Genomic DNA, 58899 nt, shown 5'->3' on the forward strand with positions numbered 1-58899 from the left:
AAACCAGACAAATATCCCACCAAAATGGAGAATTACAGACCAATATCCCTGATGAACATGGACACAAAAATTCTCACCATGATACTATTAGGACCAATAATACATTGACAGGATTATTCACCACAATCAAGTGGGATTTATTCCTGGGCTGCAAGTGTGGTTCAATATCCACAAATAAATCGATATGATATACCACATTAATAAAAGAAAGGACAAGAACCATATGATCCTCTCAATAGATGCAGAAAAAAATTGGACAAAATACAGCATACTTTCTTGATAAAAACTCTCTGCAGTGTAGGGCTAGAAGGAACATACCTCTATATCATAAAAGCCATATATGAAAAAGCCACAGGGAATATCATCCTCAAAGGTGAAAAACTGAGAGTCTGTCCTCTAAGGTCAGGAATACAACAGGGATGTCCACTTTCACCACTGTTGTTCAACAGAATACTGGAAGTCTTAGCCTCAGCAATCAGACAACAAAAAGAAATAAAAGGCATCCAAATTGGTAAAGAGGTCAAACTTTCACTCTTTGCAGATGACACAATACTTTATGTAGAACACCCAAAAGACTCCACCCCCAAATTGCTAGAACTTATACAGGAATTCAGCAAAGTGGCAGGATATAAAATCAATGCACAGAAGTCAGTTGCATTTCTATAAACTAACAATAAGGCAGAAGAAAGAGAAATCAGGGAATTGATCCCATTTATAATTGCACCAAAAAGCATAAGATACCTAGGAATAAACCTAACCAAAGACATAAAGCATCTGTACTCTGAAAAGGAAAGTATACTTATGAAAAGAATTGAAGAAGACACAAAGAAATGGAAAAACACTCCATGTTCATGGATTGGAAGAACAAATATTGTTAAAATGTCTATGCTACCCAAAGTAATCTTCACATTCAATGCAATCCCTAACAAAATGCCATCAGCATTTTTCACAGAGGTGGAACAAACTATCCTAAATCTGTATGGAACCACAAAAGACACCGAATAGTGAAAGTAAAGTTGAAAAAGAGAACCAAAACTGGAGGCATCACAATTCTGGACTTACAGCTGGATCATAGAGCTTTAATCATCAAGACAGTATGGTATTGGCAGAAAAACAGACACATAGATCAACGAAACAGAATAGAGAGCCCAGAAATGGACCCTCAACTCTACGGTCAACTAATCTTCGACAAAGCAGGGAAGAATGTCCAACAGAAAAAAGACAGTCTCTTCAACAAATGGTGTTGGGAAAATTGGACAGTCACATGCAGAGGAATGAAACTGGACCAATTTCTTAAACCATACACAAAAATAAACTCAAAATGGATGAAAGACCTAAATGTGAGATAGAAATCCATCAAAATCCTTGAGTAGAACACAGGCAACAGCCTCTTTGACCTCAGCCACAGCAACTTCTTACTAGATACATCTCCAAAAACTAAGGAAACAAAAGCAAACATGAACTATTAGGATTTCATCAGAACAAAAAGCTTTTCCACAGCAAAGGAAATAGTCAACAAAACTAAAAGGTAACCTACAGAATGGGAGGAGATATTTGCAAATGTCTTATCAAATAAAGGGCTAGTATCCAAAATCTTTAAAGAACTTATCAAACTCAACACCCAAAAAACAAAAAAATCTAGTCAAGAAATGGGCAGAAGACATGAACAGACATTTCTCCAAGAAAGACATCCAAATGGCCAACAGATACATGAAAAAAATGCTCAACATCACTCATCGTCAGGGAAATACAAATCAAAACCACAATGAGATACCACCTCACACCAGTCAAAATGGCTAAAATTAACAACTCAGGAAACAACAGAGTTGGCGAGGATGTGGGGGAAGGGGAACCCTCTTACACTGTTGGTGAGAATACAAACTGGTGCAGCCACCCTGGAAAACAGTGTGGAGGTTCCTCAAAAAGTTAAAAATGGAGCTACCGTATGACCCAGCAATTGCACTACTAGGTATTTATCCAAAAGATACAAACATAGAGATTCGAAGGGACACATGCACCCCAATGTTTATAGCAGCAACGTCCACAATAGCCAAATTATAGAAAAAGCCCAGATGTCCCTTGACAGATGAATGGATAAAGAAGATGTGTTATGGGCACCTGGGTGACTCAGTTGGTTAAGCGACTGCCTTTGGCACAGGTCATGATCCTGGAGTCCTGGGATCGAGTCCCGCATCACACTCTCTGCTCAGTGGGGAGTCTGCTTCTCCCTCTGACCCTCCCCCCTCTCGTGGTCTCTCTCTCTCTCTCAAATAAATAAATAAAAATCTTTAAAAAAAAAGATGTGTTATATATATACAATGGAATATTACTCAACCATCCAAAAGAATGAAATCTTGCCATTTTCAAAGATGTGGATGGAACTAGAGGGTATTATGCTAAGTGAAATAAGTCGGTCAGAGAAAGAGAAATATAAGATTACACTCATATGTGGAATTTGAGAAATAAAACAGATGAACATAGGGGAAGGGAAGGAAAAATGAACTAAGATGAAAACAGAGAGGGAGACAGACCATAAGAGACTCTTAACTATAGAAAAGAAACAGGGTTGCTTGAGGGGAGGTAGGTGGGGGGATGGGGTAACTCGGTGATACACATTAAGGATGGCACTTGATGGAATGAGCACTGGGTGTTATATGCAACTGATGAATCACTAAACTCTACCTTTGAAACAAATAATACACTATATGTTAACTAAATTAAATTTAAATAAAAAATTTTAAAAAAGAAACAAGGAGAACAATATCTCAATATGAATAGAGAGTGTCAACAATAAAGAGATAAAAATTATGAAAAGTTACCAAATAGATATCTGGAGCTGAAAGAACAATAATTGCAATGAAAATTCACTAGAGGGACTCTACAGCAAACTGGAGCGGTCAGAAGAATCAGTAGACTTGAATTTAGGACAATTGAAATTAGCCAGTCTGAGGAGCAGAAAAAAGAATGAAAAAAAAGAAACAGAGCCTAAGTAATTTGTGGAAAACCATAAATGTACCAACATACACATGATGGGAGTCCTAGAAGGAGAAGAGAGTCAGAAAGAATCCACGAAGGAATGAATGGCAACTTCCTCCATCCCTGACACCCATCAAATTTAATGGAAGTTATGAATCTGCACATCCAAGAAGCTTATTGAACTCCAAGTAGAATAAATTCAAAAGATATACACACTCAGCCAACTGAAATCAAACTGTCAAAAGACAGAATTTTGAATGCATCAAGAATGAAGCAACTCATCATGTCCAAGTTTCCTCAATAAGATTAACAGCGAATTTCTCAGCATAAATTATGGAGGCTAGAAAGCAGTAGGATGTTATATTTAAAGTGTTGAAAGAAAAAAAAATTCAATGAACAATTCTATCTAGCAAAACCATTCTTCAAAAATGGAGAAATTAAAACATTCACATAAACAAAAAGTAAGGGAGTTCAATGACACTATACTTGCCATTAAAGAAATGCTAAAGGAAGTCCTTCAGGCTGAAATGACATTGGACAGTAACTTGAAGCCATATGAAGAAATAAAGGAATAAAGAAATAAAGATACTTACTTGGGTTAATATAAATGCCCATATTATTGTATTTTTGGCTTGTGACTTCTCTTTCTTTTCTACCTCATATAAAAGACATGCATAAAATATTAATTATAAGTCTATGTTACTGGTCATGCATTTTGTAAAGATTTAATTTGTGACAACTCCATAAAGGGGGAAGGACAGAGTTGTATAGTAGCAAAGCATTTGTATACTACTGAAGCTGAATTGGGGTTATTTAAACGAGAATGCTATAATTTTAAAATGTTAATTGTACTTTCAGAGATTATGAACTTGGGCAGATCCTGGCCAGGCTGAGGTATCGGATCTCATTGTCCTCTTAGCCCTTTGACCCTTCCCTGAAGCAGAAAAGGAAGTGAGAATGGAGTAAAAATGGTATACTGGAAGAAATCAATCACAGAAGAAGGCTGGAATGGAGAAACTGAGGAACAAAAAAGGTATAAGATATAGGAAAAAAGTAGCAAAATGGCAGAAGTATGTTCTTAACTAATAATTATCTTAAAAGGATTATTAAATTTAAGAATAATTGAATTTAATAATAATTTAACAATACTTTAAACAAAAAATTTTTAAATAAGAAATCAGGAGAACAATATCTCAATATCAATAGAGAATATCAACAATAAAGAGATAACAATTATAAAAAGTTCCCAAAATAGATATCTGGAGCTGAAAGAACAGTAACTGAAATGAAAATTCACTGTAGTTAAATTACTCCATTCTCACTTCCTTCTTTGCGTATTTTAAGTTATTTTCTTAGTGGTTACTTTGGGGATTACAATTAACTTTATCAACCCATTTTATTGAGGGGCTTCAGGGAAGGGTCAAAGGATTACACTCCATGACCAAATGAGACTTATGTCAGGAATTCAAGAATGGTTCACCATAAGTAAATCACACAATGTAATCCACTATGTTAATACAATGAGGGAACACTTTGATGTGATCATGTCAATTGACACAAAAAAAACCTTTGACAAAATTAAATAACTATTCAAGATAGAAATGCTCAACAAACTAGGACTAAGGAAACTTCCTCAACATGGTAAAAAGCACCTATGAAAACCCCACAGCTAACATCATACTCAATGTTGAAAGACCGAAAGCTTTCCTTCTAAGATCAGGAACAAGAGAATGATTTCTGTTTTCACTATTCTATTCAACATTGTATTGGAAGTTTTGTCAGAGGAACTAAGTGAGAAAAAGAAGTAGGGGTACCTGGCTGGCTCAGTTAGTAGAGCATGCAACTCTTGATTTCAGGGTCATGAGTTCAAGCCCCATGTTGGGGGTGGAGCTTACTAAAAAAAAAAAGAAAGAAAAAGAAATTTAAAAAAGCATGAAAATTGGAAAGGAAGAAGTAAAAGTCTTTCCCAGATGAAATAATTTTATTATGTAGAAAATCCTAAAGAATTAAAAAAAAATTAGAGCTAATAAACTCAGCCAATTTGCAGGATACAAAATCAACATACAAAAATATGTTGTATTTATAAACACTAGCAATGAACAATTTGAAAAGGAAATTCAGAAAACAATTCCATTTTCAATAGTATTCAAAAGAATAAAATATCTAGGAATAAATTTAACCAAGGTAAAAGATTTGTACACTAAAATCTACAAAATATTGTGAAAAGAACTTAAAGTAGGTCTAATTTAGGAAAGACATTCCATTTTTTAAAAGATTTTTAAAATTTTTTTATTTTTAAGTAATTTCTACACCCAACATGGGGCCTAACTCTGGGGGCTGCCCCTGTGGCTCTAAGTCACAAACTTAAGCCTGCACTAAAGGGAAATACCTGTCAGGGAAACCTAACACACACCAATCACAATTCTCCAACTCAGCTTTAGCTAGCCTACTTTACCCTAGAAAACAGGACCTGCTATGTTTATAAGGAAATTCCCTGCCTCCTAGCCAATCGTGCCTTGTTCCCTCTTTGTCTCTTCATTGCTCTATAAATCTCGCTCTTGCCCCAAATCCCTCGTGATTGGTGCTCCACTGCTTGTGAGTTATTGTACTCCCCCAATCCAGAATTGTTTTCACTAGGATAAAGGATATCAAACTCGTTACTAAATTGTTTTAGTTTTGTCATTGGATAACATGCGTATTTAACACAGTAAAACAAACAAACAGGGGCGCCTGGGTGGCTCAGCGGATTAAGTGACTGACTCTTGATATTGGGTCAGGTTATGATCTCAGGGTCCTGTGATAGAACCCCACATTGGGTTCCAAGCTGAGTATGGAGCCTGCTTAAGATTCTCTCTCTGTCTGCCTCTCCCCTGCTTGCGCACTCTCTCTTTAAAACAAACAAGCAAAATAAACTGATTCTTTGGGGGAAAAAAACAAAAATCACAATTATTAGAGTAAATGTACACATCCATAATCATAAAGGAAGATTTTTACACACTCAATAGAACGCAACAAAGTGAGATATAAGTATTTGAATAATAAAATTAATTTGTGGCTAATGAGCCTATCTGGAACCTCCTATCTGCTATTACAGAGTACAAATTATTTTTTCTTTGTTTTTCTTTTTTTAAAGATTTATTTATTTGAGAGAGAGCAAGCGTGCGGGGTGGGGGGCGGGGATTGACAGAGGGAGAGGGAGGGAGAGAATCGCAAGCGACTTCCCACCCAGCCCAGAGTCATGAGGGGCTCCAACCCTGGACCCCTGAGATCATGACCTTGGCGGAAACCAAGAGTCAGAAGCTCAGCCGACTGACACACGCAGGCGCCCTTAGAATACAAATTCTTTTTCAGTACACCAGTATATTTATAAAAATTGACAAAACAGATCTCAACAACTACCTTAGAACCAGTTACTTCCCAATCATACAGTCTCTCTATAAGTTGGGAATCAATAATAAAAAGATAATTTAAAAATGAAACAAAAACATGAAATAAGGAGAAGGGGAAAAGGACAAAATTCCTCTTCCTCCCAAATAACTGACTAGAACTAGGAAAAATTTGTCATCTTAGTACAGAAAAAACATTATTAGGTGGTGAATTTTGATTAATGATAGCTAAATATGGTGTGGGGATATGTCCGCAAATAGCATGGGATATGTCTGCAAACAGCATGAGTTGGTAGTAAAACGTATAATTGGGCAAAGACCTATTGAAGGAGACTATACTCTCCAGTATTAATAATACAGCTATTTCAATTTTCTACTTTGGCTTAGTCATAACCCTTAAATTAAAGATGTCAACTTCCTCACTGGTCTTCAGAAGCAGTTGAGGTGCTTATTTCTTTGTTGAAAACGTTTCTCTTAACTATTATTCAACTGTATTCAAATACTGTGTTCGACATTCTGAGTCAGGAAACAAAACAGATTGAGTCTTGGTTCCCATGGAGCTTACAAACGATTTGACTTTTAAAAAGGGGACGCTTAAAGCGATCAAATCCATATTACAATGCACTATTTAGGGGGAGTGGGGTGGTGCTGGTTTTCACGGTAGTCGCCTCCCACGGAAAAAAGCCTCGGGTTTTGACTGCCTTTAAAAACCGCCAATGTTTCGCTTTCCAGACCAGCCTCGGTTCAGAGCTCCGTGGATCTCTGCGGATGTAAAACTCACCCTGGGCAGAGACTGGGCCGGAGGCGCACGCGCGGCAAAACTCGGCCCCGCCTCCTACAGACTTACAACCGCCTGGCGGGAAGCCCTGCCGCCCAGTTTGCGTGCCAACTCATTGACAGCGCCTCGGTCGACGCCCGTCTGGCGGGCGCCTTGGCCCGCGGTTTCCCAGCGATCCGCTATCGATTGGCAGTGCCTGCACGGTGCGCGCAGAGCTTGATTGGCGCTGCCTGTGGGGGCGGAGTCGCTGTCGCAGCCGCCGCTGCCGCTGCGGGCTTGGTTGTGTAGGCCCGGGCCTGCTGTGGTGGGGTAGTCCAGCGCCTGGCTCTCGTCCTGCCGTCCCCTCAGCTCCAGCTTCGCCCACTTCCCGACCCAAACGGGCTGGGCGCGGGGAAGACCTGCGGGAGCCATGGAGGACGAGGTGGTCCGCATTGCCAAGAAGATGGACAAGATGGTGCAGAAGAAGAACGCGGTGAGCGCGGCGGGCGACGCGGGCCGGGAGGGAGGCTGGGCGACCGGCCGGGGCCGTACGCGGCTGGCTTCGGGCCGGGCCCTCGCGGGCTCCCGGCCGGCCCACGCCCGCCCTCCCCGCGCTGGAAGCTGGCGTGTACCGTGCCCGCGTACTGGGGAAGGCGTCCGGGAGGAGGTAGCGCGGCCCCGCCGCTGGCGTCAGTACCCGTTCTTGGTACTCCCAAGTCTCTCGTTGTTAGTACAGCGTAGTAAACCTGATCGGGGCATTCTGTTATTTTAAACTTGAGGAATAGATTTACTCGCTAATTACCTCTTCAGTTTAGCTTAAGAATTGAAGAGTGTAGAAAGCCCTTCACAGTTGGGAAGAATTCGTTCTCTTTTCCATGATCGCTGGCTAACAACTAGAAATAACATCACATAGAGGTTTGGGATATGTTTTAGACATCAAACTGGTAAGTTAAAATTTTTGGATTTTTTTTTTTGAAGAATGCTAAACATTCACTTGATCTCGTCTACGCTACAGGTTTGTTTAGCAATTAAAAAGGTAGAGTATGCTACTATACTTGGCAAGTCGCTAAACGTTTTTTAAAAAGTGGATATTGTCAGGTGGTAGTATGTAAAGAGCTGTGATTAAAACGCACACACTGAGGTGTGCTGGTAGATGCATTTGGCCAGATGTCATTGCTGGGTACTCTAAGTGGTTTACAGTTAATACCAGTGGCATTATCTTGTTACTGATAAAGTGTTTATATGAACATGTTTTCTTTGTGGTTTGTATGAAGTCTTCCAATTTCTGCATTTTTGCCCACCAGTGTGTGCTTTCAGTCCTCTAATTCAGAGTCAGCTGTTTTCAGCTTCAGCTCCATGATTGTCTTCACCTGAATTTGTTCCACCCTGGTCAGTACATTTTCAGAATCAGTGTACCTGAAATAACTTATTCCTATCTATGAAATAAATTCCGTGTCAAACTAATGTGAAGGAGAAAAGGGATGTTCTGATTTGTACAGCACTTTAGAGTTAAAAAGCATCTGTTCAAAATTCCTTTGAGACTCACAACACAGCTATTGTGGTGTACCCATTTTGCAGAATAAGAAGCTGAGAGAGATTAAGTAGTTCACCCACTTAAATTAAGTACTGTGCAATTTGGATTAAGCCAGGACCCACGTTTTCTACTGGACAGCATTCTAGAGCAGAAAATAGTGTTAAAACAGTGAATTCTTAAGACTTCGTACATAGTCTGTTCCTCTTTCCTTTAACAGGTGCGTTGCCTAGCATGTAATTTCATACCCTGTTAACCTGTATTTGCAATTTTGGCCTTTTAAAGTATTTCCTGTTTGTTTTCTGTTCCAGACATTACCGTTGCCATTTATTTTTCTCATTGATACAGCCCAATGCAAGTGATGAGATCTGATTATTTGATAGGCTGAACATTTCTGTTATTTTGTTTAAACTGGAAAGTTTTTTTCTTTACCAGGAGACATCCCTAGATTCACACAGTAGATGCCCTGAGGGAAAAAGGCCTTTTGTTGGGTAATTTTTTCTCTAACTCAGGCTATAATGTGTATCCATTAATCGTGTAATACATGAGTGGCTTGTTTCCTTTCCTTGTAATAGGTGTTTCCTAAAAATGAGTAATTCCTTAGTGGATAAGGATGGAGAAGACCAGTTTGTATTTACCTGTAGTTCTCAAGGTATAAAGGAATAATGATGAGTCTGGGGGAGAATGAGGATAAACTCCATAGATACTCCTCAAATCTCATTTTCCTGATAGTTCAAAACTTGACCAATATGGAAAGTTTCCCCTCAAAAAGAAAGATAAAATTGACTGGCTCTTTTATGTTTTTTCCTTCTCCCTTTTCCTGTATATCTTACAGAAATGTAAATTGGCAAATGAAATAAAGAGAAAGGGAAGTGGTCTGAATGACTCTCCCTCTTTGCCCTCCAAAGCACATCAACCCACAGATAGCTTTTTAAGAGGTCAGTAATTTCACAGAAGTTCTGGGGGTTGTAGGATTATGGAAGATTTGTTTCTCCCTCTCTCTCTCTCTCTCTCTCTCTCTCTCTCTCTCTCTCTCTCTCTCTCTCTCTCTCTCTGTGTGGTTTCCAGATTTTCTCTGTGAGCTTTTTTAAATATTTTTATACTATGAAAAAGTAAACTTTACTTGAAAAATAGTAGTTTTCCTCTTAAATTGGCAAGTTTAAGTGTCGTTATTGGATATTTAGTTTAATAAAGCGTAGGTGTCACATTTAAGTAATAAGCTACCATTTATTGAACTGTTACTCTGAGCCAGGCATTCGGCTAAGTACTTATCCCTGGGACAGTTTTGCATGATAAGTAATATCCCCATTCTAAAATAAGGAAACTGTTTGGAAAGTTAAGTGAATTGTCCTAAGCTAAATAGCTAGAAAGTGGGCGCATGAAGACATGAATCTAAATGTTTTGCTCAAAGTCTGTATTACTCTCTTAAGGTGAAACATCTCTCTAAAAGACCCCTTTTTTGAACCTTGTGTGGGTACAATTAGGTGAATATAAGACCAAGAAGTAAGGGTATTTGCTGTTCTGGGGGAGGCAGGTTTCCCTAATATCCAGTCAATATCCTGACCCTAGTACTATCCAAAGTGTTGCGTCATGTGTGTCCTTGATCTTAAACAATATTAGCAGTTTTACAAGTGTATACTTTTGAGACCTTGGTGAACCACATAAGTTAGTTCCAAATTTTCAGGCATTAGCTGTTTTTTATGTCATTTTGGCTTTTTTTTTTTAAATGTCATTTTGACTTGATGTCAATAAGCAAGTCTGACTCCTAATCTGAGTTTAAATCTTGGCTCTTCTGAACTTTAGCATTGTGATCTCAGGCAAGATCCTTAACATCTCTAAAACCATTTTAGGTGGGTTTTTTTTTTTTTTTTGGTAGTAAATTGGAGATAATATAATGAAGATTAGATGAATTAAAAGTCTTGGCAGTCCCTAAGATATGGTAAGGGCTGAAAAACCTTGTGTATTCTTTTTTTTTTTTTAAGATTTTATTTATTTATTCATGAGAGACAGAGAGAGAGAGAGAGAGGCAGAGGGAGAAGCAGGCTCAGCCTGCTGAGCCGGGAGCCCTACATGGGACTCGATCCCAGGACCCCGGGATCATGACCCGAGCCGAAGGCAGACGCTTAACCATCTAAGCCACCCAGGCGCCCTGTGTATTCTTTTTGTAAAGGATTTATTACATGACTCTAGAAGAAGGAGTGAGGTAACTTGGAATTTTCAAATTCATAGATTTTGTCAGTGGTGTTGAGCTTTGTTTAGTATTTCTTTATTGAAGGCTCAGGGCTGAGTAGAATTAAATTGTTGCGAGAGAAATTGAAATTAGACGTTAGAATATCCTAGGAACTGCGATACTTGGAATGTGTAGATTTCTAAGTTTTATACCTGGGTTGAAGAAAAAAACTTTGGTTTTCATATCAGGGTTAGATTAATTAATATAAATTGAAATTTAGAATGACTACACAATTTTTTATAGCAGCCTTATTGAAATACACAATACAATTCCCCCTTTTAAAGTGTACAGTTCAGTGGTTTTTAGTATATTCACAGATTTGTACAGCTGTCACCACACTATCTAATTTAAGAGCACTTTCATCACTCCAGAGAAGAAGCCTGTGCCCATTAAGTAGTCATCATATATCTCCCCCCCCATATGTTTTCTTGTCTCTATGGATTTGCTCTTCTGGACATTTCATATAAATGGAATTACACAACATGTGTTTGTATAAATGGAATCATACAATATGTGTTCTTTTGTGATGGGCCTCTTTCACTTAGTGTTTTCAGGATTCACCTGTGTTATAGCAGGTATCAGTACTTCATTCCTTAATGTGTGAAGTATAATAGCACTACTGTACTGGTGGATATACTGCATTTTGTTTTTTCATCATTTGTTGGACATTTTTGGCTGTTTCCACTTTTTGGTTATTAATAATGCTGCTAAGAATATTCTTGTGCAGGTGTTTGTGTGGACATATTTTTTTTTTCTCTCTTGGGTATATACCTAGGAGTAGAATTGCTAGGTCATATGATAGCTGTGTTTAACTTTTTGAGGAATTGCCAAACTGTTTTCCAAAGTTGCTGCACCATTTTACATTCTTACCAGCAATGGATGAGTGTTTCAGTTTTACCACGTCTTCATCAACATTTGTTTGTCTTTTTTGATTATAGCCATCACAGTGGATGTGAAGAGGTATCGCATTGTGATTTTGATTTGCATTTCTCTGATGACTGATGATGGTGAACATTTTTCATTGTTTGCTGGCTATTTCTGTATCTTTGGAGAAATGTTCAGATCCTTTGCCCATTTTTTAACTGAGTATTTGTATTATTGAATTTTAAGAATTCTTTACATTCTGAATACTAGACTCTTATCAGAGACAGGATTTGTATATATTGTCTCCCATTCTCTGGGTTATCTTTTTACTCTCTTGATCGTGTCTTTTGAAGTTCAAAACCTTTCATTTTTTATGAAGTCAAATTTATGTATTTTTCTTTCATTGCTTGTGCATTTGGTTGAGAATAACTACAAATTTGAGGTGACATAGTAAAATTATAATTCCTAGTATATAGTGATGTTGCTGAGCCATAATGTAAATATTTACAGTGTTTCTTTTTTTTTTTTTAAAGATTTTATTCACTTATTAGAGAGCGTGGGCACAAACAGAGGGAGCAGGAGGGAGAGGGAGAAGCTGGCTCCCCACTGAGCAGAGAGCCCAACATGGGGCTTGATCCCAGGACTCTGAGCCAAAGGCAGACGCTTAACCAACTGAGCCACCCAGGCGTCCCTGGAACTTCTATTTTAAAACCACATCCATACAAAAAAAAAAAAAATACCGCCCAGGTACCCCTCCTTTTTTTTTAAAGATTTCATTTATTTGAGAGAGAGAGAGACAGCATGAAAAGAGGGAGGGTCAGAGGGAGAAGCCAACTCCCCGCTGAGTGGGGAGCCTGATCTAGGATTCGATCCTGGGACCTTGGGATCATGACCTGAGCCAAAGGCAGTCGCTTAACCGACTGAGCCACACAGGTGCCCCAGTGTTTCCTTTTTTTTAAATAGCACCTTAATTTTTTAAACCTTGGGATCTCATAATTCTAAGAGGTGTTTGAGTTGATTGAGCTTAAATAATATTTACTTAAAATTCTGGCTTATGGCTCTTTGAGAATATTGTTATGATGAAAGTAGATAAATTTTTTTATTTCTTTGTGCCCCTTATCAACCATCTCCTGTGTGTCAGGCACTGTATTTCAACACTTCATAGTGTTATATTACTCCATTTGACCATTTTAACTGTTTTAGGTCAGTGTATTGTGCTCTCCTACATATAAAGAAGCTGAAGTTTGAAAAGGACAAATAACATTCCCAGGATCTTATAATTAGGAAATGGCAGTGCATGGATTTGAATTTAGATCTGTTATATATATAGCCCATGTTCTTCATTGTATATTCTGTGTTGCTTCCTCCTCCTTACATCTCCTTGAGGAGAAAGATGTTTGTATCCTATACAAGCTTGTATATGCTGGGTGCTCAATACCAATTTGAATACCATATTTTGTAAAAGTACTGGTTTCTGAAGACAGTACCAGCCATGTAATAAAGTCATGTGATAGCTGTTGTTTATTATTCAGCCAGTAATGTGAACTAAATTTGACTCTGGAAGATAAGGTAGAATCTTTCTTTCTCTTGCATCATTATCTGTAGGAGATGCTGCAATCTAATAGACTTGACCTTTAGAGGCAGGTGATGATTGGGGAAGGATGGAATATAGTTTCTTGTTTGGCAGTGCTATTCACCCCAGTTCACTGATTAGAACTGCTACCAGTGGACCTATGAAACGGAGAGAACAGGGGTGTGAGGGTCGGGAGATTATAGTTCTTGTGCTTTTATATTACCTATCAGTTGGCCAAATCACTTTCCTTTTCTGAGTTTGTTTCTTTGTGTAATTGAGGGTTTGAAGTAAATATTCAAAGATTTATGTTTATTTTTAAATTCCCTGTAGTCAGAAAAGATTTCTGTCTTGCTCATTGCTGGATTCCTCAGAGTTTCGTACACGGTTTACAAGTATATGTTGAGAAGTGTAAGTGTAATTTGACAGAACTGGGTAGGTCTCACCTGTTTTAGTTAGTAATAATCATATGACAGCACAAGGTCCTAAATTATCTGGGTTTTCAATTCCTTTTATGTAAAATGGGGATAAAAAGATTACCTGCTTCTATAGGGTTTATTGCGAAGATGAAATAATACATATATAAAGTATTTAACACAGTTCTTGGCACATAGTAATATTCAAAGAAGCTTTTGTCACTGAATTAATATATGGTCATCTGTTTTCAGCTTTTTGCTCATTCAGATCATCATAGTTGTTTATTTCTTAAAGAACTTTAATTGAAATATTCATCTTATTTGGCTAGAGCATAGTATAATTATGAGAAAGGTCATAGTTTCATCCCATGAATATTATTTAGCTTTTTCTTCTTCCATAGCTTGTATCTCTGACTCCAGTCTCACCAAAGAGATCTGAGTAAAAAAGGAGAGTGTGGTGAAATTAATGCAAATCTATTGCTTCTACTTGGAAAACAGCTTATGCCACATTGCTGATGTGTTAGAAGAATCAACTTTATATGTGACAGCATTGTGTAAGTTTAAGGACTCCTAGAAGTGTGATTCCTTGTCTTCCTTTCTGATTGATCCTAGGTCAGAAATGGATCAGAAAGTCCATGGAGACATGGGTAGAAGAAAAATGTCTATGGTAGTTGTAAGATACAAGTCCACAATCTCTTAATGAAAACCTTTTAGAGTCTGATATATTTGAGAATTCCTCAATTTTCAGATTTTATTACGATAATATGATACACACATCATATATCCTCAGCAGATCTGGGCAGTTCCCATTAATCAGACATTAACATTTCTATAGTGAAATGTAGTACTCTCACATGAAGTGGGATATATAGAACATAAATGGCTTTACATATGTTGAGATTAGGTGTTGCCGGCAAATGAGTTTATTGAAAATCTTTAAGAAATCTTGATTTTTTTTTTTTTTTTAGGATTTTATTTATTTGACAGAGAGAGTGAGCACGCACAAGCAGGAGAGTGAGAGAGGGGGAAGCAGGCTCCCCTCTGAGCAGGAGCCTGAGGCAGGGCTTGATCCCAAGACCCTAAGATCATGACCTGAGCTGAAGGCAAATGTCTAACCGACTAAGCCACCCAGGCGCCCCATGAAATCTTGATTTTCAAAGGGTTTTGGTTTTGAGATTTGCAGACGGGGATTGAAGACCCCATTTGCTCACAGAGATGTCATTCCTGTAGAAATTCCTGATTACTAGTAAATTTAAAGTCAGTGTTAGTTTTCTTATCTAACAACTATAATGTGCACTGTTTTTGGTTACCTCTAGTAAATGAAAAGAATTTATAGAATCTTAAAATCAGAAGGGATCTTTAAGCAGTAAATCATTAAAATCCTTCATAATAACCTGTTTCATATTTGCTATTGAACTTAAGTTTTTATTGATGAGGTATTGGGTGAAATTAAAATGATATATATGCTTGTTACCAGAAGAAAAGTTAATACTTTTTTATTCTCCACAGCCAAGTCTGATGTCTCAACTTTAAATGGAAAAATTACGTGACTGGAAGCCTTTACTCGATTTTATATTTAAGAAATGTGATACCATAAGGTTCCATGCTTGTTTTTTCCTTTGGGGTGCATAATGAGGGACATGCTCTAGGGTTTTCTATTTTCATGGGATATGCTGTGTTTCATTGATTCATAGGGTGCCTAGTTTTCGTATTTTAACATTTGAGAAAGCAGAATGAGTTACATATATTGTCAACCAGATTGCTGTTGGGATGTAGTTTCACAGGCAGAATATTAAACCCAGTATCAACATTTGCAGAGTGGGTGTCAGTGGCTTAGAAGAAACTCTGAAAAACATTAGTAGAGTGCTCTTTGAACCTCAAGGAACCAAATGGTTGAAGAGCAATGGGGGTGAAAAACATCTAGCTCTACACACTACAAAGCCAGCTAAGAGCTAAAGGCTTTAGCTCTTTGATGGATTCTTTTATGAAATGCTGCATTATTAGTGTTTTTGACACAACTTTTTGTGGGATAAAAAAAAGATTTTATTGAATCTGAGTCAATAAGTTATTCATAAGCATTGGGGACTCTGAATGACATAGTTTTAGAAACACCTTAGCCAATTTATTTTGCTTATATTTTTCTTTCATATCTGTAAAAGGTGATACATGATAAAAATTTCAAGTCTAAAAGAGTTACAAAAGTAAAACAAGTGATAAGGAAATACTATGCCATAGTTTAATATTTTTTCTTTATTAGTGGCATATAGACTAATGATGTGTCTAAACATAGTACAGTAAGTGAATATTATAGTAAATATGACTAAGTGAATATATCATATGAAATATGATACATTAAATGAGTATCAAATTGGAATATATGGCCATAAGGTGTAGGTGGTGCTGTTGCTTCTCATCTTATTTCATTCCTTTTTTAACCTTAGGTGGTTTATGTAGTTCTTCCAGGAACCTTATTTCGTTTCCTGTTCATTATCAACATGCGAGCTTTTGATTCTAGATGTCAGTGCACAGGCCTGTGAGCTTAACATCTTAATTCTGAGTTTTCTCTCAGAATTTGCTTTTTCCTACTTTGTAAGAATCAGGTAGACTGCAGTATTTATGTGACAGACCAGGAAGATACAGAGAGACCTCAAAAGAATTCTAGTAAAGATACGCCCTTTCGCACTCTTCTGTGTGTGAGTGAATGCTAGAGGTGCTGCAGCATCTTCTGACCCCTATTCCCACTTTCTCAGGGTTGTCTCCTTAATCAGTTAGATGTTCTCTATGGAAATCTGGGGTGTGTTATGCCACCACAGTAAGAAACACATTTCACATTTCTAACTGGGACAGATAAACAAATACTATATTTAAAATGAACTTTAACAAACCAGGACTTAATAAGTGCTGGTCATAACCCAGTAAATGGATTTTATATTTTTTTAATGAGTTGCAGCCATGATTTGGAAAACACTTTCTCTTTCTCTTTCCCCCTTTTATATATATACTATTCCCACACAAATAAGTGAGCCATAGTGAGTTGTGGATAGGAAAACATAAATTTAAATCTCTAGTTAGTCCTTGCTTTATCATTTGGGAAGTTCAGTATGCAATTATTTTATTTTATAGGCTGGAGCATTGGATTTACTGAAGGAGCTTAAGAATATTCCCATGACCCTGGAATTATTACAGGTATGTGCTAATATGTCATGATTTGAATGGACAGTTGTAATAAAATAACAAAACATTTTTAATACTATTAAGTTTTTTGTATTGTCCTGTTATGGAGTAAATCATTAACTTCTGGGTTTTTTTTCAGATGGTAACATAAATCAATACTCTACTAAGTTACCATTATAGAATAATGTTGCCTTCCTCAAGAAGAATAAAACCTGAATCTCCCAAGTTCGAAATTTCACTGTGAAAGGAAAAGAAGTTGGACTCTTGGCCCTGATTTGATCTCCCTAGATCTTACTTTCTTGGTTTGGCATTGACAGCTGCTGCCAGCATGAAGCTAGCCTCTGGGGTACCTTTTAGTCGTCATTCCTTATTTCTCCCCAGTTGCACCACCTCTTCTGCCCTAGGCAAGCACTAATCAATGTACCTTTTGTCTCTTTAGATTTACCTATTCCAGAGATTTCATGTAAATGAAGTCATACAATACCTGACCTTTTGGTTCTGGCTGCCTTTTTTTTAGATTTTTTTTTTTTTTAGTTTTAAGTGCAATCTACCCCTCAATGTGGGGCTTGAACTCATGACTCCAAGATCAAGAGTCACAAGCTCTACCAACTGAGTTACCCAGGTGCCTCTCCGGCTTCTTTTACTTAGCATAATCTTCAAGGTTCATCCATGTTGTAGCATGTATCAGTACTTCATTCCTTTTAAGGCTGAATAATACCACATTTTGTTTATTCATTTGTCAGTTGATGGACATTTGGGTTATTTCTACTTTTTTGATTGTTCTGACTCCTGTCTTGCACATTCATGTATAGGTTTGTGTGTTTTTGTTTCTCTTGGGTAGAGATCTGAAAGAATGGAAATGATGAGTCATAGGTAACCTTATGTTGAGTACTTGAGGACCTGCCAGAGTGTTTTCCCAAGTGACTGTACCATTTTACATTCCCAACAGCAAGTAAACAAAGGTTCCAGTTTATCCACATTCTTGCCAACACTTGTTATTATCTTTGATTATAGCCATCTTAGTGGGTGTGAAGTGATATCTCATTGTGGTATTGATTTCCATTTCCCTAATGACTAATTATGTTGAACATCTTTTCATGTACTTCTTAACCATTCATATGTTCATATGTTTTCTTTGGAGAAATGTCATTTCAGATCTTTTGCCTGTTTTTAAGTTGGATAGTTTTTTTTTTTTATTAACATATATTATTTGTTTTAGGGGTACAGGTCTGTGATTCATCAGTCTTAACACAATTAACAGCGCTCACCATAGTACATACCTTCCCCAATGTCCATCACCCAGCCACCCATCCCTCCTGGATAGTTTGTTTTTTATTACTAATTTGTAATTTGTTCTTTATATATTCTAGATACAAGTCCCTTAATCATATACAGGATTATCTCCCATTCTGTGGGTTATTTTTACTTTCTTAGTGGTCTTTAAACACAGAAGTTTAAAATTTTGTTGTAGTCTGATTTCTCTCTTTTTCTTTGCTTGCTTGTGCTTTCGGTGTCAAATCTCGATTACCTAATTCAAGGTTATGAAAATTTATTCCTTTTTTGGGGGGCTCTTTTATTTAGTTCTGTGATTCATTTTGAGTTAATTTTCATGTGTGGTATAAAGAAGAGGTCCAATTTCATTCTTCTACATGTGGATATCTACTTGTTTACTTTTTAATATTCTCTCTAATGAATTATCTTGACATCCTTATTGAAAATGACAAAAAAAGTAGGAGTTTATTTCTGGATTCTTAAGTCTATTCCATTAATCTGCATGTCTCTCCTTATATAGGACCATATTGTCTTGATTATTGTAGTTTTGTAGTAAGTTTTGAATTTGGAACTTTTGAGTCCTTCAACTTTATTCTTCTTTTTCAAGATTGTTTTGGCTATTCTTGTATTTCCATATGAACTTTAGGATAAGCTTATCAATTTCTGTACAAAAGGCAGCTGGGATTTTAACAGGGATTGCATTGAATCTGTAGCTCAATTTTATTAGTGTTGCAATCTTTAACATTTAAGTCTTATGATCCGTGAATATGGGATGTCTTTCTATTTATTTAGGTCTTTAGTTTCTTTCAACAGTGTTTTTAGTAGCTTTATATTTTTTACTTTAAGATTTAGTGGCTATCTTTAATTGTCTTGGCAAAAACTCATGAGTGATCATAAAAGTGATTTTTCTTCTAGAACATACAAGTCTGCTTAGTTCCTGTGATGCTGACAGTGTCTCTTAGGAATGAGTATTCCTTTCTGCCTTACTACCAATGCGCAGCTGATTAAGCTAAGTCTGCTTAATGCCCTCCCCATCTTTCCAAGGTAGTGTCTTTCTAATTGCATAGCTGGTATTCTATAGAAACCAGATGGCCAGACATGGGCAAAGGCATACATTTTCTGTCTAGAATTTCACAATGTATAGTTGATCTCAAAAACCTTCATTGGCTCAGATGTTGAGTGTCTGCCTTCGGCTCGGGTCGTGGTCCCAGGGTCTTGGGATGGAGCCCCGTGTCAGGTTCCCTGCTCAGCGGGAAGCCTGCTTCTGCCTCTCCCACTCCCCCTGCTTGTGTTCCCTCTCTCGCTGTGTCTCTCTCTCTGTCAAATAAATAAATAAAATATTTTTTAAAAAAGCCTCATTAGTTCTGCAATCAAGAAGCCTGTTTAACTCTCCGGTCCTTTTTTAAAAAATTTATTTATTTATTTTTAAAGATTTTATTTATTTGAGAGAAAGAGAGAGAGCACGGGGGAGGGGCAGAGGGAGAGTGAGAAGCAGACAATCTGATGAGCAGGGAGCCCAATGCAGGGGCTCAATCCCAGGACCTGAGCCGAAGGCAGACACTTAACCTACTGAGCCACCCAGGCGCCCCTAACTCTACAATTCTTAATGTTATTTGAGCACACAACACTTTTTTTATAGGCCACCTGTTACATCTTGTAAATTATAGTGTACTGGTTTTAGGAAAAATCTAGAGTCTAGAGAATTCTTAGAGGTACATCTAGACTTGGTTATCAAAGTAAAATAGCTTCATAATCCTTTCCTCTGTCTAGTTTTACTCTTCCCCAAATACCCTCTTTAAAAGAGAGGGAAAAATCCTCCCCAGGTCTTTGTTTGTCAGTCTACCTTAGCAACCTCATTTCTTATTTTTGACTAGACAATCTCTTCCTTAAATAAGAATGTTACAGATGCCTGATCTCCATAGGGGTTTTCGTGGGTTTTAAAGAGGTAATTATTGACTCTTTAGTGATGAAAACATCCTATGATAATTAAAAAGCAATCACTCACGGCACACGATTTGTTCATGCTCTCCTTATATCTTTGCTTGTCTCTGACTACTTCCTAAAATTCCATTTTCTTTGCCAGTCTGTGTCAATTGCAGCTTCAGAACTATATTAGTAACTCAGTGATTTCCACCACTAATTCCAAAAGTAGGTTTTCTTCTAGGTTGGTGGGGTGGGTTGTGGGGTGGTAGTGAGGAAGAGCTGTGAATGGGTGCTGAAGAAGGAGTGCTGAAGGCATTGGGATAAGGAAGTCAGACCTGACACTTGGTATGGCGGCTGCAAGTGCAAGCCTGGCTTCTAAGCAGTTAGCTACATCCAGTCAGACAGCTCTGGGTCCACACGGTTGTAGGCTATGCCATCCAGCCCACGCACTTGCTTCTGGAAAATTTTCTATATTGAAGTGTTTTAGAAAAGTTCTAAAAAGTTTTAAAGTTCTCAAAGTATTTTCTTCTCTAAAAAAAGTTCTGAGAGGGGCGCCTGGGTGGTTCAGCCGGTTAAGCGGCTGCCTTTGGTTCAGGTCATGATCCCAGGGTCCTGGGATCGAGCCCCGCAGGGAGCCTGCTTCTCCCTTTCCCTCTGCCTGCCTCTCTGCCTATTCTCTCTCTCTGTCAAATAAATAAAATCTTTTAAAAAAAAAGTTCTGAGAGCATTTTATTAAAGCAATAAACTTCTTTCTTTGGGGGAAAACCCTCCCAAAACATTAATCTCAAAACATTTTTGGATTTTAGAATTGTGGAGTCCCCTTTATCTTTCTGCTATGGAACCTTACCTGCCTTGCATAGCCTTCCATAGGTATAAGGTAGGCCATTCCAGCCAAACCCATATTCTAAATTCTTGAACCAGATTTCTCTCCTGAATCTCTTTGTTGAGAAGATTAAATAATTTAGCAGGAAAAACCATAAGTACCCATTTATTATTCTGCCTTAAAGTTTACAGCAGGGGTTCCCCTCTTTTTTTTGCCACTAACAATTCCTTTTGTTGTTTTTTTCTTCCATTGATGGTATGTTTTGAAAGATTGTCTACTAACAACTTGAACTTACTAAATAATTTACCATTTTTTTATTTATCTTCCTTAATTGGCCTGGCATAGCTTTTGTGTTCTTTGAGCACAATTTGAAAACCATTGATGTGCTGGAAAGAGCATGGACTTTGGAGGTGGGCAGACCTGCATTAAAATCCCAGTTTTGCCAATTAGGAATGGTATATTGCTGGACAAGTAGGGATAATGATCTCAACTTTATTTATTTATTTTTAAGATTTTATTTATTTGACAGAGAGAGATACAGCGAGAGAGGGAACACAAGCAGGGCGAGTGGGAGAGTGAGAAGCAGGCTTCCTGCTGAGCAGGGAGCCTAATGCGGGGCTCAATCCCAGGACCCTGGGATCCTGAGCTGAAGGCAGACGCTTAACGACTGAGCCACCCAGACGCCCCTGATCTCAACTTTAAAGTGTTGTTAGGAAGATTAATGAATATGGATGCTCCCAGTATAATCCTGGGCATAATAATAATAAATGATAATATTACTACATGATATATTACATATACTAAATATAACAGTATATGCACGTATCTTAATTCTATAGTATATTGTTATAAGAATTCAAATAACTGAGATTTTTTTTCTGTTCTACAGTAGAAACAGGAAAATGGGAAAGAAGAAAATGAAACACTAAAATGTCTGAAATAAAACAGCTTGTACAAATTTTTTTTGTCATTGCCTTGCAGTCCACAAGAATTGGAATGTCAGTAAATGCTATTCGGAAGCAGAGTACAGATGAAGAAGTTACATCTTTAGCAAAGTCTCTAATCAAATCCTGGAAAAAGTTATTAGGTATATTGATTTTCCCTTATATATATTTATGATCTGGTTTATTCAAATGTTTGGTGTTTGCATTTTTTCTCTTTACAATTATAAATTATTGAAATCAGTGTCTTATATTAAGAGGGAGTGGCATTAGTTTGACCTCCTTGAAGGTTTTGCTTTTTAAGTTAGTCAAATTTAGCTTTTTTTGTCTTTCAGCACTTATAACTGGACTGCCTCTTTAAGAAGAAAATTTCCCCCCATGGGGAAGTTGTCATACTTTTTAAAAAGCTTTTTGAAATAATTTTCTAACTTACAGAAAGTTTGCAAGAATAATAAAAATAACTCCTGTATCTTTTTCTAGATCATTAATTTTTAATATTTGCCATATTTGTTTTGTCATATTTCTGTCTTCTTTGTCTTTCTCTGTATGTTTATACTCATAAAAGCACAAATTATCTTTGCTGAACCATTTGAGAATAGTTGTATCTATCGTGCTTTACCCTTTAATACTTAAGTGTGTATTTCCTTGGAACAAGTTTATTTTCTTATGTAATCATAATATAGGGAATTCAGGAAATATAACATTGGTATAGTACTGTAATCTACAGTGCAGGTTCCTGTTTTGTCAGGCTTCCCAGTGATGTCCTCTATAGCTTTTTTTTCCTTCTCAGAACAAGATCTAGTCTGGGATCACAGACATAATCTTCTGATCTGGAATAGTTCTTAAGCCTTCGTATGTTATTTATGACATTGACAATTTGAGGAAGATAAGCACTCATCTTTGTTTTTATTTATTTATTTATTTATCCATCTATTTTTCATCTTTGTTTTTAATAGCAGATTAAAATAGTCCTGATTTGGACTTTATCTGTTATTTTCTCATGATTAGATGTGAATCCGTAGTTGGAATATTAAAGTGTGTTGTGTCCTTCTGAGGTTATCACATCCAGAGGCATTGATGATGATGTTAATTTTGATAACCAAGTCAAGGCATACACTGTATAGTTGATCATTTTTCTTCTTGTATCTAATAGGCATTCTATGAGAGACACTTTAAGACCCTGAAACTATCTTGCTTCTCATCAGACCTCCCCCTGCCCCACATTTAGTATCCACTAATTCTTGCCCAAACCACCCTATAAAGGCAGTTTTGGTAGTTGCAAAATTGTGATTCTCTAACTCTTCCACTTCTTCAATATTTATAAATTATTCTACTACTACAAGAAAGAACCCTCCTTTTACTTTCCAGTTATTTTTCTATTAGTGGATTCCTATTTTATAACATGGATTATAATCCATTACTGTTAATATTATTTTGATATCTATATTATCCCAGATTTGACCAGTGGGCACCCATTCAAACTGGCTCTTGTGTCCGCTTGACAAACCCCTTCAGTTTTATCTCTTTTTTATATTCTGGAACCAAAAAATGTGTTGGGTTCTTCTATCTTCCCTTCCCCAGCCTGGAATCAGCCATTTCTCTAAGCAGCTATTAGCCTTACGTGGGAGAGAAAAATAGAAAAAGTTGAGCCTTTTAAAATTTCAAAGAAAACAATAGTAATAACAAAAAACCTATTACTTCCAAGAGCTTGGAAACTAGGAACTAAAACTTGTAAGGCCCCTAAAATTTAAAAAGTTTAGTCTTAAGAAAATGAAGTCATGTCTTCCTGTATTGTATTCTGGACCAGAAAAGAAAAATTGCTATAAAGATCATTATTGGGAAAATTGACAGAATTTTTGTATCATATCATTGTTAAATTTACTAAGTATTTACTGTGGTTATATAAATGAATTTCTTTTTTCTTGGGGAATACACAGTGAAATATTTTGGAATTAAGGAGCCTGATATCTACTACTGATTTTCAAATGGTTCAAAAGAAATATGTGTGTACACAATAGTGTATGTGTTTGTGTACATGCAGCACACATGTATGTGTATAGTAGGGGGCAATGAATGAATGAGGAAACAAGTATACCAAACATTAACACTTGGGGAATCTGAGTGAACTTTTTTTTTAAAGTTTTATTATTTTAGAGAGTGTGCAGGGGGAGGGACAGAGGGAGAGGAGAGAGAAACTCAAGCTGACCCCACGCTGAGCATAGAACCCGATGTGGGTCTCAGTTCCAGGACCCGGAGATCACTACCTGAGCCAAAACCAAGAGTCGGACTGTTAAACAACTGCACCACCCAGGCGCCCCTGAGTAAAGTTTTTTGCACCATTCTAAAACATTCGTGCAAGTTTCAGATTATTTCAAAATAAAAAGGTTAAAAAAAAAAATCTAGTCTTTAAAGACAAACTGAAACTTTATGTTTATAATTCATTTAAATTTTAAATCTAGGGGTGCCTGGGTGGCTCAGTCGTTAAGCATCTGCCTTCAGCTCAGGTCATGATCCCAGGGTCCTGGGATGGAGCCCCGCATCGGGCTCCCTGCTCCGTGGGAAGCCTGCTTCTCCCTCTCCCACTCCCCCTGCTTGTGTTCCCTCTCTCACTGTGTCTCTCTCTGTCAAATAAATAAAATCTTAAAAAAAATTTTTTTTAAATCTAATTCCATATTCTAAAGTAATTAGAATTTGCCAGAGAAACTTGACTGAGGGAGGGAGGAGCAAGATGGTGGAGGCATAGGAGACCTAAATTTCTTCTGACCCCAGGAATTCAGCTAGATAGGGATCAGACCATTCAGAACACTTACAAACTAAACAGGAGATCGAAGAAAAGAATACCAGCAACTCTGAACAGAAAAGCAACCACTTTTTGGAAGGTAGGACGTGCGGGGAAGTGAATCCAAGGCGATATTTGGGAAGATAGACTGCGGGGGAGGGAGCCTCTATCACCGGCTACTGGCAAGTGACAGAGCACCGGAGCACAAAATTGGAACTTTTAGAAGTTTGCTCCGGTGAGGGACGTCACTCCAGTGGCTAAGTCGGGGGTGGAACACTTGCTGGGACAGTGTGGTCTCAGGACCCCCGGAGTCACAGAAAGACCGGGGGTGCCTGAGTGTGGCAGAGCTCCCAGGTATCAGAGCAGAGAAGCTGGTTGCAAAGAGAGCTGAGAAGTGGGCTCGCAGCTCAGGGTAGCCATAAACCATGATCTGCGGCACAGTCGGGCCACTGCTCTTTGAGCAGGGACCCAATAAGCAGCAGATCCAGGGAGACTCCGTCCTCCTCCCCCTGGAGGAGCAGCACGGGAGCGCACCACAGGGATCTGCTGGGTTTGGAGATTCCAAATGGGGTCATGTGCCAGAGATAGAAATGCTTGGTCACAGGCCGGGTGACTACGGAGTGCGGCCAGAGACCAGGAAGACAGGAATGATTGACTGCTTTTCACTGAGGGCACACTGAGGAGTGAGGCCCTGAGTTCTCGGCTCCTCTGGGACCCGAGATTGGGAGGCCACCATTTTCATTCTCATCCTCCAAAGCTGTACAGAAATCTTGCAGGGAACTAAAGCTCCTGAGAGCAAACCTGAGCAGATTGCTTGGCCTGGCCCCTGGCAAGGGCGGGGCAATTCTGCCTCCAGCAAAGACATTTGAGAATCACTGCAACAGGCCCCCCCCCCCCCAGAAGATCAGCATGAACATCCAGCCAAGACCAAATTTACCGATCAATGAGAACGGCAAAACCCCAACGCTAGGGGAATACAGCACATAGAATTTACGGCTTTTTTCCCATGATGCTTTAGCCTTTCAGAGTTAATAATTTAAATTTTCTTTATTTTTTTTTCTACTTTTTCGTTGAATTTTTCTTCTTTTTCAACCAACATCTTATCAATTCCTTTTTTAAAAAAATCTTTTTAAGTTTTTCATTTTTACAGACATATTCTATCTCTTCATTGTATTTAACCTTATTTTTTGTATATATAGAAGTTTCTTTTTCTTTAAAATTTTGGAATACAGTTTCTTCTAACAGACCGCAATATACCCTAAATCTAGTGTATGACATTGTCGTAGTCTTCCACCTGATCACATTCTTTTTTTTCCTTCCTTTTTTTTTTTTTGTTAAGATTTTATTTATTTATTCATGAGAGACAGAGAGAGAGAGAGAGAGGCAGAGGGAGAAGCAGGCTCCCAAGGAGCAGGAATCCCAATGCGGGACTTGATGCCAGGACCCTGGGATCGTGACTTGAGCCAAAGGCAGATGCTTAACCATCTGAGCCACCCAGGCACCCTCCTTTCTTTTTTCAACCAACTTATCATCAATTCCTTTTTAAAAATCTTTTTTTTTTAAAGACTTTATTTATTTGACAGAGCACAAGCAGAGGGAGAGAGAGGGAGAAGCATGCTCCCTGCTGAGCAAGGAGCCCAATGTGGGACTTGATCCCAGGACCCTGGGATCATGACCCGGGCCAAAGGCAGCCGCTTAACCAACTGAGCCACCCAGGCGTCCCTAAAAATCTTTTTTAATTGTCATTTTACAGTCATATTTCATCCCTTTATCATATTTACCCTTATTTATATATATATATGTTTTCCTTTCTTTAAAATTTTTGGAGGCAATTTCTTCTAACAAACCAAAATACACCCAAAATCTGGTGTGCAGCTCTGTTCTACTCACCGGCCTGATCATATTCTCCCCTTCCCCCCAGGTTTTGGGTCTCTTCTGATTTCTTTAGTGTATATTTTTCTGGGGGCGGTGTTACCCTTTTAGCATTTTTTTAGCATTTTGTTCTCTCATTCATCTGTTCTCCTCGGGACAAAATGACAAGACAGAAAAACTCACCTCAAAAGAAACAAGAGGCAGTACTGACTGCCAGGGACCTAATCGATGCAGACATTAGTAAGATGTCAGAACTAGAGTTCAGAATGACGATTATAAAGATACTAGCTGGGCTTGAAAAAAGTATAGAAGATACTAGAGAATCCCTTTCTGGAGAAATGAACTAAAATCTAACCAAGTCAAAATCAAGAAGGCTATTAATGAGGTGCAAGCATAATGGAGGCTCTAACTGCTAGGATAAATGAGGCAGAAGAGAGAATTTGTGATATAGAAGACCAAATGATGGAGAATAAAGAAGCTGAGAAAAAGAGAGATAAACTAACTACTGGACCACGAGGGCAGAATTCGAGAGAGAAGTGATACCATAAAGTGAAACAACATTAGAATAATTGGGATTCCAGAAGAAGAAAGAGAGAGAGGGGCAGAAGGTATGTTGGAGCAAATTATAGCAGAGAACTTCCCTAATTTGGGGAAGGAAACACATCAAAATCCAGGAGGCACAGAGAACCCCCCTTAAAATCAATAAAAATAGGTCAATACCCTGACATCTAATAGTAAAACTTACAAGTCTCAGAGACAAAGAGAAAATCCTGGAAGCAGCTCGGGACAAGAGGTCTGTAACCTACAATGGTAGAAGCATTAGATTGACAGCAGACCTATCCACAAGAGACGTGGCAGCCCAGAAAGGACTGGCATGATATATTCAGAGCACTAAATGAGAAAAAGAACACTATATCCAGCTAGGCTGTCATTGAAAATAGAAGGAGAGATAAAAAGCCTCCGGGACAAACAAAAACTAAAAGAATTTGCAAACACCAAACCAGTCCTACAAGAAATATTGAATGGGGTCCTCTAAGCAAAGAGAGAGCCTAAAAGTAACATAGATCAGAAAGGAACAGAGATAATATACAGTAACAGTCACCTTACAGGCAATACAATGGCACTAAATTCATATCTTTCAGTAGTTACCCTGAATGTAAATGGGCTAAATGCCCCAATCAAAAGACACAGGCTATCAGATTGGACAAAAAAGCAAGACCCGTCGATATGCTGCCTGCAGGAGACTCATTTTAGACCCGAAGACACCTCCAGATTTAAAGTGAGAGGGTAAAACACCACTTACCATGCTAATGGTCATCAAAAGAAAGCTGGGGTGGCAATTCTTATATTAGACAAATTAGATTTTAAACCAAAGACTATAATAAGAGATGAGGAAGGACACTACATCATAATTAAAGGGTCTATCCAACAAGAAGAGCTAACAATTTTAAATATCTATGCCCCTAACATGGGAGCAGCCAATTATATAAGCCAATTAATAACAAAATCAGAGAAACACATCGACAATAATACAATAATAGTAGGGGACTTTAACAACCCCCCGACTGAAATGGACAGATCATCTAAGCAAAAGATCAACAAGGAAATAAAGGCTTTAAATGACACACTGGACCAGATGGACTTCACAGATATATTCAGAACATTACATCCCAAAGCAACAGAATACACATTTTTCTCTAGTGCCCGTGGAACATTCTCCAGAATAGATCACATCCTAGGTCACAAATCAGGTCTCAACCAGTACCAAAAGATTAGGATCAATCCCTGCATATTTTCTGACCACAGTGCTTTGAAACTAGAACTCAATCACAAGAGGAAAGTTGTAAAGAACTCAAATACATGGAGTCTAAAGAGCATCCTACTAAAGAATGATTGGGTCAACCAGGAAATGAAAGAAGAATTTAAGAAATGCATGGAAACAAATGAAAATGAAAACACGACTGTTCAAAATCTCAGGGATGCAGCAAAGGCAGACCTAAGAGGAAAGTATATAGCAATACAAACCTTTCTCAAGAAACAAAGGTCTCAAATACACAACCTAACCCTACACCTAAAGGAGCTGGAGAAAGAACAGCTTAATAAAACCTAAACCCAGTAGGAGAAGAGAAATATTAAAGATCAGAGCAGAAATCAATGAAGTAGAAACCAAAAGAACAGTAGAATAGATCAACGAAACTAGGAGCTTGTTCTTTGAAAGAATTAATAAGATTGGTAAACCCCTGGCTAGACTTACCCAAAAGAAAAGAGAAAGGACCCAAATAAAATCATGAGTGAAAAAGAAGCAATCACAACCAACACCAACGAAATACAAACAATTGTAAGAACATATTATGAGCAACTCTATGCCAGCAAATTAGATAATCTGGAAGAAATGCATGCATTCCTAGAGACGTATAAAGTACCAGAACTGAACCAGGAAGAAATAGAAAACCTGAACAGACCCATAAGCACTAAGGAAATTGAAGCAGTAATCAAAAATCTCCCAAAAACAAGAGCCCATGGCCACATGGCTTCCCAGGGGAATTCTACCAAACATTTAAAGAAGAATTAATACTTATTTTTCTGAAGCTGTTTCAAAGAATAGAAATGGAAGGAAAACTTCCAAACTTGTTTTACGAGGCCAGCATTACCTTGATCCCAAAACCAGACAAGGACCCCATCAAAAAGGAGAACTACAGACCAATATCCCTGATGAACATGGATGCAAAAATTCTCACCAAAATCCTAGCCAATAGGATCGAACAGTCCATTAAAAGGATTATTCACCATGACCAAGTGGGATTTATCCCTGGGCTGCAAGTTTGGTTCACCATCTGCGAATCAATCAATGTGATACAATACATTAATAAAAGAAAGAACAAGAACCATATGATCCTCTCAGTAGATGCAGAAAAAAGCATCTGACAAAGTACAGCATCCTTTCTTGATTGAAACTCTTCACAGTGTAGGGATAGAGGGTACCTAGCTCAATATCATAAAAGCCATCTATGAAAAACCCATAGCAAATATCATAGTCATTGGGGAAAAACTGATAGCTTCCCCCCTAAGGTCAGGAATACAGCAGGGATGTCTCTTCTCATCACTGCTGTTCAACATAGTACTAGAAGTCTAGCCTCAGCAATCAGACAACAAAAAGAAATAAAGGGCATCCAAATTGGCAAAGAAGAAGTCAAACTCTCACTTTTGCAGATGATATGACACTTTATGTGGAAAACCCAAAAGACACCACCCCAAAACTGCTAGAACTCACACAGGAATTCCGTAAAGTGGCAGGATATAAAATCAATGCACAGGAATCAGTGGCATTTCTATACAAGACAGAAGAAAGAACATGAGTTGATCCCATTTACAGTTGTACCTAAAACCTTAAGATGCCTAGGAATAAATCTAGCCCAGGAGGCAAAGGATCTGTAATCAGAAAATTATAGAATACTCCTGAAAGAAATTGAGGAAGACACAAAGAAATGGAAAAACGTTCCAAGCTCTTGGATTGGAAGAACATATATTGTGAAAATGTCAGTGCTACCTAGAGCAATCTACACATTTAATGCAATCCCTATCAAAATACCATCAACTTTTTTCAAAGAAATGGAACAAATAATCTTAAAATTTGTATGGAACCAGAAAAAGACCCCGAGTAGCCAGAGGAATGTTGAAAAAGAAAAGCATAGCTGGTGGCATCCCAATTCCGGACTTCAAGCTCTATTACAAAACTGTAATTAATCACGAAGACAGTATGGTACTGGCACAAAAACAGACACATAGATCAATGGAACAGAATAGAGAGCCCAGAAATGGACCCTCAACTCTATGGTCAAGTAATCTTCGACAAGGCAGGAAAGAATGTCCGGTGGGAAAAAGTCTCTTCAACAAATGGTGTTGGGAAAATTGGACAGTCACATGCAGAAGAATGAAACTGGACCATTTCCTTACACCTCACACAAAAATAGACTCAATGGATGAAAGACCTAAATGTGAGACAGGAATCCATCAAAATCCTTGAGAACACAGGCAGCCACCTCTTCGACCTCGGCCACAGCAACTTCTTCCTAGACACATCACCAAAGGCAAGGAAAGCAAGGGCAAAAATGAACTATTGGGACTTCATCAAGATAACAAGCTTTTTGCACAGCAAAGGAAACAGTCAACAAAACCAAAAGACAACCAACAGAATGGGAGAATATATTTGCAAATGACATATCAGATAGCTAGTATCCAAAATCTATAAGGATCTTAACCAAACTCAACACCCAAAGAACAAATAATCCAATCATGAAATGGGTAGAAGACATAAACTGACATCTCTGCAAAGAAGACATCCAAATAGCCAACAGACACATGAAAAAGTGGTCAACACCACTTGGCATCAGGGAAATACAAATCAAAATCTCAATGAGATACCAGTCAGGATGTCTAAAATTAACAAGTCAGGAAATGACAGATGTTGGCAAGGACGTGGAGAAAGGGGAACCTTCCTACACTGTTGGTGGGAATGCAAGCTGGTGCAGCTACTGTGGAAAACAATATGGAGATTCCTCAAAAAGTTGAAAATGACCCAGCAATTTCACTACTGGGTGTTTACCCCAAGGATACAAATGTAGTGATCCGATGGGGCACATACACCCTAATGTTTATAGCAGTAATGTCCACAATAGCCAAACTATGGAAAGAACCTAGATATCCATTGACAGATGAATGAATATAGAATGGGTGGAATATATATATATAATGGAATATTATGCATCCATCAAAAAGGTGAATTCTTGCCATTTGCAACGATGTGGATGGAACTAGAGGGTATTATGCTACATGAAATAAGTCAGAGAAAGACAAGTATATGATCTCACTGATATGAGGAATTTTAGAAACGAGAGGATCATAGGGGAAGGGAGGGAAAAATGAAACAAGAGGAAACCAGAGGGGGAGAGCAACCATAAGAGACTCTTAATTTCAAGAAACAAACTGAGGGTTGCTGGTGGCGAGAGGGGTGGGAGGCATGGTGTGACTGGGTGATGGACATTGGGGAGGGTATGTACTATGGTGAGCGCTGTGCATTGTGTAAGACTGATGAATCCCAGACCTGTACCCCTGAAAAAAATAATACATTGTATGTTAATTAGAAAAATAAAAAGTTGACTGAGAACCATATACATGTGTTTTCATTTCTGGAAAGATGGTTTACATTTTGTTGGACATTGTAGTTATGTTCATTTAATCTTAAATTTAAAGAAGTTCTACTCTTTTATACTTATTGGAGATATCTGATCTCATAAGTTCTCCTTTAAAAACTTTTTTTTAATATTGACGGATTTCCATGTTCAGTAAATATGGAGAATTGGAGGAGGAAAAGAAATAATTCTTAAGTCTTTTTTAAAATACAACTATCTTGTTGCATTTCTTGTCTTTTTTTCTTTGTGTATGGATTTTGCTTCAGGTAATTCTTTTTATGCTGTATGTATATTTACATATATTGCCTTTTTTAATGAAAATATTTCTGTATTTTTATATCATCATTAACTCTTATTGGCTTCAGAATAATCCACTGGGTGATTATGCCATAATTTAATCACTTACCTGTTAGATGTGTTTTTTTCTTAACTTTATAGCTATTATAAAGAATATCTTGATGACTGTCTCTCTGCTTAAAGATTTTTCTTTAGATTATTAGCTAGATTTCCACATTTACTACTACTGCTACACTGCAGCATAGTTTTGAATACTTAACATATGAATGCATTCAACCCTTCCAGGAGCCCAGTGTGCTAGGTGTCATATTTCCCATTTTCTAATGCGAATGGAGACACTGAGAGATTAAGCATCTTGTGCACAGTTGGATTGGTTGTGGAGTGTGATCTGCAGATAGTCTCAGTCCAGAGCTGGACCACTTCTCTCTGGGTCTGCTGTATTGCCCATGACACTATGTTCAGATAGTAAGAATGCTTTTAAGACTGTTTACACCTCTTACTGCTCTGCTTCCTCAAAGGATTGCACGAGTTCACACTGCTAGAGCAGTGTGTGGGATCCATATGACTGCATTGGATCCTGGTTAGATAGTATTGCATTGTTAGATCACCTTTCACATGCTTTCTACCCTCTTAATTTTGGAGTATTTCCTAGTTCTTGTTATATTCTTTTTTTTTTTTTTTAAAGATTTTATTTATTTGACAGAGACACAGCAAGAGAGGGAACACAAGCAGGGGGAGTGGGAGAGGGAGAAGCAGGCTTCCCACAGAGCAGGGAGCCCAGTGTGGGGCTCGATCCCAGGACCGTGGGACCACGACCCAAGCCGAAGGCAGATACTTAACGACTGAGCCACCCAGGCACCCCTCCTTGTTATATTCTTTAATGTCATTATTAGTCTTTGTTTTCTACCATCTTTAGGCTTTGGGGCCTTCCAAATGAATTATAGAGAATAAAAGGGGGCAATAAAATTAGTATGTGAAGACTAACACATTATCATAGGGGACTTGAATTGTATTTTGGATTTGGTAACCCTAACATTTACAAGATGAGTTCTAGAATTGTGATTTAGACCATTCTCTCTCAGTTAGCCTCATCTAGATTAGCATATTAGAGTCATCTGGGGAACTTTTAAAGATTTTGATGCTCATGCTTCACTGCCAGAGATTTGGATTAAATGGATCAGAATAGGAGCTTGAGCATAAGGATATGCTTAAAAGTTACCTAGGTGGTCCTGATGAACAGTCAAACATATATATGTTCTTTTATATGCTATACAGAGGGATATGGAGAAGTAAAGTATTTATGTAGCTCTTACTACTTATGTAGGGATCAAAATGTAGATAGATAAGTGGGATAATTTGTGCAGTAGATCAAAACATTCTCTGAAGGCTCTTCAGCTTCAGAAGGCTGTTCTGGTTGATTTAAACATGTATATTTCTTTTCATTGTTAAACAATTGCATTGGCCCAATCTATTTTACACCTCCTTACCTCTTAAATTTAAGCTTGTGCACTCTATATTACTTTACAGATTATTTAAGATAGAGGAGGTGTTAGGCCTTACTAATCCTAAAGTCTTTTCTATGAAAATGTTCTTTGTTTACTATCCCTGAAATATTTATATACATTTTGGATACTACCTTAAATTTTTTGACTTTGTGAAAAATTGTTAAAATAATATATATGCTTTGCACTTCCATTTTTAAAATGACAGTACTGATATTATTTCCGCATTCTTTCCTTTCCTTTGTTTTATATATTTTTCTCTGTTTCATTATTTTTTTAAAGATTTTATTTTTAAGTATGTTTTTCGCCATTTTAGCTTCCCACTAGCATGAATTTGTGCTTCCCACTAAATGAGGAGTTTATTTGGGATGCTAAGCATGCATTGTGAAAAACCCAAGTACATATGCTAATAGAATAGATTGTATAAACTTCATTTACTGTTGAAAATTTAGGATTTTTGTTTTTTGTTGTTGCATCAATAGCCTGATAACATGCAGTAGTTCCATTTTGTAATTTTTTTTAACAAATGCTAACAACTGAGGGATTTCATAATTTTCAGATGGACCATCAACAGATAAAGACCCTGAAGAAAAGAAAAAAGATACTGCAATTACATCACAGAATAGCCCTGAAGCAAGAGAAGAAAGGTATGTCACTTTATGGAAATTCATTTCTGTTGGAAGTCATAGTTGTATTTGACTGTCACTTCCTCCATGGTCTTATTTATGGTCTCCTATCTGTACTCCTTTTTCTATTTTCTAACCAGACAGAATTAGTAAATGTATATAGCCAAATAGAATATTCTGAGGTTTCCTACAGGATATTCATGGAAATTTAAAAGAGACCTAGAAGACACTACATAAATAAGGAGAAATTACTTACACTGTATTCAACAAGCTTAATTGAATGGAATCCTTGGGATAGCACTAATAGAATTGATAATGAAGGTACTGATTAAGGATTCAAGTGGTAACCACTTATTTACCACATTTCTTTTTTAGATTTTTTTTTTTTGTTTTTGGCCCTGGATCTGTTTCTCTTTTTATATGAATTTTTTCCTTCTCAATTTAGCTATCTTTCATAAGAATTAAAATGTGAAGTTCAGTAATGAAGGGTTCAGATTGTTCCTCAGCTTTCGTGAGGCCTTTGCATTTATTCTTTCCTGTCACACATAATGAGTGAACTGTGTAATATCCAGCATGTTGATATGGTAGGTGACATGCCTAGTAGGTTAAATACAGTTCCTCTGTTCTTGGGAAACTTGTATTTTAACACTTAACTCTTATGTAGAGCAATAGTTCTCAAAGTGTGGTCCCTGTAAGAGCAGAGAACCTGGCAACTTGTTAGCAAAGCAAATTCTTGGACTCCACCCTGGAACAACTGAATCAGGAATTATGATGGTGGGGCCCAGAAATAGGTTTTAACAAGCTTTTTAAGTGATTCTGATGTGATAATGATGTGATAATGCACTCAAGTTTTAGGCTACCTATTGTAACTTCATTTATTTCTTAGTATTTTCCCAAAAGTGATAATGTGCCCCTCATTGGTACAGTAACAATAATTAATATCCCATACACTATTGTCTTATGCATTAGAACTAACTAAACTTGATGATAAAAGAGGTAAGCTAAAGAAAGGGTAAACATCAGTTGTTAATAAAATGTGTTCAGTGTTTTCTAACTCTTTTGAGATAGTTTTAGACTTTTAGAAAATTGTAAGAACAGAACAGAGAACTCCCAGTTGCTGCTTTGTGTGTATATGCATACATATATGTGTGTTTACGTACTCAGACACATGAATAATTTTATTTTGAACCAAATGAGGGTCCTTTATATCTGTAAATACATCAGTGTGTGTTTTCTGAGAGCAAGGACGCTTTCTTACATCTAAGCACAATACGGATACCAATGTCCAGAAGTTAGGATTAATACAGTACTTTTTTCCTAATCTGTAGGGCTTATTCGTATGTTAGCAGTTTTTCAAATAAAGTATTTTATTGCAGAGGAAAAAGATTTTTCCATAGTATCATCCAGGATCACATACTGCATTTAGCTATCATCTCTGGTTTCCTTTAATCTGGAGTAATTCTTCAGTTGTCACGACCATAATATTTTTGAAAAGTATAGGCTATAATTTATGACTTTGTTTTTTAAAGATTTTATTTATTTATTTGACAGAGACACAGCAAGAGAGGGAACACAAGCAGGGGGAGTGGGAGAGGGAGAAGCAGGCTTCCTGCTGAGCAGGGAGCCCGATGCGGGGCTCGATCCCAGGACCCTGGGACCATGACCTGAGCCGAAGGCAGACGCTTAACGACTGAGCCACCCAGGCACCCCAATTTATGACATTTTTAAGAAATGCTTTCAGTTGTGTTATATTCAAAGTCGCTGACTTCGTGCCTTGAGTATAAAATATAAAAGTATAGGTAGATATTTTAAATAGATATTGGAGTAGGAATAAGTTCCTAGTATATTTTTATCTGTTTTATGTAATTGAAGTTTAGGGAAAGAGCCTATTGACAAACGCATAGAATTATCACATATGAAGTCTGACAAAGTGTTTGGTATCTATCCATACACACACACGGTTACTCACACACTCTCTGAAGAAGACAAGGCTTCGGGAAGGAGATGATTAAACGTAGAAGGTATACAGAAGGACTCTTCTGTCCTCGGGGATCTGTGCAGTCTGATGGTTATGTGGAGAGAGAGGAGGTATCTCCTTGGAGCAGTTCAGCAAGTTACTCTGTGGCAGGTGAATGGTGTCTTTGGAAAGGTTTGTGGCAGATATCTTCAATGTGATAAATATTAATTGAAACCTCACAGAAATTATTTTGGTGAGACTCTAAGAAGTTAGAAGCAATTGAAATGATTAGGTTGACTGGAAAACTGTTAAGCTGTCCTGATTGAGTTGATGTTTCTAGGGAGGAATTAGAGAGACGTTTTCATATTCTTATAACTCATTTCTCACTACACATGTTTTTTATCCAGAAGGGAGTGTTTTAAATATAAATGTCGTTGATTGTCTAATTGGAACAAGGTTTTTCAAACATTGTTTTTCCCCCTCTGGTCTTGGTTGAGAGTTGTATTCTCTGGTATCATCCCCTCACCCTTCTCATAGCCAAGATCCTTGTTTTCATTTATTGTATTGAGCTGTAATGTGTATTTTGTTTATCAAAAATATTGTTTAATGTTTAAAAGGATAATCAAGGTGTTTAATTGGTTAAAACATGAAACGTGTCTCAGATTTCCTAAAATTTTAACTTTTTAGAAATCTGTATGCATGCAATTTCTTTTTTCATTTGAGTCATTGAATATGATCTCATTTATTTAGTCCAAAAATTTTTGTTTTTAGAGAATGATAGTAATGATGTTACTTTAAGAGAACTTTCCTGTTTTCTTTTTGGTGTGTGTGTATGTGTATTTTAGTAGTTCCAGTGGCAACGTAAGCAGCAGAAAGGATGAGACAAATGCTCGAGATACTTATGTTTCGTCTTTTCCTCGGGCACCAAGCACTTCTGATTCTGTACGGTTAAAGTGTAGGGAGATGCTTGCTGCAGCTCTCCGAACGGGAGGTAAGTTTAGTGTACCCTGTTTCATTGTCCAGTCCTTTGTTCCTCACCACCGCCGCCACCATGTCCACCTCCATGATTCTGTTTTACCAGCGGCATCCCTGTGATAACTGCTTGCACTGCTTAGTTCAGGAAGACGTTGTGGCAAATAGGGGTTACTGATGGCAGAGAGCGCTAGGCATGCTGGGGCCTCTGCTTACTACTATATAGTTCCAAGAAGGAGATTCCTTCTAATATATGGATGTTTCCCTTGATTCAGAGTAACTTAAAGGCTTTTCACAAATCTTTTTTTCCCCCACTTTAATCCAAGTTGACCCTTGGATGATGAGTTTAAACTGCTTGGGTTTACTTATAATGTAGATTTTTTTTCAACAAAAACAGTACAATAATGTAAATCTGTTTTCTCATGATTTTCTTAACATTTTCTTTTCTTTAGCTTACTCTAAGAATACAATGTATAGTATATATAACATATAAAAAATGAATTAATTGTTTATGTTATTGGTAAGGCTTTTGGTCAACAGTAGGCTATTACTAGTTCAGGTTTTTGGGGAGTCAAGGTTAAATGTGGATTTTTGACTGCACAGGGAGTTGGCATCCCTAACCCCTGTGTCATTCAAGGGTCAACTGAAATTACTCTGCTCCCCAGATTGAGCATTAATGGTAATGTATTTGGGTCCTGTTGTTAAATGTTAGTATGACAAATAGTATTTGTTTTATATTCATAATTCCATTTCTTACTTTTTTTAAGTGGAAAAGAGGTCTTGATTTATATATATATATGGGAACCTTAATTTGAAGTTATTCATTCTTAACTTAAAGTATCATATACAGGAATATTTATTATCTTATACAAATTCATTCCTTTTCTATTATACCATAGTTAGTATGACCTATTTTTCTCTTTACCCTTTCTATTTTGATTCCCTTACTGTTTCTTTATATATTTTTTCTTTTTCATCCTAGTTTCTTTTTATTTCCTTCTATCCGTTTGAATATTTGCATAGGAATCTTGTGTGTCCGTATATGTGATTGGCAGATGAAATGAATGGTTTCTTTGCATTGAAGCCTGAGTCACAGGAGACAAGACAGTTCTTTCTATAACTTTCTCTACTCTCTGCTGGAGCAACCAGAATTTATGGAGTTGTGAAATGAGGAATTGCCTGCTAGATCAATTACTTCCCCACTCCTGAGGGATAAGGAGTCATCAATGCAGGACCACTGTGGACATTAGGTGAATCCAGAGGAGAAGTCTAGTGGGTAGGAAAGAGAACAGATTCTAATGAAACTAAATAAAAAGGACTCTTTATTAGGGCAGTGGGGTTGAAATAAAAATGCAGTTTAATTTACTCTGTACTGAAATTTTTTTCAATATGTCATAATCACTTATTTTTGACAATTCTTTGTGCCTGTGTTTAGATGACTACGTCGCTATTGGAGCTGATGAGGAAGAATTAGGATCTCAAATTGAGGAAGATATCCTTTGTGTGTATATTCATGATTGTTTAAATAATCTGCTAGATTAACTATTTTTCTCCTTCCTGTATAGAATTTAGAGTTTCATTTTTCAGTTTCTAGCTTCATTGTATTATTTTGCAAGAAAAGGAGAGGGCCATTCATATCATTTTGTTCTTGTTTTCTTGTTATTCAAAAGTAAAACATATGTGTTGATGGTATTTTTATTTTTTTGCCTTGCAAATTGAGAATGTGGCATCTCAGTTGAACTTGTGCAAAAGAACATGGAAGACACACACACTATACGTGTGAAGTAGGGTTTCACGTTTGGGGGAATCTCAGCAAAGCCTGCGAGTTCCCCTGAGTTCATTACCCAGGAGGGAAGTGTGTTTGTCCTGGGCACCATGGAAGGGGCTTTGGGAGAGGTGTCGTGCACAATTGGGTGACCATGTGACCATGGAACTCTCCTAGTTTTGGAAATGGCCTTGTTGGAAAGAAAGTGTGCTGCTCTTCAGGCTCGCCTGTTCTGTTGAGAAAAAAAACTGCTAAACTAGCTTCTTGCTGAGCTGGAGGAGGAAATGAACCTTTGGGCCACCACGAATGATTTCTTCCCAGAGGGCACCCAAAGGAACTGTGTAGTCATCAAGCCCTTTAGGATCCTTTGTAGAATTCAGATTTGGGCAAGTGAAAGTTTATATAAATGCAGGCTGCTTTTCACAAGTTTTCTCACTCAGACGGAGAACCTAAGTTACTTTTTGAAACATCTTTAATTTGTGTGCTACTGGCATTAAACATTAAGAAGAAAGCATTGTATATTCATAGTGTGAAAGTAGGGTTACTGTTACTTGCCAGTTACAGATCAAGAAATGAGGTAGATACACTGCCTTGTTAGCTTAATCTAAATTGGAGACCATTTTGGAGAACTGCTTAGAAACTTCAGGAATTCTTATTTTGGTGAAATGGGAAAAAAATACCCTTATAGTTTAACTTTTTTTCCTTAATGGCCTAGTACCTATATATCAAGAAATAAGGAATACAGACATGAAGTACAAAAATAGAGTACGAAGTAGAATATCAAATCTTAAAGATGCTAAGAATCCAAATTTAAGGAAAAATGTACTGTGTGGAAATATTCCTCCTGACTTATTCGCTAGAATGACAGCGGAGGTGAGTATATGTGAATATTACGTTTCCATGATGTGATTACATGATGTCAAGTCAAAAGTCTGTGTAAATCATGAAGTACTGTATAAGTACTACATTTATAATAAATCATTATTAGCTATTCTGATATATTTATATGTATAATGTACTAGACAAATACTTAAGGTGATTGAATCTGTTGGTGTCAGTACTTTGTCTCTTCCACAACTATACCATGATCTTTGGTTGATTGCCTTAAATCATTGTCTAAAAATGAAACTTTTTACTTATTTTGGATTCATGTGGAATTGAAGATTTGAATATATAATTGCAAACGGACTTTGTAACCTCCAACTTCTTTCCATGGTTAAACCCCATAAAATTGGTCACATGTTACTGACTATTCCTTAAATTTTAGGGAATGATGGAGAAAATGAAATTCAGAGCTTGCTATTTATAGACACAGCTGTTCAGTCTGCAGTCTCATTATTTTATTACACATCCAAGAGTGAATTTGTCTTTCTATATATAGCTAAATAAAAATTATTATATTTTTAACATTCACTTTTTTAAACCCCATTAAAATAACCTAAAATTTTAAATTAGAGACCATAGTGTAATGAACTCCTATATATCTATCATCACCCAAGCTTCAGGTAGTTTCAAGAATTTGTCACCCTTGGGGCGCCTGGGTGGCTTAGTCCGTTAAACGTCTGCCTTTAGCTCAGGTCATGATCCCAGGGTCCTGGGATTGAGCCGCACATTGGGCTCCCTGCTCTGTGGGGAGTCTGCTTCTCTCTCCCTTTACCCCCCTCCCCAACTCATGCTCTCTCTCTCTCCAAATAAATAAAATCTTAAAAAAAAAAAATTGTGACCCTTTTCAGTTTATTCCTTTTTTTCTTTTTCCTTCTTTTCCCCTGAATTGTTTTCAGACAAATTCCAGACATTATATCTTTTTACCTTTTTTTTTAATAAACTGTCATCTTTTTTAAAAAAGATTTTATTTATTTATTTGACAGAAAGCGAGAGAGTGTAAGCAGGGGGAGCGGCAGGCAGAGGGAGAGGGAGAAGCAGACTCCCTGCTGAGCAGGGAGCCTGATGTGGGCCTCGATCCCAAGACCCTGGGATCATGACCTGAGCCGAAGGCAGACACTTAATCATCTGAGCCACCCAGGCATCCTTCTTTTTACCTTTATAAACCTAAGAGCGATACCTTTAAAAATTTGATAATTTTAAAAAATATATAATTTTCTTACATAACTACATTGTCATCACTACATCCAACAAAGCTAAAAGCAATTCCTAATTTATATATTCATATTTTCCTGATTGTACATTTCTTTGTATCAGGGTCCAAGTCTGCACATTACCTTTATTTAGGTCTCTAAAGACTTTGAATATATATGTTTAAATCCCTTGCAGTCTCTTTCCTGCCCCGACCCCTTTTTTATTCATGACACTGACCTGTTGAAGAAACCAATTTATTTCTTCTGTATCCCACAGTATGAATTGTCTCTTTCTTCCTCATGATGTTAATTTAACTTTTCTGTCCCCTCTATTGTCTGTGAACTGGAAGCTAGTTCTATAGGCTCGATTACATACAAATTCAACTGTGTTTCCCCACATAAATACTTGTAATTGGTGCTTTTTACTTCGTATTGCATCAGGAGACACCTAATGTCTTGTTTCTTTACTGTTAGCATGCTGAGATTGATCAGTGGGTTTGGATATTAACAGTCTGATTCCTCCATTGTAAAGTTCTCCTTTGACCTTTCATCTAATGTATTCATCCACTGATTACCTGAATTGGTTAAATTATCAGGAGTTGCAAAATAGTGATTTCTAAAGTTCTGTCATTCCTTTCACATTTATTAGCTAGATTCTTTGATAAAGAAGCATTTTCCTTTGTAAACTCAGGCACTTGGTGACCCCTTTGGTTTGGATAGGAAAGGCAGGTAAATAATGTTGTCTGTTATCTGAAACTCTTTCCCTTTAGTTAACAGCAGAATGAGGAGTTGGTGCCCTAGTAAATGCCAGGGGGGACTTTGTTGCTGTTTTTTGCATGCTTGTGCTCTCCTTTTTCAGAATCATGGACTTGTGACATTTTTTTTAAGATTTTATTTATTTATTTGACAGAGACACAGTGAGAAAGGGAACACAAGCAGGGGGAGTGGGAGAGGGAGAAGCAGGCTTCCCGCAGAGCAGGGAGCCCGATGCGGGGCTCGATTCCAAGACCCTGGGATCATGACCTGAGCCGAAGGCAGACGCTTAATGACTGAACCACCCAGGTGCCCCAGGACTTGTGACATTTTCATCTATCCAGTGGGGATTGGTTCTTTACAGTAATTTATTGATAGCTGAAGAAATTGTCCTATCTTTGGCTAATGGGAGCTCCTTCATGTTAGCCCCTCATCCATATGACTCAACCAACAAAAAAGTCTTTGGTAGCTTCCATGCTTCTCTGGCACAAGAGGATGACCTTGGCTTATCCTGTGCATTTCTTTTTTTTTTTTTTTCTTTTAGAGTGTGAGCCGGGGGGCAGGGGTGGGCAGAGGGAGAAGGAGAGAGAAAATCCCAAGCTGATTCTGCATTGAGCAGAGTTAATGTGGGGTTGGATTTCACAACCCTGAGATCATGACCTGAGCCAAAACCAAGAGTTGGATGCTCAACTGACTGAGCCGCCCAGGCACCCCAAATCCTCTGCATTTCTTGATGCAAAATGGGAACCAGATATTCCTCCAAAGATCCCTGGTTCTTTTTTTGGGGAGGGCAATGGTACAGACAACAATCTGGATACTAGAGGTGCTCATTGCTACAGTATTATTACATTGTTTATAAACCTTTAAGAGGTAATTAAATCTAATTTTCACATAGAAACTTACAAGTATTTGATGAAATTTTAAAAGAAAGCAAACTCTGAGTTCTTTGAGGAAAAATTTTTCATTTTTAAAACTTCAAAAGTTGGTTTATTGAGCTAATAGAACATAAAAAAACATTCAGGCTATATATAGAAAATGCCTATAACTGAGTGTTATTGCCACCTCCCTCACAGGAAATGGCTAGTGATGAACTCAAAGAGATGCGGAAAAACTTGACCAAAGAAGCCATCAGAGAGCATCAGATGGCCAAGACAGGTGGAACCCAGACTGACTTATTCACATGTGGCAAATGTAAAAAGAAGAATTGTACTTACACACAGGTTGGTGATTATTTATAGATTCTAATTTTCACGTAAGGATGCTTGAGGGTATTGTGCTAAGTCACGTAAGTCAGAGAAAGACAAATACCATATGATCTCACTTATATGTAGAATCTAAAAAGAAAAAAAATGACTCAGATACAGAGCACAAACCTTGTCGTTGTTGTGGTTGTTGGAGAAGAGGGGTGGGGGGATGCATGAAATAAATGAAGGGGATTAAGAGGTACAAACTTGCCAGTTATAAGTCACAAGGATGTAATATACAACATAGAAAACATAGTCAGTAATGTAGTAACTTTGTATAGTGACAGAGGGTAACTAAACCTATAAAGATAATCATTTTGTAATATATAAAAATGCCAAATCATCATGTTGTACACCTGAAACTAATATAGTGTATGTCAATTATAATCCAATTAAAACTAACTACATAAATAGAATGCTTGCAACTCCTGTTTCAAAACCAGTAGTAAAGGTAATTACCAGTACTTTGATAATGCTTTCTTAATACTAACACATTCCAGTTAATTGAAAATAAGTTGATATATTTATACTTTCATGGAAGTTGTTACTGTGAAAGCTGTATCAATTAAATAAAATTTATAAAAATCATTGTAGGATTTAATGAAATGGCCATATTCTAAGAGTTGAGCAGTTGATTATTGGTTAGTATATAAACAGGTTATAATTCTTTTTATTTGGCAGGATCATATAATTTAAGGAAAGTTCTTTACTCTTCCTCACTTGGGTGTAGGTACTTTTTGCTTAATTGCTTTCCAGATACTGATTTCCTTTTCTGCAGCATATTGATGACTTTTCACATATGATGTGACTAACCTTCCTTTTTGTTCTTGGACAAAAAGAAAGCTGAAAAGAGCCACATGTGTGAAAATGGTTTATCACTGTCATTAATTTCACTTGTCAAGTAGGTATTTTTGTGTTGTGTCTGTAATCTACTAAACTCAAAATTTTCTCCTTAAAGAACAACTTACAGTTAATGTTTTAGAGTAATGGATTTAGGGAATTGAATTTTCTGATTGACGGACAATTAGGCAGTTAAGAAAGTAGTTCTATGTAAGTTGTAGAAAGGAACCTTTTTTTTTAAGTTTTAGAAGGTGTCATTCTCAAGGTTAAAAATTCAAAAGGTAAAAAAGATTGTGAGTGGAAAAATCCCCTCCCACTTTTGCCTGCAGCAACTTGGTCCCACCTCCCTGGAGGTAAACCAGGTTGTATGTTGTGTGGCTTTCTACATGTTTTATGCATATACATGCAAATATGAATATATTTTTGTTTTCCCCTTTTTTACATTTGTTTTTTATATTTCTTAGTAATCTCTACACCCAACATGGGGTTCAAACTTACAACCCTGAAATCAAGAATTGCATGCTCTTCTGACAGAGCCAGCCAGGTGCCCCTGTTTCCCCATTTCCTAAACACATGTGGTAGCACATTATATAAACTTCTGCCTCCTTTAGTTTTTAAAGGTACATAACACTCCCATTTTCAGATATGCTCTATTTAACCAATCCAAAGTCCTCTATCTTTTTGAAGTCTTTCATTTAATCATAGTTATAGATCTGACATTTCAGTATTTTGTTTTGTGGAACTATTACTACCGATAGTCACTAAAATATATTAACATATGAAAGTGGCTTCAGAAATTTCTGAGTTTGGATTGCTCTCTTTTAATTAGGCAGAAGAGTCTCAGCAATAAAAATTCTGTCCTGAAAATGCTGCATAGTAGGAAGTATTAAGTATAAATAGAAAGGTATTTAAAGCCAAAGCGTCTTTATTTTATTTTTTTAAAGATTTTTATTTATTTACTGAGAGAGAGAATGATTAGAGCATGGGGGGGAGGGTCTGAGGGAGAAGCAGACTCCCTGCTGAGCAGCGAGCCTGATGCAGGACTTGATCCTGGACTCTAGGATCATGACCTGCGCCGAAGGCAGGCGCTTAACCAACTGAGCCACCCAGGCGCCTGCCAAAGCTTCTTTAAAACATTTGAAGTCAGGGTGCCTGGGTGGCTCAGTTGGTTGAGTGTCCGACTCTTGATTTTGGCTCCCGTCATGACTCAGGGTCCTGGGATCAAGCCCCATGTCGGGCTCGCGCTGTGTGGAGTCTAGTTGAGGTTCTCTCTCCCTCTCCCTCTACCCCTCTCCCCTTGTGTGTGTGCGCACTCTCTAAATAAATAAATGAAAAAAAAAGTATGAAGAAGTGATATATTTACATAATCAGCTACAATAAAAAACGTTTCTTTTAATAGAAAGAACCTAGTCTAAAGATGAAGTTAGTATGATTTCCTTAGAATCAATTCTGTCAATAGAAAATTTCCAAATTTGGCAAAATAACAGATTATAAAAGACTGAAGTTTGACTCTTGGTTAACATGAACCTACCAGGAGATCAACATTTTTCCCAGAGGGCAAAAGTTCCTCCTATCTATGTACTTTTAGGGCCCTAGTTAGCAAGTTTCTAGATATAAATACATGAGAATATTTCAGAAGGATTTTTCAAACCATTTTTATCTGAAAGCCTTAAATAAGCAGAATGCTATTCTTTTGAGAATGCCTCTTCTTTTTCTCCCTTTGGGCTTTTGAGTTAAAAATCATGTTGATAGTTGACAAGTATTGTGTGCTTCTCATCTTTGAGGCAGTAATATACTGGATTTCATCATCCCACACTAAATTTAAATAGACCTTATTCAGAATGCAATATTGTTGGTATTCAGGTTCTTGCCTTCACCCATCTTCCTCATCTCCCCCATAACTTAAACCTAAATATAACATAACTTTATTTTTTTTTAGAACTTTAGAAGTCTATTACCTTATGTTGATAAAGTTTAAAAAAATCATATTAGCTTATTTTTTTATGAGTTCTCTTTTAAAATTTTTAGTTGTAGCAAAATACACATAACCTAAAATTTACCACCTTAACCATGTTTAAGTATACAATCGAGTAGTAGTACATACTTAGTATTGTGGCAATCTCCAGGATTCTTTTTCTCGTGCAAGACTGAAACTCTATACCCATTAGATAGTAACTGTATATTTCTCTAGCTCCTGGCAACCACCAATCTCTGAATTTGACTACTCTAGGTAGTCAAAGGGTTAAATGGTACCACATAACAGTATTTGTCCTTTTTTTGTCCCTGGCGTATTTCTGATACCTGATCTATTCTAAGTTAGTAATTAGAAACACAAAGAAATGTGTACAGATCAACATCACTAATCATCAGGGAAATACAAATTAAAACCATGTAATGTTCATAAATGATCATATTATAGCATATATCAGAATTTCCTTCCTTTTTTTTTTTTTTTTTAAGATTTTATTTATTTATTTAAGTGACAGACCACGAGAGAGGGAACACAAGCAGGGGGTAGTGGGAGAGGGAGAAGCAGGCTTCCCACTGAGCAGGGAGCCCAATGGGCTCGATCCCAGGGCCCTGAAATCATGACCTGAGCCGAAGGTAGTTGCTTAACCAACTGAGCCACCCAGGTGCCCCCAGAATTACCTTCCTTTTTAAGGCTGAATCATCGCTATATGTATATACCACATTTTGTTTCCATTCATCTGTTGATGGACACTGGGTTGCTTCCACCTTTTGGGCTATTATGAATAATGCTGCTATGAACTTCTGTGTACAAATACCTCTTTGAGATGCTGCTTTCCATTCTTTTGGGTATTTTCTCAGGAGTGGCATTTCTGGGTTGAATGAGTTTTTTTTTTAAATTTTTATTTTTAAAGAGAGGGATGGTGGGGAGAGGCAGAGGGAAGGGGAGAGAGAGAGAATCTTAAGCAGGCTCCACGCCCAGATCCCATAATCCAAGCCAAAATCGAGTCAGATGCTTAACCAACTGAGCCACCGAGGCGCCCTTACATTAGCTGTTTTAAGGCAATGTAAAGTACCTATTTATAGAAAAATTGGAAAATACAGAAAAATATGAACAAAAAATTTAAAATCACCCATTAATCTGCATTTAGAAAGAACAGTGGTCAATATTTTGGTGCCTGCAGTATTTTATGAAGTTTTTCTAGTTTAGTTGTAGCTAAATACTGTAAACCATTTTTTTAAAGATTTTATTTATTAGAGAGAGAGAGCATGAGCAGTGGGGTGAGGCAGAGTGAGAGGGAGAAGCAGACTCCCCACTGAGCAGGGAGCCCTGTGTGGGGCTCGATCCCAAGACCCTGAGATCATGACCTGAGCTGAAGGCAGACACCTAACTGACCGAGCCACCCAGGCGCCCCTGTAAACCATTTTATGTACAGTTGACCCTTGAACAACATGGGTTTGAACTGCATGAGTCCACTTAACACACAAATTTTTTTCAACAAATACATGTCCAGTACTGTAAATGTATTTTCCTTATGATTTTATTAATCATGTTTTCTTTTCTGTAGCTTGCTTTAAGAATTCAGTATATGGTAGGTATAACATACAAAATATGTATTAATCGACAGGTTGTTTGTTGGTAAGGCTTGTAGTTAACAGTAGACTATTAACAGTTGCGTTTTGGGGGAGTTAGATGTGGATATTCAACTGCATGAGGAGTTGGTGCTCTTAACCTGCACATTGTTCAAGGCAAAACTGTACTTCTTTTCACTTAGCTACTATAATGTAAGTATTTTCCTTTAATTATTAAAAAAAAAAATCCCAAAACCTTTGTAAACATTTTAATAGCTGTATAATATTCCCTCAGATGGGTATGCTCTTACCTCATTATTTCCCTGTTGGATATTTAAGTTGTTTCCACTGTTTGCACTGTTATAAAATTACACTTCAAACATCCCTGTACACAGATCTCCCACGCCCAACTTGAGGAATAATTGACATATAATTGAATGTTTTTAAAGTGTACAATGAGATGATTTGCTGTACATATACATTGTGGAATGATTACCAAGATCAAGATAATTAACATATCCATTATCTCACATAGTTAACTTTTTTTTTTTGTGGTGAGAATGCTTAAGATCTCTTTTTTTTTTTTTTTTTAAAGATTTTATTTATTTGACAGAGACAGCGAGAAAGGGAACACAAGCAGGGGGAGTGGGAGAGGGCTTCCCGCTGAGGAGGGAGCCCGATGAGGGGCTTGATCCCAGAACCCTGGGATCATAAGATCTACTCTTAACTATAGTCACTGTCTGTATATTAGATCCTCAGAAATTACTGTTTTTATACTTGAAAGTTTATATCCTTTGACCTTCATCTCTCCATTTCCCCCTTCTCCCAGCCCCTGCAACTACCATCTGTTCTCTGTTTCTATGAAATCCAAATTTATTTATTTATTTTAATTTATTTATTAAGATGATACATACAAGTGATACCATATAGTATTTGTAATTCTCTGGCATATTTTATTTAGCATTCCTTCCAGGTCTATCTGTGTTGTCTCAAATAGTAGGATTTCCTTCTTTTTTATGGCTGAATAATGTTCCATTGTGTATATATATCACTTTTCTTTATCCATTCTTCAGCTGAAGGACATTTAGATTGTTCTCATATCTTGGTTGTGAATAATGCAGTCAACATGGGTGTGTAGATAACTTTTTGAGGTATTGATTTCATTTCCTTCAGATATATATGCAGAATGGGATTACTGGATCATAAGGTAGTTGATTTTATTTTATTTTTTATGCTGGCTCTACCATTTTTTTTTTTTTAAAGTAAAGTCTACCCCCCAACGTGGGGCTCAAACTCATGACCCCGAGATTAAGAGTTGCATGCTCTACCAACTGAGCCAGCCAGGCATCCCTGTGTGGTAGTTTAATTTTTAATTTTTTGAGGATCTGCCATCCTGTTTTCCGTAATGAATATACCAGTTTATATTCCTACCAACAGTGTACACAGGAGTTCCCTTTTCTCCACATCCTCAGCAGTATCTGTTCTTGTCTTTTTGATAATAGCCATTCTAACCAGGTGTGAGGTGATAATTCCTTGTGGTTTGCATTTCCCTAATGATCAGTGATGTTGATCTGTACACAGGTCTTTATTTTTGTTTCTAATTACCATCTTAGAATAGATCAGATGTCAAGTTCCTAGGTCAGAGAGAATGGCTGTTTGAGGCTCTTACCTTGTTGCTGCCTAAAGTTTAGAAAGGTTGTGACAGACAGTATTTTTCAGAATGAAATGCATAATTTTTACAAATCTGCTAATTTATAAGAGAAAATTGACATATCTTTTAATTAACATTTCTGTGCTTCTTATGAAATTTTTTAATATTAGCCATTTATAAAAAGTATGTGTGACTTTAGATGGTTTTCCCACTTATCTGGGATAAATTAAACATGAAAAGACAAGGACTGACTTAGAAAAATGAAGTTTTGAAATATGTATCCTTTTGACATTACTTAGCTTATTTGAACTTGTTTCAGGCTCTTACACATTTATCATGGTACCGTTGTGGTTACTGTGTATCTTAATGTAAAATGTTCTTATTTAGGTCGGACTTTTTATAGTATTGTAAAAATAATATTTTTCACTTGATTTTGCTGCAGGTACAAACTCGTAGTGCTGATGAACCGATGACAACATTTGTTGTCTGCAATGAATGTGGAAATCGATGGAAGGTATATGACTTTCTTATATTCATATTTTACCCATTTATAATAGATTTCTTCACGTATTTTCATAAGACTACTGAGGTATCTAAATATATACGTCTGCTCATGCTGTCCAGTACTACAGAAGTCCATGATGAACCATTTGTAAAGGAATAATATATTGTACTCTATTAGAAATTAATAATGTTAACTTATTTTCCTATCTTCATATTGTTTTGGTGCAGGAGTAACAGGATTGAATCTTAACTGCAATTACTGTATCATAGTCCTATATATACTATACTCATTTAATTGCTTTGACTCTTTTCATAGATTTTGGGTATTACTTGTCTTCATAGATTTTGATTCTGGAAAGATTACTTTACCTTGTTGAAATCCAGCAGGATGGTTTTAGTGTTTATTTTAGGAATTAACAGATGAGTACTGTCATGGTTTGGTAGGCTTTTCACTGAGCCTTCATATCACCTATGAACCCTTGAATGAGCCCCACACAGGCAAGTGTATGTTATTTAAATGATCCCTTCTTGAGTATTTTTGTGAGCCACAGAAATATAATTTAACTTGGGAGAAGAATTACACATCACTTCTGAGACCATTTGTTACCAGAGATGGGGCTGCTAGGGGTGTGTGGTTGGGGAGGCTCACATAGTAGGAATATAGTCTTTGGAGCCAAATAGGCTTTGAACTCTGCTTCTTACCATTAGTGAACTGTGATTTTCTCACATATTACATGCAAATAATATCTACATCACAGGCTGAGGTGAAGAGTACAGATAATTTTTTAAAAAGTGCCTGATAATTGTTGGTATTCCAAAAATGCTAGTTGCATTTATTGGTTTTTGTGAAGCTTGTGTGATTCTTCTTTTTTTTTTAAGCTGTACTTAGCTTTAGCCCTTTAATGCTTATTTTGAATTACTCACCTAAGTTAAAGCATTTTCTGAAAATCAGAAGTGAATTAAAAGCTAGACAATGGGGGAATATTCTACACAAATATGGTATAGGGCTTTAGCCCTAGACATTATTTTAGGGGTTGAGACCAGTACCCATTTTATTATACACAAAGGACTTAGTTCTGAGCTGGGAAGGTTACAGGTATTGAGAGTGTCATCATGATTTGAAACAGAGTCTCCTATCCTGAGGTGGTAGTTTTTTACATTGGTTATGAGAGGGACATTCATTTTTTAATTATTTTCGGTCCTCTTGAGCAAGTCTGGCTTTTCCAGCTAGCTCTTAGATTTATTTTGCATAATGAGGATGATGTTGATGATGATTTCTGTATTGGGCATATTGCAGTTGTTTTGAATACAGGCAGTTTGCAGCATAGTTCTGACAGTACTTGGATTTAAGAAAGTTCAATTTAATGTAGAAAGCTGATGCCTAAGGATGGGTTACTCTAGAAGTTCAAGTTTGGAATTCATTTTTTTTAATTCATTTTTTTAACCTAAAAACATTAAGAGGGATAGTTAATAAAATATTTTATACTGTTTCTTCAGTTATATATTCCTACTGATTCCAAATTGGAAAAGTCAAACACTTAGGATAGGTTTCTGTTCATGTCTGAGAAATACAGTATCTTTTTCAAAAATGCCTCTTTCTTTAGCAGTATAAGGTGTATACTGTGTTAAATGGGGGCGGGATACACCCCATTGTGTGTATTTAAAGGTCTCACGAAATACTCCTTTTTTTTTTTTTTGACAGTTCTGTTGAGTTGGAAGAAATGGCAAAGTGTCTGGACCATTAAAAAATGGATTTTGTAATTAGCTTTAAAACTAGGCCAAGCATCTAGTTTTCCTGCAAATCAGATTTTTAAAGTAACATACATCCCTTGGGTTAGTCTTGGTTTTTGACATAGCATTCTTTCCTTAAATGCCTTCTGTAGTTTCAGATCAGTAGGGAGACCACCTAATAATTGTATGGTATCTGTTTCAAAACATTTTTTTCATTTTTATAGTAAGTTGATATTAAACTTTTATCAGTTAAACATTTGGCAATTTATTTTTACCTTTTTTTTCTTTTAAAAGGAAAATGTACCTTAACTTTTTTACAGTCCAAACATACACAGTAGAAATACTATTCTTCTCAGTTAATATGTAAATGGAAATTACATTTTTCCCCCCATATTGGCACATACCTGCAAATAGTAAAGGAGGAGAAGAGGTAATATAAGTTTATCACATGTGGTGTGTATTCAGATACTACTTGACCAACTTATCTAAATTGTACATAATATTTGAACTAGCCTATGAAATTGATCTTTATTATGTTCACAAGTCTGGGATAATTAGATATTATTTTGCATTTGTAACTAATCGTGATGATCATTTCTTGTAATTTCTTGTACATGTTTATGACTTGTTCTTAATAGATTTTACTTTTGGAAACATGACTTTGTTGAAATCAGTTTGGTTTTGTTGTTTATTTGCCCGTTTGACTTTGTAGTGTATTTTAGTTTTGCAGAACACTGTTGTAGTTTAGTTGGTTTTTCATAAATCCCAGCATAGGCAAAGAAAGAAAGCTTCTGACCATTTTTCCCCTCATAGGAAGACATACCTGGGAAGAAAACATTAGCATTTTAGTACAGTATAGTTACTATAAACAGTTATGACTTGATTTTGATTTGGAAATCTTTACTGACCAAGGATTAAGTTTAAGGACTATATAAATCATTAAAGCTGTGGTCTTTCCATATGGAGGTTGATAGAAAATATTTTTGTCCTGAGTCAAATTTGCTCTTTTTCTGTTACACAATGAATGAGGTTGTTCAACAAAATATATGGGCTATAATGCAATTGGTTTTACAATACAAATCTTATAATTAAATTTTATTTTTTACATGTGTACCATTTGTTTTGTTAGGAAGAAGAAAAAATGATTTTCACATGGGTTCCTTAGGGTACACTTGCTCTAGCACATCTTAAAGGCCACTTTTACAAAAGCCACATTTTATTATGCTAAATCTGTATTCTATCAGACTCCTATAGGAAGACTTCAGTACATGTTTTGCACTCCCCTTTGCTCCCTTTTCCCATTTTTTTTAATGCAAATCAATTTGATGTAATATAGAAAGCAACATTAAAGGTCCATGTTAGGACCTCATATTATGAGCATTGGCCCACTGGTACCATCCTGTCTCTACTTTGTCATTTCACAGATTAACCTTTATCACTTGAAAAATAAAGTGCATTTTTGGAAGAATGAGTTTTGGAAGAATAAAACTAAAATAGTCCCACTTTTAAATTAAGTGATCCATTTTTAAATTTGTAATTCAATAAAGTTTCTTGTTATTAAACATGTATCACATTTTGTCATTTTATTTAGATACTGACACCCGCTCTATCTTTTGTTTCAAAAGTCTCTCCCAGCTCCTAAGGTGGTTTTTAATTTATTTATTTCTTAGAGTGTGTGTGCATGCGTGTGCGAGCAGGGAGAGGTGTGAGGGGGAGAGAGAGAGAATCCCAAGCAGCCTCCACGCTGAGTGCAGAGCCCAAAGCGGGGCCCGATCCCATGACAGATCATGACCTGAGCTGGAATCAAGAGTCGGATGCTTAACCGACTGAGCCACCCAGGTGTCCCCAACTACTAAGGTGTTTTTTTAAAGGATAGTTTTAATTAGGTGATGCCTGCCTAGTTTTAAGTAAAGATTAGTATTGAGCAGTAGTACGGAACATGTTTTTCTCTTCTCTTTTCCTGGACTCCTGGTGAGGGAGGCAGGAGTGGTTCTCAGTAGGGCATCAAGCACATCCTGTGTGTGCACATAACGTAATATGAGAGACCACATAGTCTTAGTAGTGAAAAATACTAGCCAGTTGTTAACTAATGGGAAGTAAAAATAACTGTGTTAAATGAATATACATATATGATTATACATTAAATGAATATACAGAAGAATTAAATGAGACATATGTAGTGGGAATTAATTAAGAACCATCCTGGGAAAGCAGAAAATAATGATCTTGGTTTTCTAGCTCAGAGTTGATAAGCATCAGTTTACAAGTTTTGCTAAACCATGGCAAAAGTTCTGAAATACTTTTTTTTAAAGATTTATTTATCAGAGAGAGAGTGAGTGAGTAGGGGGGTGCACAGGGAGAGAATCCTCAAGCAGACTCCCCGCTGAGCACAGAGCCCGATGCGAGGCTTGATCCCATGACCCATGAGATCATGACCTGAGCTGAAACCAAGAGTTGGACACTTAACTGACTGAGCCATCCAGGTACTCCTGAAGTATTTATATATACCCAAACATTGAAATTTGTATATAACAAATGGAGAATAACTTTAAAGTATTAACAAGATACCAAAAGAAATAACAGACTATACTTCGAATTTTTATAGGTACACAGTGATTGTTTTTGTTTTTTTTTTAAAGATATTTTTTATATATTTATTTGACAGGCAGAGAGCACAGGTAGGCCGAGGGGCAGGCAGAGGGAACGGGAGAAGCAGGCTTTCTGCTGAGCAGGGAGCCTGATGTGGGGCTCGATCCCAGGATTCTGGGATCATGACCTGAGCCGAAGGCAGTCGCTTAACCAACTGAGCCACCCAGGCGCCCCACACAGTGATTGTTCTTAGAGGTCAAAGTGTAATTCAGGGATTTGAATTGAATTCACTTCTCAAAATAAAAACTGCAATTAGAGTGTTGTGGTTTAAAGAGTTAATCAACAATTACTCTTCTCCCTCCAGCCCCGCTCACACACACACATTTAGCTGTAGAAAATTAGCCATTTAAGAAGAGTTGAATATCCCACTGGGAAATGTGATGTGAATAGTCACTGACATAAAAGCCACATATTTTCGTCAGTTTCAAAAATAAGAAAAGTACCAACATTGAAGATGCTGCTTCATGGTAAACAGAACAGAATTACTGATTGACAAGTTCCTAGATAGTAATGGAGGAATTATGTTGCAGAAAGGTTAAGTCAACTGAAGTCAGTCAGAAGTAGTAAGAGTCGTGTATTGGAAGAATCTCATTGTGGCTTTACTAGATAACCAATAGCTATAACTTAGTAAAGATGGAGTCGGTACGTTTTTATGGGAAACTTATTCACTGCTCTATTTTTAACACCTAGAAGCATACTTGTCACATAGTAGATGCTCATGAGGTAGTTTTTCCTGGTTATCTTTGTGTTTGTGCCTTACATTTGTTCTTGACCGTATAGGAGCTGAGATGTAAAGAATATTCCACGTGTTGAGGACGAGCAGAAGCAGGGTAGATAACTACTGGTTGTCAATGTTTTATTTTATTTTTTTAAAAGATTTTATTTATTTGACAGAGAAAGAGCGAGAGAGGGAACACAAGCAGGGGGAGTGGGAGAGGGTGAAGCAGGCTTCCCGTGGAGCAGGGAACCCGATGTGGGGCTCGATCCCAGGACCCTGGGACCATGACCTGAGCCGAAGGCAGACGCTTAACGACTGAGCCGCCCAGGCGCCCCAGGCTGTCAATGTTTTAGACTCCTAACCTTAAAGGAAGAAATGTAATGAGCTAGAGTCCTGGGAGATCTCTCTGACACCTTAATTCTGCAAAGTGAAGCAACAGTTTTATTATTAATTGAAAAAAGGTTTTTTGGGTTTTTTTCCCCTCCAAATGGACCTGTGTACTCCTATACTTGTTTACCCAGCTGGTGGATGGAAAATGAAAGCACAGATGACTACCTCAAATGACTTGTTCTGATTCCTCTCCCTGGGTGCCACAAAAAGAGCTTATTATTATTATTTTTTTTCCCTTAATGCATGACTGCAAAGATAGCAACATTTCATATGTGACCTGCCATATAGTCCAGCTAAATTAGCCCAAGTGTTTCCAAAATTAGAGGACTGAGCTGTTTTGAAATAAAAGTTTTTTTAAACCCTCAAATATGGTTTACAGTGTGTATCCAAATTATTTTTGTAATAATTCCATTTGAAAGTATAGCTGATGTACAATACAAAAGCAAAAACCATGAGAGCACTGAACGGAATGGCTTAGCTCTACCTTTCGTCTTTTTGGCAGTCATTTCCAAACATCTTGTCTGATTCATTTAGGGGATGCCTTCTCACTTCCGTATGACCTTGCGGGTCTGTCACTGACTGTCCCACTCCATATCATGCCCCTTCCCTGGGATTGCTCTCTGAAAGATGAGAAACACTGTCTCTGCTGGAATAGCTAAATTAGCAGGGGGCTGCATCTGGGCCTTGCTGTACCATTTTGCTGACAATTTGCAGAGTCCCTCTGTGTGTGATGAAGCCAAAGGCAGTAGAAATGGAGAGACGGTCTGGATCTGATCTTGCTGCAGCTAGGACTACCCTGGACTTCCTGCTTATGAAAGCCAATCCGTTTCCTTTGTGTTTAAGCTAGTTTGAGATAGACTATTATAACAAGCAGCAGAAAAAAAAAATTTAAATCCTAAATTGTTTTGGATGAATATTTGAATTGGGTAAATATAAAATGATTCTAAATAAAAGTACTGCTATCAGAATATCAAAACCTTTGAGAGTACTACTGAGATTTCCAAGATACTGCAGAAATAGCGTAAGTGATCTAGAAGGGTAATTATGGTCACAGGTTCTTTATCAGCCTGATTTATCTCAGGATTATTTCACTAATCTGTCCATTATTTCCCTTCTTAATGATTGCAGTCCTAATCCTGTTTTAAAATTGATAAGAACATGTCCATAAGACCAAATGCTCAAGCCTCTCGTTAAAATTTTATTTATTTATTTATAATTTCTTTGGGGGGAGGTGGGAGGGTCAGAGAGAGAGGGAGAGAGAATTATCTTAAGCAGGCTCCATGCCCGTTATGGAACCCAACGCAGGGCTTGATCTCATGACCCTGAGATCCTGACCTGAGCGAAAATCAAGAGTCGGACACCTAACTGACTGAGCTGCCCAGGTACCCCACTCCTCATTAAAAACTTAAAAATTTGAAATATAATGGACATATAATATTGTATTTTAGGTGTACAACATAATGATCCAATATATGTATATTTTGCAAAATGATTGTCACAATAAGTAGTTAACATCTCTCACCACACATAATTACAATATTTTTTTCTTCTGATGAGAACTTTTAAGATCTTTCTTAACAACTTTCCAAATATACAATACAGCATTGGTAACTGTAGTCACCATACTGTTAGTTTTTAAAAATTTTTATGCCTAAGTAGATAATTCTCTTTTACTCAGACTTCTCATTCTTAGGCTAATCAAGTTTTAACTTTTCCTTTTCTTATAGTTAATATTTTGATTAATTATTTGCTTTTCCAGTGTATTCCACTGGGATAGTTAATTCAAGTCGATAGTTTATAATGCCAAGGCCACAACTTCATCTTCCATGAGATTAAGTTGATATTACTCAGGAAAAATCCTGTTTGGTGACTGTTGTACTTTAGATGATTCAAAACAGAAGGTTTTGCTTATACACATGCCAGGAAAGAAAGCTTAGATGGTTTAGCTCCAAATTCAGTAACCAGTGGAGAAAAAAAAAAAACCTGACTCGTCTAAGACAGTAGTAGTATTTTTTATATATGAAGGCTGATTTTTATTTTTTAAAAAAATTTTTTTATGAAGGCTGATTTTTAATAAATGTTTGTCATGTTATGTTTAATAAAATCTCCAGAGCCTTTATGAGTCATGAGGGCAAAGGAGATTGGTCAAGGCTACTTTTAACTACCACCTATGAAACTGGTTTTATTACCTTTGTCTTTTAGGTCAAAATCATGAACTAAAGAAAATGATCTCCCTGGCTCTGTAATTTTCTCTGTGTCTCTGTGTGTGTACGTGCACATACTGGGCTTTCTAGTCCTCTTTCCTAGGGAATCGGCATTGCATAGTGGTTAAGAGCTGTGAGACTTGGAACAAGGAACTTAACCTCTGTAAAGGGGAACACCATCCTACCTTAGAATTGTGACTAAGAAGGGCCAAACAATAATTTGTAAATACCTTGAAACAGTACCCAGCTCAGTCAATGAGGGAATTTTTTTAGGATGGCCATTTAAAAAAAATACATTTTTTCATTAAGTAGTCTGTGTGCCCAACATGGAGCTTGAACTCATGACCCCCAAGATCAGGAGTTGAATGCTTCACCAACTGAGCCAGCCAAGTGCCCCTCAAATGGCCATAATGTTAACATAAATAGGCACACATACATATCCTACAATTTGTTTTTTTCCTTTAACAGTTGACCTGAGAACACTCCTTATGAGTGCGTATAGATGTATGGGATTCATTTTCACCAGAGAGCAGTCTATGCGCATGTATAACATTTCCTTTAAAGACTGTTTCCCTGTGGGTAGTTTTTTTTTTTTTTTTTTTAAGATTTTATTTATTTGACAGAGACACAGCGAGAGAGGGAACACAGCAGGGGGAGTGGGAGAGGGAGAAGCAGGCTTCCCACTGAGCAGGGAGCCCGATGCGGGGCTCGATCCCAGGACCCTGGAATCATGACCTGAGCTGAAGGCAGACGCTCAATGACTGAGCCACCCAGGCGCCCCTGTAGGATAGATTCTTAAAAGTTTAGCTGGCTAGCTAATGGATATGTGCATTCAGAATAATAGATATTGCCTGATAGCTTTCCAAAAAGTCAAACTAGTTTACCTGTCAACAGGATATAAAGGCCCATTTCTTGACACTTTTGCTAATACTAGATATTATCAAACCTTTTGGTTTGGGCAAATCTAGGGAGCAAATAGTAACCAGTATCTTCTCGTTTTAATTCAAGTTCGTATGATTATCTTTTTGTATTTATTATGCTCATCTTTTTTTTGTTTATAGCCAGTTGATCTGTTGTTTTTATTGTCTTTCCTTTTTAGTCTATAGACTTGTCTTGTTAGTTTGTAGGCACTCCTAATGCATGCTGCATAGTAATTTTTAGTGTGTTTTATAGCCTGATATTTGTGTTTTAATTCTTTTTATGTTGTCTTGTGGCACAGAATTTAATTTTTTTTCATATAATCCAATCTATTAGTATTTTATGGTTTCTGGGTTTTATGTTTTGCTTAGGAAGACCTTTTCCATCTGAAGTTATAAAAATATTGCCTACGTTTTCTTCCAATATTCTTATAATGTTCTCTTTTTTAAAAGCTTTTAAACAGTTTGGAACTTATATTTGTTTATATATCCATTTTTCCCCCCCAAAAGGAGCACCATCCTTCCCAACAAATTAAGCTCTTCAAAGTTTACTTAAGAATTCTTAAAAACCTTAGAATTGCATTGAATTTGTAGGATCCTTTGGGGCTGCTTCAGGATTCTTTCATATACGTAGAAGTCACTAGCGATTTACCCACTGGACTGATATGTAGTGGCAGTGAGCTCTATAGCCACGTGGGTTGTAATGATCTCTTTCTGAGATGTGACACATTGTGAAATAAATTTTGAATGGAATTTTTGTTCCATAATTATATATTTATATAATGAGGGATGAGGTATATTTTCAATGCCTCTGGAGCTTATAGTCTAATGGGAAAGACAGGTATGTCAACATAATTTGCA

At 37.1% G+C, this 58899-nt stretch overlaps 1 protein-coding gene across 1 annotated transcript; it reads left to right on the plus strand.

Annotated features, from left to right (window-relative positions):
- The first annotated feature begins 7260 nt into the window (after positions 1-7260).
- Positions 7261-52728, plus strand: TCEA1 (transcription elongation factor A1). Its single transcript, XM_028119000.2, has 10 exons — positions 7261-7612; positions 16854-16916; positions 21904-22009; positions 34062-34149; positions 36931-37076; positions 38493-38549; positions 39541-39695; positions 42724-42870; positions 49368-49439; positions 51132-52728. Exons 1-10 carry the CDS (start codon positions 7550-7552, stop codon positions 51138-51140), a joined length of 906 nt encoding a protein of 301 aa, XP_027974801.1. The 5' UTR covers positions 7261-7549; the 3' UTR covers positions 51141-52728.
- The last annotated feature ends 6171 nt before the right edge of the window (positions 52729-58899 follow it).

Source organism: Eumetopias jubatus, unplaced genomic scaffold, assembly GCF_037043125.1.
Source record: "Eumetopias jubatus isolate StellerSeaLion01/CBP00866 unplaced genomic scaffold, mEumJub1_p1.0 scaffold_4, whole genome shotgun sequence".
Taxonomy (NCBI): Eukaryota; Metazoa; Chordata; class Mammalia; order Carnivora; family Otariidae; genus Eumetopias; species Eumetopias jubatus.

Bases quoted from the DNA above. Each gene is read 5' to 3' on its own strand.
- TCEA1 (XM_028119000.2), top strand. From the start codon at position 7,550: ATGGAGGACGAGGTGGTCCGCATTGCCAAGAAGATGGACAAGATGGTG. The intron at 7,613-16,853 runs GTGAGCGCGGCG...TTTATTTTATAG, and splicing joins TGGTGCAGAAGAAGAACGCG to GCTGGAGCATTGGATTTACT. The intron at 39,696-42,723 runs GTGAGTATATGT...CCTCCCTCACAG, and splicing joins TCGCTAGAATGACAGCGGAG to GAAATGGCTAGTGATGAACT.